This window comes from Dendropsophus ebraccatus, chromosome 2 (assembly GCF_027789765.1).
Source record: "Dendropsophus ebraccatus isolate aDenEbr1 chromosome 2, aDenEbr1.pat, whole genome shotgun sequence".
NCBI classification, from domain to species: domain Eukaryota; kingdom Metazoa; phylum Chordata; class Amphibia; order Anura; family Hylidae; genus Dendropsophus; species Dendropsophus ebraccatus.
This window is the reverse complement of record NC_091455.1, coordinates 95003191-95075279: the sequence shown is the minus strand read 5'-3', so window position 1 is coordinate 95075279 and position 72089 is coordinate 95003191. Positions and strand designations below refer to the sequence as shown.

At 41.9% G+C, this 72089-nt stretch overlaps 2 protein-coding genes across 2 annotated transcripts in view; one reads left to right on the top strand and one right to left on the bottom strand.

Annotated features, from left to right (window-relative positions):
• The window catches only part of SMIM13 (small integral membrane protein 13), a 17588-nt gene extending 15822 nt beyond the window's left edge, over window positions 1–1766 (top strand). The window contains exon 3 of the mRNA XM_069958015.1: window positions 1–1766. This exon is cut by the window's left edge and continues 3532 nt beyond it. The gene's annotated coding sequence lies outside the window, so the exon portion shown is untranslated.
• A 29412-nt stretch (window positions 1767–31178) lies between these two features.
• Window positions 31179–60738, bottom strand: NEDD9 (neural precursor cell expressed, developmentally down-regulated 9). The gene is made up of 7 exons (XM_069958014.1): window positions 60607–60738; window positions 45698–46114; window positions 37288–37386; window positions 36585–36674; window positions 34971–36107; window positions 33440–33529; window positions 31179–33353 (listed from the first exon to the last, which is right to left on the bottom strand). Exons 1-7 carry the CDS (start codon window positions 60616–60618, stop codon window positions 32844–32846), a joined length of 2355 nt encoding a protein of 784 aa, XP_069814115.1. The 5' UTR covers window positions 60619–60738; the 3' UTR covers window positions 31179–32843.
• Window positions 60739–72089: the final 11351 nt, after the last annotated feature.

Here is a 72089-nt window from a genome sequence, read left to right as displayed (position 1 = left end):
CTTTTGGTTAGAAAATTAATTTTTAAATACACTACTGGGGAATTTTCAGTTAATAGGGTGTGGGTCTTCATTCAGATTTCTCATCTTTTAGGCAGATCTAAGAGTGGTGGCAAAAGGGGTCCTTTACCTTGCAGTGCACAAGTGGGCCATTGTGGACTTTATATAGACTATGAAATGCTTTATATTATCACTGATGGTGCAGTGGGGGAATGTTACACTTGTTGCTAGGTTCTCCTTATGATTGCTGGTTGTCTTTGGCCCCTTGTACACAGCCGTGATTGCCACTCCTGCATTTTGCATTTGTGATATTGCAGCCTGCAAATTTACATGAATGTGTTCGGGAAACGATACTTCTAACAAAATTGTCCAAAGCTAATATCCCTGTATTTTCTTCTAACTAGAGATGAGCTCGACTTTGATCATGCTAGTGTGCAATCATGCTGCATTTAAATACCGGTAGCTGATTACAGTAGATGCAGCCTTACGGAGTCATGGAAAACATGGATACAGCCTATGGCTGTAACCCTCTATGGCTGCATCCAATTTAGTCAGCTTCCGGTATTCAGATGTCGAGTGATCACACTCAAGCATGCTCCAGTCACGCTCATCTCTACTTCCAAACTCCCTTCTGGCTGCAGCATTATTATTTAAGCCTGTAGACCAGTGGCACCCAGACTCTGTGTGAATGTGTCTTTGTTGGATTTTTTTTTAAATGTATTGTCATGTGCATCCCCCCTTCCCCCTCAAAGTATTTTTTCCTTCAAGTACATTTTCAGAGTAGGTTTTGTATAAGGGAATCTTACATGTGAATGCATTGATTTTAACTTGCGATAATCCAAACTCTTGTTTAGGACACAGCAACTTTGCCTTAGAAATAATGAGGTCAAAATAGTGTCATTATAATAACCTTGTATAAATGTATGTCTTTAACCATTTTTTTTCTTTGTGCCTCACCAAATGCACTTTAGACTAGTTTCACATCTGTGTCGGAAGCTCGGGGCCTCCATCACAGAATCTGTTTAGATGAGCAGAAAGAAAAAAAAAATGCAACATTTAGTGTGTGTATATATCTTTTTCTACCTGTTTGAATCATGTCAAGTGATTAGACACTGATGGACCCAGGACCCCATTAAAGTGAATTGGGTCCGATTGTGTCCTAAGTGCAGCAGACTGGTCGGCTCAAGCTGGGCTTCCGACACAGATTTGAATCCAGCCTCATAATGTATGTACCGCTAGGGTGGAGGAAATTAACTTGTGACTGAACATACAGGCGGACAATGTGATGAATGCATTTTGCTTGAACTTTAGTACTTTTGCTTTTTTAGTTTGAAAACACTTAGGGGCCATTCACACGTTCCGTGATTACAGTGCATGTACAGAAAATGCTACGGACCGGAATCATGGAACATTTAAATGCCCCCTTAGCCTAAAGAAACAGATCCTCCATAGCAAATAATGTCCTGTGTAATTGCGACAGGCAGCAGAATTATGCACTGTCTTTTCCCTGCTGCATCATTGTATGTTTGTTTTACACCATATGGTTCTTTTTGTTCTCTCTTAGGGCATTTTACTAAGGCTTGCTGAGGAACGTCTTGCCTTAGTATGTGCCTCTTCAGTGTTATAAACCATTTTTAAAGGTGTGATGTAGAATGGTTTTCATAGGGAATCTACTAATTGAAGCCTTGTGTGTTTTACTGAAATGTTAGTGATCAGATTTACTTATGTTGATGTTGATGTTGCATTAATTAAAGGTAAACTGCACTTTATTTTTCTTTTTTTTTTATTCTTTCTGTCTCTTACTTTTTATTTGCTCACATTTTATACATCTGTTTGGTAGAACAAGTGAATATATCATAGCCAAAAGCATTAATTATGGCGGTTTATATTTTCTTAGTATGACAGCACCTTGATACCGACCTGGTATTCACACTTTGTTAAATTAGTTTAAAGCAGCAGCACTATCAGCAGGTTCTTCCCAGAGAACCTGCTGATATACCACTGTAGCTGCATCCCTCATTAGTATATTGCAATTAGTTACACCCTGGGCCTCCCCCGCATTATTTATAAAAACGTTAAATGCTCTTATGCAAATTACTAGCATTGCTACTTCCCTTCTACTATGCATATTCATAACTGCATAGTGGGCTCTGTACAAGACGGCTGCGCAGGGAATCAGGCCCATCGGAGACGGGCTGCTCCCCGCGCATGCGATATTCTCCCGGGCCCATAGAGCCCACTATGCAGTTATGAATATGCATAGTGGAAGGCAGGGGGCGGTCTGGGTGGGGCATGGTGATGTTCTCTGGCCCAGAGCAACACCCTAAATGCTTATATGCAAGTAATTTACATAAGAGCATTTTGCGTTTTTAGAAACCATGCGAGGAACGACAGGGGTGTAACTAATCGCAATATACTACTGGGGATGCATCTACAGTGGCATATCAGCTGGTTCTCTGGGAAGAACCTACTGATAGTGCCGCTTTAACATAGAACACAATAGTTATTAAATCTACATTCTTGAAGTATGTTCCTCCTTCAAGGGAATTTGTCACTAGGTTTATGCTGTCCTATTTGAGGCCAGTATCAACCATTGGCACAGATGCTGAACGAAAGGTCATATTACTTACTGTTCTGTCTTCATCTCCAGGAGTACCTCCCATTGAACTATTAGGGACAGGAAAAGAATGTTTGAGAAGTTAATCTTCCCCTTCCCTCCACCACCAATATAAATGTCAGTCTCCACCTACCAGGCCTTAGCCTCCATAAGGACAACTAGGAGGGTGCAGCAACTTGTAACACCCCACCATGAACCACCTGTGCTCACTGGTGAACTACAAGTTGCAACAAGCCCTGCCATAACCCACCTCAGAAAGAAATAGTAGGACATGTGTTTGTCATTGGCTGCCCGCCTCCTCTATGGCTGTGCTTCGCTAAACCTCTCTCCTTTCCTCATATTCTGGCCTTAGGCATGGCAGCCTTAAAGCAACTCTGTACCCACAATCTGAACCCCCCCAAACCACTTGCACCTTCAGATAGCTGCTTTTAATCCAAGATCTGTCCTGCGGTCCGTTTGGCAGGTGATGCTGTTATTGTCCTAAAAAACAACTTTTAAACTTGCAGCCCGGGCCAAACGGGAGTATCTGTGCCCTAACTTTGCACCCCTTCTCTGTCCCTCCTCCCCACCCTCTTCATCATTAGCAATGCTACAGGCAGATTGTCTCCTATTCGTCAGTTGTGTGAATACTGAACATGGGCTGGATCGTTAAGCACCTGTGCAATGTTCAGCAATAAGAAAATGTTCCAGTGGTGCAAAGTAAGGGCACAGATATTCCCGTTTGGCACAGGCTGCAAGTTTAAAAGTTGTTTTTTAGGACAATAACTGCATCACCTGCCGAACGGAGCGCAGGACAGATCTTGGAATAAAAACAGCTATTCGAAGGTACAAGTGGTTGGGGGGGGGGCAGATTACGGGTTAAAGTGACTCACAAAGTGTGTGGGCTTAATCATCTTGTCATACCTCCCAACCGTCCTGGATCAGACGGGACAGTCCTGATTTTGGGGTGATGTTCCGCCATCCCATGTGTCACAATTTTGTGCCAACACCAGGAGCTGTAGTTGTCGGGGGCCTTTTCGCTGTGAGCACTCCAGCTGAATGCTCTTAGTGACATTGACAAAGCAGGAGCCATTGGCTTCCTACTCTGCCAGTACTCTCATGACTGCAGGCAGTATTATGCCTCTGGCCACAAGAGGCCACTTCCTCCCGCATAGCTCTGTGTGCTCAGAGCAGGAAGTGGAGATGCCAGAGGACAGCAAAGCTCAGCTGCAGCCAGGCAAGTATATATATATTTTTTAATTGCACAGGGGGCAACGTCTACATGGGAGGGAAGAGGGCTTCCTACCAGGTGACAATGGCTATATGCAGGGGGGGGGGCTGCCTACTACCAGTGTCCCCCTAAAGCTACACAGCAGCGCAACTTAAAAGGAAAGACTGCTCACTGCCGCCAGCTGCTATCTCAGCCTGGAATCCTCAGGTAGGCTGCAAGCTAGAGTGGTTATTTCCCATAAGTAGAGGACCACATGAACTGGCCTGCAGGACAGGAGAGGCCGCCCAGGTATCTGTGACGCGACCACTAGATGCCTGGGTGAAAGCGCCTTCTTAGTGTGTGTCTCTCTCTAAGACACACACCATCAGATGCACGTTGAAGCAGAACAGAAAGCTAGCTGCTTCCTGTTCTGCTACTTGAGAGGGGAGAGGCATGGGCCTCTGGCATGGGATGTTTCCCTGCTTCATGTACCGCAGGCTTGTTGGAGAGGAAAGAAGCTGCAAGGGAGCAGTGTGTGAGGTGAGTTTTTGTTGTTTTCATTCATCGTCATTGTGCAACATATTAGGGCATCAGGGGCCTAACTTATATAATGGAGTACAGGGGGATTAACATTAATAGAAGGACACAGAGAGGACCTAACTAGGGGGGAACAAGGGGGGGGCCTTACAACTATATGGGGCTAACTGCTATATTGCTAAACAGAGGGGGCCTAGCTGCTATATTAGGGCACAGAGTGAGCCTAACTTCTATAATATGGGCACACGTAGGGGGACTTTTTTACAATATGTGACCAGAGAGGGGTCCTTTCTATTATATGAAAGTACAGAGGGACCTAAATAATATATTATGGCCAAATTACGACATGGGAGCACAAAGTGGGCACCATTACAGTGTGCAGAAGTACAGATGGGAACTTTGTGTAGGGGTGAGGATGGTGCTGGAGGAGGAGATTATAATATTTGTCTGGCAGATGCTGCAAAGCATGAGGTGTGACTGGGAGAAGTCTTCATGATGGCTGGGCCAGATAGAGAAGAAAGAAAAAAATTGCCTCTCAAAGAAGACACTCCTGTGAGTCACTGGATGATGCATTGTAAACCAATATAACTAAATTGGTAAATATTGCATCAACTCTGCAATAGATGTACATGTGAATGGGTTCCACTGTATTTCATTTGCTATGCCACATTAGCTTTTAGACTAAGGTACCAGCGTTTCTGTGTTAAGGTTTTGACTTGCCCAATTTCGTTTTAGCATTGCCCAGCTCGCTTGCCATTCCACTTAGCAGTTGCTCAATCTTAGAGGGAACATTGCTTACTACCATGGCTACATAGCGGGGAAAGGGCTTTCTACCAAGGGTGGGCTACTTGCTGGGAGGGGGCTTACCACCAGGATACAATAGCTACCTGGTGGGGAGGGTGCCTTACTACTAAGGCACATCGGCTATATGTGGTGGGGCTTATTACCAGGAGACAATGGCTATATGTGAGGGGAGAGGGGCTTACCAGCAGGAGACAATGCCTATATGTGGGGGAGAGGGTCTGACAACCAGGGCACAATGCCTATATGTGGGGGAGAGGGTTTTTACTACCAGGGGACAATGCCTATATGTAGGGGAGAGGGTCTGACAACCAGGGGACAATGTCTATATGTGGGGGAGAGGGTTTTTATTAGCAGGGGACAATGCCTATATGTAGGGGAGAGGGTCTGACAACCAGGGGACAATGTCTATATGTGGGGGATAGGGTTTTTACTACCAGGGGACAATGCCTATATGTGGGGGAAAGGGTCTGAATACCAGGGGACAATGCCTATATGGGGGGAGAGGGTCTGACTACCAGGGGACAATGCCTATATGTGGGGGAGAGGGTCTGACTACCAGGGAGCAATGCCTATATGTGGTGGAGAGGGTCTGACTACCAGGGGACAATGCCTTTATGTGAGGGGAGAGGGGCTTACCACCAGGAGATAATGCCTATATAGGGGGGAGAGGGTCTGACTACCAGGGGACAATGCCTACATGTGGAGGAGAGGGTCTGACTACCAGGGGACAATGCCTATATGTGGGGGAGAGGGTTTTTACCACCAGAGAACAATGCTTACAGATTTAAAATGAGTCCTTTAGTAAATCCTCAACAACTGCCACCAAAAGGTATATAACATGTTACTGTTACACATGTGTCAGAATCTGGAGTGGCACGGAGGCAGCAGGCTGATAAGCAGATTGCTGAGCTAGCAAAGCAATTTGCTTCATTTGTACTGTAAATTCGTTCAACTCTAGTTCTTTTATAGACTAATCACCGGAATGGACTGTCAGCACCTCTGCATTATTGGATGATATGTTTATTTATTCTATGAAGAATTCTGACACATTTTATACATTTTCCTTCTGTAAGCTTCTTGTGAGTTTAGTGTGAATAGAAGCCAAACATTTCATAGTTGTTACTCTGTGAAGTTTACTACCAGGGGAGATGCCTAACGTGTCATGCTGTCAACTGGAAGGGGGTTTGTACTACTAACAGGGAGGATTACTTGCAGGTGGGGTGGGGTGGAATAGCTACATGGGGTACATTACCTATGGGGGGGAGGGGCCACCTTAACTTCTATATGGATAAATCGAGGAGGGCCTGACTCTACAAAGAGAAGGCCCAACTACTATATGGGGTACAGAGGGGCTGAGCTGCTATATGGTGGCATAGAGAAGGCCTACTGCATGGGGAGACAGAGGGGATTAATTACTATATAGGGGAGAGGGGCCTAATAACTATATGCAGACGCAGAGGGGTCTGAGTGCTATATAGAGACAGAGTGGTCTAACAACTATATTGAGGCACATAGGGGCCTAACTATTATATGGAGACAGAGGGTCCTAACTGCTATATTGGTGATAGAGGGGCTTAAAACTACTATATGGGGGGACAGAAAGGACTAGTATATGGAGAAGATAGGGGGGTCAAACTATATGGAGGCATAAAGGTGGCTTATCCACTATATGAGGGCATAGAGGGTCCCAAGTACTATTTAAGGGTCCACATTGGGACTAAACACTACCTGAGGCCACAGAGAGAGCACTGTTACAGTGTGGAGCAATACAGATGGGGACTTTGTATAGATGGTGAGGATGGGGCAAGAGCAAAAAGCTTAAAATGTTTGTGTGGCAGATTCTTTGAAGATGAGGTATTGCCAGGTGTGGTCTTCATGATGGCTGTGCCAGATGGAGAAGAAAAGAAAAAGGGAGTGACTTCGATCAGAGAAGACACCGCTTGTGAATCACTGGATGTCGCTGCACTATAATCACTTGCAGAGCAGAGCCTATGTACCATTTGTATCTACCTCCATATGTGTTAGTGTATGAAGAGATACTGGTCTTTGTATAGTGGATGTTATGTATTTATGATATGGGGTCATAAGTCACTATGTATTGAAGGTTTTTTTTCTTATATAATGTTAAAAATATTTTGGTACATTGCAGTGAATGTTCCTCTTTCCTCCCAGCAAACGTTGGAAGGCATGCAGATGTCACTGTATCACAAACATCACAGACATCTGTTTAACTCAGTGCTTCTCAAACTTTTTCTACTGGAGCCTCACCCAACAGACTAAGGCAATGCCTGGGCCTCACCAGACTGACCAGGAGGATGCCGGGCCTTACTATCTGTAGTGAAAGTCTATTTAAAAGCTGAAAAGAATGCTAGGGCAAGCTTATACCCATCTCCCAAGCTCTATATACTAATAAAGCAAGTACAAAATAAAATAATGTTGCTAAAATGGAGATTTTTGCAAACAGCAAAAGGACTAAAGATCATAGTTACTTTTGTGAAAACTGGCTCCCCAACTGGGCCTCACCAACAAATAGGGGGCGCCTCACTGTTTGAGAAGCACTGGTTAACTTATAGGTCTTTACCTTTCATATTAGATGTAAATAGAAGAAGGATAAGCTTTAAAATATAACTTTTATTTCTATTAGTAAAATAGGTATCCAAAATAATTCAAAAGGTATATACAAAAGACAACAAAAATCTCCATAAAATATATGTATATACTGTCACACAAACCCCACCAATATGATTGTGGGAAGCTCTGACTAACGAGACCAAAAGTATTATCACCATAAGTCCCTGTTCGTACAGTCAGTATTGTGTACAGTCATATAATGAATGGTAAATACGGTTTCCTAATGCCCAAAGATACCGACAGGCAAGGTGCCTCAAAGGTATAGGTATCGGTAGGGCTCTAACCAACCGCTTTCCACAATTTAGGACAAGAACGTCACAACCATAATGTCAAATTGTCTGGCCCTGTCACCTGGCTGTGTATGACAATCGAGTCCCCTATGCATATCACAACACCTTGCCCTACGCGTTTCACACACCAGTATGGTGAGATCATCAGGGGCTGGACAGGTGGATATGTACTCATATGCAAATAACAATCAATGTGCAGTGCAAACATTTAATATGACGCAACACACACATAACAAAAAGGATGATGTAGGGCAGAGACCCCCGTAGCTGGGTACTCACTGAACCTTAAATGTATAGCGTTCGCGGATAAAGTCCTATGTTGGCAGTGGCTGACACAGGACGTCTATCCACGTAGTGCTATTGGTATATAGGTGAGAATTATCCCATCAATATGCCTACAGGTCTGGTCCTCCGCCCGGAGTTGTCATCCCCCGACTCTGCAGTGGCAGAATGCATTCTGCCACTGCAGAGTCGGGGGATGACAACTCCGGGCGGAGGACCAGACCTGTAGGCATATTGATGGGATAATTCTCACCTATATACCAATAGCACTACGTGGATAGACGTCCTGTGTCAGCCACTGCCAACATAGGACTTTATCCGCGAACGCTATACATTTAAGGTTCAGTGAGTACCCAGCTACGGGGGTCTCTGCCCTACATCATCCTTTTTGTTATGTGTGTGTTGCGTCATATTAAATGTTTGCACTGCACATTGATTGTTATTTGCATATGAGTACATATCCACCTGTCCAGCCCCTGATGATCTCACCATACTGGTGTGTGAAACGCGTAGGGCAAGGTGTTGTGATATGCATAGGGGACTCGATTGTCATACACAGCCAGGTGACAGGGCCAGACAATTTGACATTATGGTTGTGACGTTCTTGTCCTAAATTGTGGAAAGCGGTTGGTTAGAGCCCTACCGATACCTATACCTTTGAGGCACCTTGCCTGTCGGTATCTTTGGGCATTAGGAAACCGTATTTACCATTCATTATATGACTGTACACAATACTGACTGTACGAACAGGGACTTATGGTGATAATACTTTTGGTCTCGTTAGTCAGAGCTTCCCACAATCATATTGGTGGGGTTTGTGTGACAGTATATACATATATTTTATGGAGATTTTTGTTGTCTTTTGTATATACCTTTTGAATTATTTTGGATACCTATTTTACTAATAGAAATAAAAGTTATATTTTAAAGCTTATCCTTCTTCTATTTACATACTTATAGCGAAGGCTGCCTTTATATTGTGGTTGTGTACTATAAATACACTACATCCCTTTAGTTACCTTTCATATTAGAGAATTTATTACAAATTTCTCTATAGATGACGGAAGATGAATCGAGAAACTGCCGTTCACAACAGAGATCATAGCAGGAGACATAGCTGCCTATAGTATATGCAGTGTATAGTACATAAACCCATGATCAGCTGGTATAAACGCTATATATAATTACTAAGATTTGTTATGCATCCACTAGAGGGCAGCATTCTCCAAGTCAGCTGGAGAGATTACTAATTACATCATGTATGATATTTAGGAAAAAGATACAATTCTGTGCATATTCCTAAAACCTTATGTTCAGTACTCATGTGTTATTATTCTTCCTTTCATTAAAACTAATTATTTATTAGTATAGAGCTGTGGATAGAGATGAGCAAAGTACAAATAAAGTAAATCGCTTTGTTAGCTCGGCAACCTGCTTATCAGCAAGCTGCCTTTACAGTCTGTGCCGCTCTGCCCTGGGTGCCTGGAAAAGCTGGATCCAGTCGTGGGGGAAGTTTCTTATATATCTTAGAGAAGGCTACACTCTTACCATGGCACTCAGATAGTGGTGTGCTGGTAACCAGTTTTCCCAGTTGAATAAACAACTGTACAGATGTTTTGCATGTGTAAACATTTGATTGGTTTTACATGGCGTTTAATAAAAGGACAACACCATAAAGTTCATTGCTATACACTTTATCACAAATTGCATGTGTCAAACAGTAACATATATATCACCACGATGCACTTGAAGGTAGCTGTTGTGAGAAGGACATAAATATTTTTATCTTCACCCACTCCGGACTAGCAAGTCATAGGCCGCACTTGGATAGAAACACCAGCTGCACTTCATGGATAGTGTTTTGCATGGATACCGTCCACATGTCTGCGACGTTTCGAGGAACTCCGTCCTCTTTCTTAAGTATCATGCTTGGATGGATAGAGAGAAAGTCGATAGATAGATTAGATAGACACAACCAGATGCCATATATTTTAATAATTTAAAGCATATTACCCTATACCGCCAATAAATGCAGAGATCAGTTTATAGGGGTTATCCAGTATTAAAAAACATTGTTGCTTTCGTCCAAAAACAGGGCCATCCCTACCCTTAGGTTATGTGTGGTATTACAACTTGGCTCCATTCATTTTAAAGGAATTAAGCTGCAATACCAAACACAGGCAACAATCTCTTCTGTCACAATTCACGTAGTAATAAGGAGGTTGACAAGAGTACATTGAGAGTTCATTTGTAAACTTTAAAAAATGTCCATTTCATAACCAGCTGAAGTATGGCAGCAACAAGAACAGCACTTGTAAAGATGACTTTAAACATTTACAGGCGTTGCTCAGCAGCAATAAGGGTCCTATCACTTACATTTCCCTAACAACTGTCGGCTGGGATCTGCAGTTAGAGACCTGGTAAGGACTTCAATCATTTATTCACTTTAACCCCTTAGGGACCAAGCCTATTTGAGCCTTAATGACCAGGCTCATTTTTCAAAATCTGACCTGTCTCACTTTCAGCGCTTATAGCTCAGTGATGCTTTAACATATGCTAGCGATTCTGAGATTGTTTTTTGGTAACATATGGTAATTTATATTAGTGGCAAAATTTAGTCACTATCTTTTGTGTTTTTTGTGAAAAACATAAAAATATAAAAAATTAGAAAAATTTGCACTATACAAACTTTGAAATTCTCTGCTTCTAAAAAAAGAAAGTCGTATCACATAAATTAGTTACTAGGTCACATTACCAATATGTCCTCTTTATTCTGGCTTCATTTCATAAACATATTTTACTTTTCTTCAGTGTTACGGGGCTTAGAAATGTATCAGCAAATTATCATTTTTTCATGAAATTTCCAAAACTATTTTTTTTAGGGACCAGTTCTTTTTTTAAGTTTGTTTAGGAGGCTTGTATACTTGAAACCCCCATAAATGACCCCATTTTGGAAACTACACACCCTAAGGAATTAATCTAGGGGTATAATGATTATTTTAACGCTACAGGAGCTGGAGGAAAGTATTCACAATTAGGCCGGAAAAAAAATGGAAAATAGAAATGTTCAAATAATATGTTCATTCAGATTAAAGTATCTCATTTTCACAAGATACAGGAGAGAAAAAGCACCCCAAAATTTGTAACGCAGGTCCTCCTGAGTACAATGGTACCCCATATGGGGGCGTAAACCACTGTATAGGCACACAGCGGGGCTCAGAAGGGAAGGAGTGCCTATTAGCATTTTCAGTGCAGATTTTGCTGTACAAGTTTTTAGGCGCCAGGTGCGTTTGCAGTGCCCCTGTATTGCCAGCAGAGTGAAACCCCCCCATAAGTCAGCCCATTTTGGAACTTTAACCCCTCAAAGAATACGTCTTGGAGTGCAGTGAGCATTTTGACCCAACAGGTATTAGAGGAAAGTATTCAAAATTAGACAGTAAAAATGAAAAACTAGAATTTTTCCAATAATATGTTTGTTTAGTTTGAAATTTCTCAATTTCACAAGGAACAGGAGAGAAAAGGCACCCCAAAATCTGTAATGCAGGTTCTTCCGAGTAGAAAGGTACCCCATATGTGGGCATAAACCACTGTATGGGCACACAGCCGGCTCAGAAGGAAGGGAGCGCCAATTAGCATTTTCAGTGCAGATTTTGCTGTAGAAGTTTCTGAGCGCCGGGTGCGTTTGCAGTGCCCCTGTAGTGTCAGCAGAGTGAAACCCCCCCATAAGTCACCCCATTTTGGAAAGTGCACCCCTCAAAGAATACATCTTGGGGTGCAGTGAGCATTTTGACCCCACAGGTATTAGAGGAAAGTATTCAAAATTAGACAGTAAAAATGAAAAACTAGAATTTTTCCAATAATATGTTTGTTTAGTTTGAAATTTTTTCAACTTCACAAGGAAAGGGAGAGAAAACGCACCCCAAAATCTATAACGCAGGTTCTCCTGAGTACAACGGTACCACATATGTGAGCATAAACCACTGTATGGGCACACAGCCGGACTCAGAAGGAAGGGAGCGCCAATTAGCATTTTCAGTGCAGATTTTGCTGTACAAGTTTTCAGGCGCCAGGTGCGTTTACAGTGCCCCTGTAGTGTCCGCAGAAGAGAAACCCCCCAAAAGTCATCCCATTTTGGAAAGTGCACCCCTCAAAGAATACATCTTGGGGTGCAGTGAGCATTTTGACCCCACAGGTATTAGAGGAAAGTATTCAAAATTAGACAGTAAAAATGAAAAACTAAAATTTTTCCAATAATATGTTTGTTTAGTTTGAAATTTCTCAACTTCACAAGGAAAGGGAGAGAAAGCGCACCTCAAAATCTATAACGCAGGTTCTCCTGAGTACAACGGTACCCCATATGTGGGCATAAACCACTGTATGGGCACACAGCCGGCTCAGAAGGAAGGGAGCGCCAATTAGCATTTTCAGTGCAGATTTTGCTGTAGAAGTTTCTGAGCGCCGGGTGCGTTTGCAGTGCCCCTGTAGTGTCAGCAGAGTGAACCCCCCCCCCCATAAGTCACCCCATTTTGGAAAGTGCATCCCTCAAAGAATATGTCTTGGGGTGCAGTGAGCATTTTGACCCCACAGGTATTAGAGGAAAGGATTCAAAATTAGAAAGTAAAAATGAAAAAAAAGAATTTTTTCAATATGTTTGTTTAGTTTGAAATTTCTCCATTTTTACGAGAAACAGGAGAGAAAATGCACTGCAAAATTTGTAAAGCAGGTTCTCCTGAGTACAACGGTACCTCATATGTGGGCATAAACCACTGTATGGTCACGCAGCAGGGCTCAGAAGGAAAGGAGCGTCATTTTGCTGGAGCAAAACCGCAGCTAGTATTGGTTATTAGAATAGCGCAGTTGCTAAAAAAAATTTTTTTTAATGAGATTACAGGTAATCTGGGGTGGTGACGGGCAACCTGGGAGTGTTTCCTTGCTATCTGGGGTGGTGACGGGCAATTTGGGGTGGTACGAGCAGTCTGTGGCAATCTGGGGTGTTTATGGGCAATCTGGGGGTGTTTACTGGCTATCTGGGTTGGTTACGGGCAATCTGGGGTGGTTACGGGCAATCTGGGGTGTTTACTGGCTATCTGGGGGTGTTTACTGGCTATCTGGGGTGGTAACGGACAATCTGGGGATGTTTACTGCCTATATGGGGTGGTAACGGACAATCTGGGGGTGTTTACTGGCTATCTGAGTTGGTGACGGGCAATCTGGGAGGGGGTCACAGGCAAACTGGGGTGGTGATGGTCAATCTGGGGGAGGAGTGACAGGCAATCTGGGGTGGGTATGGGCAATCTGGGGTGGTTACGGGCAATCTGGGGTGGTTACGGGCAATCTGTAGTGGTTATGGGTAGCCTGTGGCAATCTGGGGTGGTTACAGGCAATCTCGGGGTGTTTACTGGCTATCTGGGGTGGTTACGGGTAATCTGAGCGGTTACAGGTAAACTGGAGTGGTTATGAATAATCTGGGGTGGTTACAGGTAATGCGGAGTGGTTACAGGTAATGTGGGGTGGTTACAGGTAATGCGGGGTGGTTACAGGTAATGCGGGGTGGTTACAAGTAATCTGGGGTGATTACAGGTAATACGGAGTGGTTACAGGTAATGCGGGGTGGTTACAGGTAATACGGAGTGGTTACAGGTAATCTGGGGTGGTTACAGGTAATGCGGAGTGGTTACAGGTAATGCGGAGTGGTTACAGGTAATCTGGGGTGGTTACAGGTAATGCGGGGTGGTTACAGGTAATCTGGGGTGGTTACAGGTAATACGGGGTGGTTACAGGTAATCTGGGGTGGTTACAGGTAATGCGGGGTGGTTACAGGTAATCTGGGGTGGTTACAGGTAATGCGGGGTGGTTACAGGTAATGCGGAGTGGTTACAGGTAATCTGGGGTGGTTACAGGTAATGCGGGGTGGTTACAGGTAATCTGGGGTGGTTACAGGTAATGCGGGTTAGTTACAGGTAATGCGGAGTGGTTACAGGTAATCTGGGGTGGTTACAGGTAATGCGGGGTGGTTACAGGTAATCTGGGGTGGTTACAGGTAATGCGGGTTGGTTACAGGTAATTTGGGGTGGTTACAGGTAATCCGGGGCACTTGACTTTTTATCCTGTTACCAATGATTTTTGGTGACGGGACAAAAAGTGGCGGCAGCATTTGGAACAAGTGATCAGTGGTATATAGTATATACCGCTGATCACTTGTACCAGGACCACATCGGCTAGTCCCTGATCATTGCCTCATGCTCTCCGCCACCTCTGATAGCAAACACACTTGCTGTATCCGCAGCGAGTTTCTGGCTGTACTCAATGGCAGACAAACTCGCAGCAGGGATGTACATCCCTGCTCCGAGTTTGTCCGCAGCTCGCCCTGTTAACTCCCCGGTCGCCAGAGACTATACACCAGCCAATCCTGGCTACGGGGCTCCCGACGTCACGGCCCGTTCAGCCAATCAGTGCTGCGGTGGGGCAGCGCACTGATTGGCTGAGCAAGACGCGCCGGGAATCAGCGAAGGACCAGATGATGTATAGTCTCCGGCGGGGGGTTAACGGGTCGGCCTTTGGACAAACTCGCAGCAGGGATGTACATCCCTGCTGCGACTTTGTCTGCCATTGAGTACACAGGGCCGGGATCCTCAGCGAGTCTCGCTGCGAATACGCAGCGAGAAACTCTCTGCCGATGCGGCAAGTGTGTTTGTACCCTAAGGACTCCTCTCACTGTTGTACTCCTCTCACTGTGGATTAACGGTGAGAGGTCATAAAAGCATGCAGTGCCCGTTACCGGTGGCCGCCGTTATACTGGTAATAACGGCGATCGTTGGTGCAGGAACTGGCCGGGACTGAGCCCACACTCTGCCCCAACTTCTCAGCGACCTCCGGTAGCTGAGAGGAGGGGGCTGCGGGCATTACCAGCGCTGCTGCACTATTCTGCGCCATCGCCATAAAGGGCTGATGGCAGCAGAATAGAGCCCATTAGTGATCGCCGTAAAAATTCATATCGGCGGTCACTAATAACATAATACATGCATTCTCTGGGTCACTACGGTTACGGCGATACCACATTTGTGTAGGTTTTTTTTAACTATTACCACTTTGGCGCAAAAGAAACTATCTTCCTAGCCAAAACCCACAAAAACTGTCGCCACATTGCAAGATCCATAGTGTTCTTATCTTTTGAGCGACAGAGCTGGTTTTGGGCTTATTTTATGCGGGAAGATCTGTAGTTTCTATTGATACCAAGTTTTATATGTATATGACTTTTTGATCTCTTTTATGACGTATTTTCTAAAGTAGATTGATAAAATACAGCTATTCTGGTACTGTTTTTTTATTTATTTTTTTACAGTGTGTGTTGTGCGATATAATTATTGATATAGTTTTATAGATTGGGTCGTTACGGACGTAGCGATACCAAATATGTATATGATTTGTGTTTTTGATCACTTTTATGTAATGTTTTATAGTGTATGGGGAATGTAATGCATTTTTATTATGGGGGAGGGGGGGGCTGGGGGGGATTGTGTTTGGTGCACTTTTTTTTACTTTTTTACACTAGTGTACATTACTGTACACTAGTGTAACACTTCTCACATTATACAATACACTGTACTGCTTCTGCAGTACAGTGTATTGTATCATGTGACCATCCTGCTGACAGGCAGTAGCACAGACACCCCTGTTAGCAGGATGGCTTATCCATGGTAAGCCCGGGGGCCTTCATTAGGCCCCCGGAGTTATTATGGAGACGTCGGGGGGACCGGACGGCGCCGCGGGACCTCCGATCACGTAAGTGGACCTGCAGCACCGTCCGGTGCACACCGCAACCCGTTAGATGCCGCTGTCATGCTTTGGCAGCGGCATTTAACGGGTTAAACTGTCCGGAGCGGAGAATCCTCTGCTCCGGGCAGTTACAGGAGGAGGTCAGCAGTTACACTGACCGCTGATCCCCCGCACTGCTGCCGCCGCCGGGCGGCAGTTCGTTCCGATGCGTACGCCGTTAAAAGGCATACGCATCGGAATAAAGCCCATTAGTGGCCGCCGTGAAAAGGCAGCACGGCGGTCACTAAGGGGTTAAAGGGAAAACATAAGAAGGATCTAAACTACTAAAAGGTTCTATTGCGCAAATGGAACAGAGGATGAAAGTAAAAAAAACTAACTAAACAATAGACATAAACATGAATAAAGAAATCTCAAACAACTGCAAACAAAAGCATACCATGCCTTAATAAACAACAAATGAAGTTTCTGCGCAATAACTTTTGTGGTTATAGGAAAATTACATTGTTGCCAGTTAAGAACACAACAACTAGTTGCGTTCAGGACTACTTTAGGGCTCCTCCTCCCCTATAGCCTTCCTCTCCATCTCCAAAAGTGATAAAAAAAAATACCAACTATTATTTCCACATATTGTGTGGGGCAGAAAAATGTAATGTTCCCATAGCCAGGAATTACAGTGACCTGTAATACAGTTACTCCACTCTTCTACAATAAACACCATTATAGGCAAATATTATAGGATTCCACTGAATGCAAATGCAATATTTGGTACAAATTCTCCAGTACCAACACTCCTCAGATACTATAACCGGTATTTTATGAAAATAAAATAAATATATGCCATTAAATAACAATCCAGACCACTGATATATCAGGTGTTACAAATGCTAAGAGACTCCAAGATTAAAATGGTAGTACTCACAAATGAGCTTACCCAATAAACTTAAATTCTCACTCTCTGTCATCAAACCATTAAAAGGCAATGCACACAAGGACCACAAAGTAACTAGACATATCCAAATATAATAAAATCTCAGACAACTGCAAACAAAAGCATACCATGCTTTACTTAACAACAAATGAAGTTTCTGGAAAATAACTTTTGTGGTTATGGGAAAATTACATTGTTGGTAGTTCAGAACACAACAACTAATTGCGTTCAGGACTACTTTAGGGCTCACAAGTGGTAAAAAATACCAACTATAATTCTCACATATTGTGTGGTGCTAAAAAATGGAACGTTCCCATAGCCAGGAATTACAGTGACCTGTAATACAGTTACTCCCCTCTTCTACAACCATCAAAACATCATTATAGGCAAATATTATAGCTTTCCACTGAATGACAATATTTGGTACAAATTCCCCAGTCCTAACACTTTTGTAATACTATAACTAGTATGTGAGGAATATAAATAAACGAAATATAAACCATTGAATGACAAGTCAGACCACTCAAATGTCAGGTCTTACAAATGCTTAGAGACTCCAAGATTGAAAAACTAACGCGCAACATTGAGCTTACCCAATTCATTTAAATTCTGATGCTTTGTCATCTATATCATAAAAGAATGTCTGCCTTTCTGTCTGTCCATCTTTCCTATACAAGCTTCCAAATGCCTGAACCAATTGACCCCAATTTTATCACACAGATACATTGGGTGCCTGGGAAGGTTAGAGCGAAGGTCCCCTCCTTGCCAGATGTACAGAAGGGGATGGGGAAGACCACCCCATAGAAATGAATGCACATACTTAGTGCTGCAGCTCCCCAGCAGTAATGGCAGTTGGAAGCCTTAGGAATCAATAGGATTACTACTTTCATTTTCAAAGAGGGCTAAAATCTGATTGGTTGCTAGGGGCAGGTGCTTCAAAACATCCACCAACTTTACACTACAGGTATACAGGACCCCTAAACTATACACTTTAGGTATACAGGATCCCCCAACTATACAGTACAGGTATACAGGACCCCATAACTATACACTAAAGGCATACAGGACCTCCACCAACTATACACTACAGGTATACAAAACCCCCAAACTATACACTACAGGTTTACAGGACCTTCCACCTTCACTATACACTACAGGTATACAGGACCCCCAACTATACAGTACAGGTATACAGGACACCCTCAACCCTACATTACAGGTTCACAGGACCTCCCCCCTCCACTATACAGTAAAGGTATACAGGACCCCCAACTATACCCTACCGGTATACAGAACCCCTACCAACTATACAGTACACATATACAGGACCCCCAAACTATACAGTACAGGTATACAGGACCCTCCCAACTTTGCACTACAGGTAAATAGGACCTTCAACAACTATATACTACAGGTATACTGGACCCCACAAACTATACAGTAGAGGTATACAGGAACCCCCAGCTCTACAGTAGATGTATACACGAACCCCCCAAATATACAGTACAGGTATAGAGGAACCCCAAAATATACAGTACAGGTATACAGGACCCCCTAACTATACACTACAGGTATACAGGACCCCCTAAACTATACTCTACAGGTAAACAAGACCCCCAAACTATACACTACAGGTATACAGGACCTCCACCAATTATATACTACAGGTATACGGGACCCCCAAACTATACAATAAAGTAATACAGGACCCCCCGCCCCGGAACTATACACTACAGGTATATAGGACCTCCACCAACTATATAGTACAGGTATACAGGATCCTCAACTAAACACTACAGGTATACAGGACCTCCATCAACTACAGTCCCTGAAAGAAGTTCTGTCGCTTATCCATGTTGTGGAAACCAAAACTTATAACCTGACTTAAAATTCACCCATTGGTTTTAGAAATTACTCATATGAAAGGTGAAACCCTCCCAAATTTTTAACAAAAATAAAATTGCTTCACTGCTGAAATATTGATTATTTAATGAACACAGAAAGGTCAGATTTTGACAAGAAAAAAGTTTTGTCGCATTGACATATAATGCAGCCAATCCTAGTTTACAGCCTCACCTGTGCTTACTAATTGATCGGTTACTTAGTGGGTGCATATAAAAATAGCTCCAGCACCCCAGACCTTGAACTGCAACTTGACCTCTGACAACATGCCTTTTGATTATCAAAAGGCTAAAGACCAGATTCATTGCAGAGGCTGCTGGCAACTTTAATGTGTCTCAGCGTCAAGTACAAAGAGTTAAAAAAAAGATTTGCAGAGACTGGAGATGTTTTTGACAAGCCCAGGTCCGGCAGACCTCGCAAGAAAACTGCTCAGGAGAAACGTTTGTTGGTTCGAAAATCAAAAGCCAGCCCCTCTTCTACTGCAGCAGAGCTCAAACAGGCCTGGTCACCTCAAGTCCCTTTGTCAACTAGAACAGTTTGTAGGATCCTGTCTGCAAATGGCCATTATGGTGGAATCAGTGCCCAGAAGCCAGCACTAAACAAAAGGCAAAACATGTGGCATTTGCCAAGACCTACAGCCTGCTAAAAGGATGGACGCTGGAAAAGTGGCAGAAGGTGGATTTCTCAGAAGAATCTTCAGTTGAATTACACCACAGCCACCTCAAATACTGCAGGAGACCTACTGGAGCCCGTATGGATCCAAGATACACATAGAAAACAGTTAAGTTTGGTGGTGGAAAGATCATGGTCTGGGGTTACATTAAGTATGGGGTGTGCAAAACATTTGCAAGGTGAAAGGCAATATCAATAGCCCAAAATATCAAGAATAGAGATGAGTGAACCTCGTGCATGCTCGAGTTCATCCAAACAGGAGTGTTCAGCATTTGATTAGCAGTGGCTGCTGAAGTTGGATAAAGCTCTAAGGTTGTCTGGAAAACATAGATACAGGCAATGACTATATCCATGTTTTCCACATAGCCTTAGGGCTTTATCCAACTTCAACAGCCACCGCTAATCAAATGCTGAACGCTTGGGTTCGGATGAACTCAAGCATGCTCGAGGTTCGCTCATCTCTAATCAAGAAGTATTAGCTACCTCTTACATTCCAATCATAAAAGGGGTCAAATTTAGCAGCAGGATGGTGCTCCATCTCATACATCCATCTTTACATCAAAGCTCCTCAAGGCAAAGAAGATCAAGGTTTTCCAGGACTGGCCAGCCCAGTCACCAGACATAAACATCATTGAGCATGTTTGGGGTAGGATGAAAGGGGAAGCTTGGAGGACAAAACCAAAGAATCTTGATGAACTCTGGGAGGCATGTTAGACTGCATTCTTTGCTATTCCTGATCACTTCATCAATAAATTGTAAAAAATCATCGTGGAAACGCATGGATGTAGTCCTTCAAGCTCATGGAAGTCACACAAAATATATTTTTTTTTTTTCTACAGTACGCCATGTTGTTTATTTGGAATAAAAGGAAGGGACACTTTTTACATACTAGAAAATAAAATTGAAAGTGTATGAATAAACTTGGTGTAATATTGTTTAACAGATTCCTCTGCTCTTTCCATCACATGGTGGGTTGCAAACATAAATTATCGCTCAGGAAAGCCTCAAAAGTCGACTCAACGACCATACTTTTGAAATTCCCATTCTCTGTTATCTAATGGACAAACCTGCCAAGTTTTCAACCAGCGAGAGATGCAATGGAAATGGAATGCGTGATTGCACACTCCCCACGCCACCGTGCATTCCTCTAAAGTGGCCAATGCTTGGTTTGCTTGACAGATGGCGCAGTTGTCAACTACAATATCCCAGGCCCACAGAGCGACGGCGTTCCACTTTTTCACCTCGAACCGCTTCTTTCCGGCGCTGTTGTTGGCCCCGCTCGTAAGTCACACAAAATATTTCATATGGCTCTCATAGCAGCACAACGTCATTAACCAATGTTAGGAAATATACATTATCTTTGTATTTGAAGTAAATTATTTGTTTGATTTTTCCATTACTTTCTGTGGGCGACAAAACTTTTGTCTTGCCAAAATCTGACCTTTCTGTGTTCATTAAATGATCAATATTTCAGCAGTGAAGCAAATTTATTTTCGTTAAAAAACCTCATTTGGGAGGGTTTAAGCTTTTATACGAGTCATTTCTAAAACCAATGGCTGAATTTAAAGTCAGGTTATAAGCTTTGGTTTCCACAACATGGACAGAACGTCTGTCATAGATTGTATATAGTACACGTATAAAGAACCCCCCACCTCCCCCCCACTATACAGTACAGGTACACAGGACCCCCAACTATACACTCCAGGTATACAGGACCCACCAACTATACACTACAGGTATACAGGACCTCCCCCCACTATACACTACAGGTATACAGGACCTCCACCAACCATGTAGTACAGGTTTATAGGACCACCACTATACACATACATAGAACCACTAGATCTGTGGGATAAGTGCTGAGTAGGATGTAGTAGAGTTGATAAGGATGTACTGAGGTAGTAGAGAGGAGGGTGCCGTGAGAGTCTTAATTAGTAATGTGCTCTGCCGGGAGGTTGGAGAAAATACTTGTAGAAGAAGAAACAACCTGTGCCTGTGTTTTGACCTTTCCTATAGTTTTCACACCACCTTATGCCCACTAGCTTTGGCAGAACCATACTGATGGGTGACACAGGCCCCAGACCCTGTTACCAGGGTTGAGCGGAATGGTTAGGATTTCCTAAGTACACCTGCGTTGCAAGAGGGAGTTCATAGACTTTACGTAACTTTTCTCCACCCGGATCAGTTCCTAGCTCTTTGGCTTTTCTGTGAAGACTGTCCTGCACTGTACTGACTCCAATTCCTTGGCATGGGTTGAGGTTATCAGTAGACTAGTGCTCTCCTGAAGGGCTTAGCAGTGCATCATACAGCGTGCTTGGTGCTTCAAGAAAGAGAGTTGTGAGAGCTGGCTGTTTTGCGTCCTACCCATGCGGGGTACTGACTAAGAACTCAGAAGGCCAGGGCCCAGGTAGGACCACTGAGTAGAGCTATCTGAGCTGTGTCCTTTCTACTCCAAGACTCAGCTAAGACTCCTCCTTCACCCAAGGGACTAACTTTCTAACCAGCTAGTGTGCTGCACTGTGGTTGGGTGGATAGAGTGCAATAGAGAAACAGGATAGAAAACAGAGAATCAAACAGAAGAAAGGAGAAATCCTACTAGACAACAGAATCTGGTACATACACAAACAATAAACCTCTAGTATACTTCAGCCATGCAGCTTCTAGACCTTAGTTACACACTATAGCGACATCTAGTGGTCATCTAAAGTAATACAACAGCTATAAAGAGATCACAGACAAGTACAGACTTTTACGAGGGGTGTAAAGAATAGCAATACCAACAGTGGGACACCACATATTTAACAGTGCCAATGTTGTGTATAACCAGGCTCTGTATAAAACTGCCAATATTGTATATAACCGGGCTCTGTATAACACTGCCAATATTGTAAATAACCAGGCTCTGTATTACACTGCCAATGTTGTATATAACCAGGCTCTGTATATCACTGCCAAACTTGTATATAACCAGTCTGTATATAACACTGCCAATGTTGTAAATATAACAAGGTTCTGTATACAGTCTGATCACATGACATCTAAGTTTGACTATTAGGTATTTAGGATGTTAAATGTTTTTAGTTTATTTATAATGTGCATAAGTTAGAATTGTCACAAAAAGTGCATAACTGTCAGGTTTTATAGTGTATATAGGGCTCCTGGGGATATCCCCTTATACAAAAAATTCAAGGGCATAGATTGGCCTCCTGGGCACCTCTTGAACAAATCTAATTAACACACTGACACATTTTCTAGTCAAACCTATAAGAGCCAAAGCACATAAGGACCACAAAATCACTAGACATAGCCAAGTATAATGAACACTCAAACAACTGCAAACAAAAGCATACCATGAAGTTTCTGCACAATAACTTTTGTGGTCATGGTAAAGTTACATTGTTGGTAGTTCAGAACACAAAAACTAGTTGTGTTCAGCACTACTTTAGGCCTCCTCCTCCCCTATAGCCTTCCTTACCATCACCAAAAGTGGTAAAGAAATGCAAATTATAATTTTAACATGTTGTGTGGGGTAGAAAAAACTGTGCAATTGTGTGGCTTAACATACAACCCCATTACATATCAAAATGGATCAGTACATGTATACAGAGGATTAATCAGATAGGAGGACTGCACTCAATTGTACATATAAAATAAGTGTACCTTTATTGTAGCTCCAGAAATATCAAGACGAGGAAACAGTTCAGATCCACAGATAATTTGTCAAGCTAGGGGCCATGACAGCTGGAAGTCTAGGTGCCAATGGAATTGGCACCAGCAATCAGTCAATCGATCAATCAATCAGGTTATTTTGCATAAGAATTGGATGTTGTCCCTCTGTTTAAGGGGTTATCCAGCACTACAAAAACATGGCCACTTTTCCCCCTCTCTTGTCTCCAGTTCAGGTGCGGTTTGCAATTAAGCTCCATTAACTTCAATGGAACTGAGTTTAAAACCCCACCCTATCTGGAGACAAGAGAGGGGAAAAAGTGGGCATATATTTGTAGCGCTGGATAACCCCTTTAATCATTGGTGAACTACAAAGGATGCGTACATTGGAGACACACTAGGTGGCGCTGATGCAACGTTTAATAGGCTTTGGTCCTATTTTTGTATCAGTATGCCTTTTTCTAAGGCTGTGTTTGGAGGGGTTTGGAACTGTTAATGACCCCGTAATTACATAGCGGGTTGCCACTCAGGCCACTGTGCCAGCAATCGAGAGTGGTGCTGTTTCTGGAAGAAAGCGGCTATGTTTTTGTAGCACTGGATAACCCCTTTAACCTCTGCAAGACCGAGCCCATTGATGCACGGATGTCCAGGTCAAATTAATACAATGTTCCTCCCCGCCATCTAAGAGCCATAGCGCTTTTATTTTTCCACCTGCAGTGCTGGTTGAGGTGTCATTTTTTTGTGCCATGACCTCTAGTTTTTATTAATATCATATTGGTGTAGCAGAAAATTTTTTATTGCTTTTTATAAATTTTTTCTGATATATAATTAAAAAAAAATCAGCAATCTTGGTGTTGTGTTTTTTTTCCCCTTCCGTTTATGCGGTTCACCATGCGGGAACAATAATGTTATATTTTAATATATTGGACAATTCCACACGCTACGATACAATATGTTTATTTATTTTTTAATATTTTTAGAAGGGGCAAGGGGGTATTTTAAACCTTTGGAGGGGGGTTTATACGGTTTTTTTTATTACACTTTTTTTTTTTACACTTTTATTTTACAGTAAAATATGAATTCATTAGATTGCATATACTGATCTATGCTATGCAATAGCATAGCATAGATCAGTGTTATCGTCGATCTATGCATAGAGCCTGCCTAAGAGAAGAGAAGAAGACCGATCCATCAGGACTGAGGTAAGTGATTTACCCCTGCCTGTCGGTACATGGCTGCGGGGAGCTTGTCCTGTCACTGATTACCTTAAACACCGTGATCACTATAGATCGCAGCGTTTAAGGGGTTAATGAGAGACAGCTGCAGCTGAGGGATCTGAGGGATTGCAGCTGCCTCTTATTATCCTCAGCCCGGACACACTGATGTGTGCGGGACCACTCTCACTGCTGCGGTCCCATACACATCAGTCAGGAATGTATATATACATTCCTACTGCACAGGGTGTGTGCAGTAGGAACATAAATATACAGATCACTGACATAAAGGGGTTAATTGCTTATTTAGGTCAGGGAAATGCATTTGCATTGCATTGCTCTAGATCGGCATACTATACTAGCATATTAGTCACATCAGTCACTGAGGCCTAGCTGAAGCCGTGAGCTGCTATAACAACTTATTGACACCCCGTAGTTACATAGCGGGGGTGCCATTTAGGCCACTGTGCCAGCAATCATTATTACTAACGGCATATAAACAATTACATGATCTAGATCAAAGTAATTTCTGATGTTGGACATTACTAGCAGGTATTAGCTCCAGATATCAGCTCCTGAACCGGAACCATAAATCCTCACTCAACCCATGTACTAAGTGTATGTCATGGGTCAGGAAGGGGTCAATGTGCCTGTGCACTGAGCTTCAGAAAACAAAATACTAAAAACAGGTAGATTCAGTGGTAGTGGAGAATTATTGGGGTAATCAAACTTTCTCCTGCTTAACATATAATGTAAAAATATGTGGTCAGGACTGCAACAGAGGGTAGCTCACCTGTATAGGTTGCTACTAGAGATGAGTGAACCTCGAGCATGCTCGAGTCCATCCGAACCCGAACTTTCGGCATTTGATTAGCAGTGGCTGCTAAAGTTGGATAAAGCCCTAAGGCTATGTGGAAAACATGGAAATAGTCATTGGCTGTATCCATGTTTTCCAGACAACCTTAGACCTTTATACGAGCTCAGCAGCCGCCACTAATCAAATGCCGATTGTTCGGGTTCTGATGGACTTGAACCCGAACCCGGTTCGCTCATCTCTAGTTGCTACCTTTCACCCAGCATGCGAATAAGGTTAAAGGGTAGTGCGGCGCTAAGAAATTATTCCCAAAATAAAACACATTACAAAGTTATACAACTTTGTAATGTATGTTATGTATGTGAATGGCCCCCTTCCCCGTGTTCCCCGACCCCCACCCGAGGACCCGGAAGTGTAGTGCATTATACATATCTGATTCGTGTCGACCCCCATCCGCCGTCTTCTGACAGTGATGTAATCTTCGGGAGGCCGGCCGACCCGCTCCTGCCGTCCCTCATGCCGGCCCCCCCTCTGCCGCGTCATAACTGTGCTCAGCCGCGATTGGCTGAGCATAACCGTGCTCAGCCAATCGCGGCTGAGCATAGTTATGACGCGGCAGAGGTGGGACAGCAGGAGCGGGTCGGCTGGCCTCCCGAAGATAACGTCTTTGACGGGGTCAATCAACACGGATCAGGTATGTATACTGCACTACACTTCCGGGTCCACGGGCGGGAGTCCGGAAACACAGGGAAGGGGGCCATTCACATACATAACATATATTACAAAGTTGTATAACTTTGTAATGTGTGTTATTTTGTGAATAATTTCTTAGCACCGCACTACCCCTTTAAAGCTGACAAAGCAGAGCCGCAGGATCCTTATTGCATTGTTTACCCTACAGGCCGCAGGTTGCCTTGGGCTTGCAACCTACAAAAGGCCAGAAGCAGCCAGGATCTCTGTGTTCTTCCCCTAACTCACAAGCACAGTTACGTCACTCATGGTGTGCATCAGGATAAGTCCCTGTCAACTTTGGACCGGAGTCAATATAAGCATGTAGTATTTATTTACCTTTCAACATTTTGGGCATATATCTGTCACGGGTGGGGGGCGGGGGTACTACAGGCAACTATTTACCTCCGGGAATTAACTTAAAGGGGCACTACAGCAATTATTTTTCTTCTTTTTTAAATAAGCTGGTGTGAGAAATTTATATAGACAGAGTCTCTCTATTGTCGTCTATGTCCATGAGTCTTGCTGTAAAGCATGTCACTAAATGCTGTTAAGAACAGCCCAGCAAATATGGTAGCCCCTATAACAAGTAATAAGCACAAAACAAGAAATAAAAAAAAAAATTAAAGTCAGCACATATAGTGTACCCAGTGTACATACTACAATATAGACAGGACAACCGAACCATAATATTCTAGGATACAGTGTTTACCATTACCCCCCACTATGCAGTCTGAGCTGAATTTTTTAAGGAAGCTTATACAAGAGTTACCTACTAAACATGACCTGGACTCTGTAGCGCAACTCTGGAACTTTCTCAACAGCAACCTTTAGCGTCTGTCCGCACAGACTTAGAGCAGTTGGTGGCTAGGACTGCATCAACAACCACTAGTATTGATTTATGAGCACTGCAACTTAATCACCAGAACTATATACAAATAAACGGCCTGCCTCAGTGGTCCCCAGGTGACCTACAAAAGAGAATCACTACATGGCCTTAAACTGTCCAGCTGATTCCACATTCATTATTCAGTAAAGAGCCACTAGTGTGGGCAAGTGAGATTGTGTGTGTGCTCTAGTCTCAGAGTATGGAGTTTGTACTATGAAGTATACATGTGGTGAGCCCCCGCAGTGCTATGGCGGAGGTACGGCCGGTCACTTGCCAGATGGTAGGGTGTGATGCCACTCCTGTGGTGGTTGGCTAAAATACAGCCGGACCCAGTGATGTTATGTCGTGACACAGGTATGGTGGCACACATGCTTTTAGTTTAAAGGGCCGGTTGTACCTTGTTCCCCTGTTGTCAGTGACCTGCCGGACTGCTGAGGGGTGCCCTGGGATGTTATAACGTGGGCCGGAGTGGTGTAGTGACCCTCCCGGACTATCGGTACCACCACCCAAAGAAAGGGAAAATGTTCCAAGCAGTGTGTATATTCTGTGTTGGTGCGGAGGGCAAAGAACGACAGAGTCTCTTTACCAAAAATAATCTCTTGTTTACTCTGAAAGTTCTTGGGGTACAGCAGGACATACAGCTGTGCATTAACAGGATACATTACACTTGATAGAACTCTTGATAAAACACTTGACAATACAGGATCCAGATCTGTGATAAGAGTATAGTGAAGAGCACAGTCGTGCTGACTGAGTTGCGTGTGGAGGGAGACGTAGAAGAATCAAGAGGAGCAGAGAGGAGGATGTTGTGAGAGTCCCACCCCAAGTAGTACTGTGCTCTGCCGGGATGTTGCAAGATGAGGTAGAATACTGAAGAGAAGAATACTCGTGCCCGTGTTTTGACCTTTGGGTCTTTGCACCACCTTATGCCCACCAGTGTCAGGTGACCCGTCCTATGAGGGTGACACCAGCCCCAGACCCTGTTACCTGGGATGAGCAGAATGCTGAGGTTTCCCTGCTGACAACCACGCTGTGAGATAGAGTTCCTAGGCTTATAGCCACATTGCTCTATCCGGATCAGTTCCTAGCTTGTTTGCTGTCGTCTGTGGATACTGTCCTGCACTGTGACTCTCCTAGTCCACAGTGTGGGTCGAGATTATCTCTAATGTGTCCTCTCCTGTCCGGGATTTAACACTGCATAGTGTTTAGTAAAATGCTTGAGGAGAAACTGTTAGGTGCATCTTGTTTTGCTTCCTTACCATAAAGGAACCTAAGACTGTGCTACACTTCCTCTACCCATGTGACTTCCTATCTCCAGCTTATCTAAAATGTGCTGTGAGTGGGTGAAGAGTGCATAGTAAAGCAAAGTAAGAGCTGATAGGACAGAAGAAAAAAAATACTCCCATAGGTTCACAGATCCATGTGACACATAAACAAACAAGAACCCTTTCCATGCTTCAGCCGTGCAGCTACTAAGTGCATAATCTGCGATGCTATTACTGAGGAAAGGAGGTTGTTGGGCAAAATCTCACCATACATGGCCCAATCCATCCTCCCCCCAATATAGAGTAGTTGTTCTCTGCTCTTTGCAGAAAAGCACCCCCAAAAGTCTGATGTTTCCACCCCATGGTTCATGGTTAAGACTCTGTTCTTGAGGTTATAATTAGAGATGAGCGAACCTCGAGCATGCTCAAGTGGATCCGAACCCGAACTTTCGGCATTTGATTAGCGGTGGCTGCTGAACTTGGATAAAGCCCTAAGGGTATGTAGAAATCATGGATATAGTCACTGGCTGTATCCATGTTTTCCAGACAACCTTACAGCTTTATCCAAGTTCATCAGCCCCAGCTAATTAAATACCGAACGTTCGGATTGACTTGAACCTGGTCCGCTCATTTCTAGTTATAATGATCCTTCTTCCTCCAAACATGGCAACTAGAGTTGATGCCAAAAAGTAACATTTTGGTCTCATCTGACCACATGACCTCTCCCATGCTTCTTCTGGACCATCCAGATGGTCATTGGTGAACTTTAAATGGGCCTCAGACTGAGGAAGATTGAGGAAAATTGACAGTCATCTTGTGTTTCTTCTATTTTTCAATAATTATGCAAAAAGTTGTTGCCTTCTCACCTAGCTGCTTAGCCAATGTCCTGTAGCCCCATCCCAGTCTTGTGCAGGTCTACAATTTTGTCTCTGGTGTCGTTAGACAACTCTTTGCTCTTGGCCATGGTGGACAGGTGTTTTGTATTCAGACATCAAGTTCAAACAGGTGCAATTAATACAGGTAATGAGAGGCTGGGTTCACACTATGTTTTTGCTCTCCGCTTTTTTTCAAGCATCGTTTGCAAAAAAAACAGATTGAAAAACTGATGCATTTGTGTGCATTTGTTTTGATCCATTTTTCCATTGACTTCCATTTAAAAAAAAAAAAAAAGTATCAGTTTTTTTAGCAGAAACAAAAATAAGTTGTTTTATGTTTTTGTGTCCGTTAATAAATAAATAATTTTTTGATCAGTTTTTTTTGGAAGTCAATGAAAAAACGGATGCACACAGATGCATCGATTTTTTTCTCTCCAAAAACGGATGAAAAAAAAACATGAAAAAAATGTAGTGTGAACCCAGCCTTAGAGCCAGAATTCTTGCTGGTTGGTAGGTGATCAACCAAATTAGTTATTTAGAAATCATACAATGTGATTTTTTTTTTATAGTTTTTGTCTCAGTCTAATAGTTGAAATGTACCTATGATAAAAGTTACCAACCTCTCCAATCAGAAGTGTACCAAATACTTTTTTTCCCCACTGTAGGTTTAGTATTTTAGGATTATTTATTAGGGTTAGAGTTTGTATAGGGAGATAAAATATTACATAACTATATAATGCCCAATTAATTTGTATGCAAAAGTTGGTTGGCGCATTTATGCAGTTTTGTTTTTACGCACACAACTGTGAAGATGTGTGCAGTATAGTGGTATTTAGGAACTTCTTACAATTCCGTTTTTCCACAGTACATATTGTTTACATCTGCTTGAATATCTATTTGATGCAGAGTTGCTCACGTGTATTAATATTTAAATTTTTATACAAGGTATGTTCTACATTTTGATGTTATGTGGAGGTGGACATGGTTAGCTTTAGCCTGTCAAGACAATTTCATTCATCAGGTTGTCTTCTTTTGGCTGCTCTCACACAAGGTAGTATTTTTTTTTTTTAACTGCAAATGCAGTATTTGAACCAAAGCCAGAAGTGAATCCAGCAGGATAAGCACAAGTCCTTCCTTTACGCTGCATTCACACATTCAGTGAAGTTGTCCGTTATCATGCATCCGTGATCATGGACACTTTTAGAGCCTCATTGCTTTCTTTTGGTCTATTCACACGGTCTGCTTTTTCTCTGATCCGCAACCTGTTCTGTGAAAGAATAGGACACTCGCCATAACTCTGACAAAATCACAGCACGGATTTCCCCATAGAAGTCTACGATCTGACATCCGTGAAAAACACAGGTGTGATGTAATCAGTGTAATTTAAAAAGCTTTAAAACAGATCCATTTTCACAGATCAAGGAGGTAGATAGCGGACTTCCTGAACGGATGTCGAAAATCACTGAAATGTATAAAATGCAGCCTTAGGGTGGGTTCACACTAATTCTCGTGGATAAACTCAGCGGAATTCTGTCAGCTATCCGCGTGCACGCCTTTCCGCCGGCTCCATAGACACCATGCTATGAGCCGACGTATTCCGCTATCTGCTGAAAGAAGTGACAACACTTCTTTCGGCGGATAGCGGAATACGCCGGCCCATAGAATGGTGTCTATGGACGCGGCGGAAAGGCGCGCGGACAGCTGACGGAATTCCGCAGATATTATCCGCGAGAATTCCTCAGTATGAACCCACCATTATAGTTGCCAGTTCCTAGATCTCACCAATTTTTTTTTTTTAAAAAGTGCTGTGTATGACGTTAGACCTTCAGGAAATATATTCCAACTTAACACCAGGTTTTTTGTCCAGTTCCGGTGGTTTTATGTGCATGTAAGTAATATGCCTAAACAGTGCACATGTTAATTTTTTTATTTTTAGGAGGTGTAATGCATATAACCTTCTGCTTTGGTTGCACTTGAAATTAATGAATCAAACAAAAATAATCAGCTTGTTAAGTAATTTTCTTTATAAAAAAAAAATTATATGTTTTGCTTCATACATTTTACATAGAGCACAACTATTTACCACAACATCATTTTAATAAAAAAAAAAAAAAAAAAACCTTATAAACACTCCTTTATAAATTATGACACTGTTTCCCACAAGCTACTTTGAAATGCAAATTGATACTAAACATCTGTTTCACTAACAAATAATAAAAAAAAAAAATACAATTCTTCCAAATGAAGTCAAAAGTACTGTAGAGGGAAGATCACATATCTTTCATACTGACCAGTTATGCCTTTAATAGTACAGGAATTGGCTACTAGAGATGAGGGAATTTACAGTAAAAACTAAGCAAATCCCTTTCTTATGTAGGCAATCTCCTCGTCAGCCTGCTGCCTTTTAACTCCGCTCCTCTCTGGGTGCCGGGAAAAGCCGGATCCAGACCTTGGATCCAGTTTCCCAGGGCTAGATCCAGCTTTTCCTACTACCCATGGAGGAGCTGCACGGAGCAGCAGTCAGTTAAAAGCCATCAGGCTGAAGAGCAAATTGCAGAGAACTTTATTATTACTTTAAATTCACTCATCTCTACTGGCTACATTGGAATAGTTACCTTAGTGTGGTAATGGAGGAGATGCAACTGTGAGATTTCTGCGTATACTGACAAGCTTGTTATATAATGCCTGTCATTCAACTATGCACCATAATAAATAGGGGGTCTTAGTAATTTACCCTTTTTAAAATTTAGAAAGACACAAAGAAACGATGATGACAACAACAAAAAATGGCTTCAACAGAAGAGGGTGTGAGATACAACAATGTGTGCACAAGATTTTGCTGCAGTGTAAACCAGCTAATAGTTGGCCTAAACTTATAGTGCGTTTACATGGAACGATTATCGTTTGAATTTGCACAATAATGATCGAATTTGAGCGATAATCCTTCAGTGTAAACACAGGAAACGATCAAGCGACGAGCAAGAAATCGTTCATTGTGATCTTTCAATATGTTCTCAAATCGTCGTTGGTCGTTCGCTAAAAATTCGCAGATCATTTCATGTAAACATTCTTTCAAAGATTCGCCCTGTGTGTGAGATGAGCTTAAACGATCTTAAAAATGATCGCAATAACAATTTTTCTAACGATTTATTCGTCTAAACGCTGATTATAATAACCAAATTGTTGCTTCAAAATCATTAAACGATCGATTGGACGAATTATCGCTTCATGTAAAATTAGACTACATATCACGTTAATCAAACAGCCTGATACACTTTGATAAATGTGATGCATTCTTTGACTGCTTAGTCTAAACTAAACTGTCGAAGACTTAGACAATATTAGTAAAGCTGGACCTTTTTCCTTCAGATACCTATTACAGTAACCAGCAGGGTTGTTAATTTATTGCCCAGATGTATCAATCTGAGCCATATTACCAGAGCTCATTAAGATCTGAAACCTGAGCTGTGATTGCTTGCTATGGGAAAATTCCATCAGTTTTTGTTTTACTTGGATTTATAAATCTGGGCTACTGTATTTACACGTGACATAAGGTGCAATGAGTGAATATCTGGGATACTTAGAATATATCAGAATATATGTCAGAAATTACAAGTTTTATACCATGTCTCGTGGCTTAAGCAAAATAGTACATTTGTCCTTTTTAAACAATAGAAATCTACAAAAATATAATATTTTCATATATATTTATATACACTGTGAAATCCTACAACTATACATACAACTATCATGTATACAGCAAGTCTCATAAGGAAGCCATTTGTGCCAAAGAAAGTTTAAAGAGCTGTGCCTGATTGGCTAGTTCTGTCACACGGTCCACCATTTCCTGTAATGATGTGGCACTCGGGTAGTTCAAAGCAGCCATTTTAGTGGCCATAACAATATTTTTAAGTAGTTCGCACAACTGGTTACTGGAATTCATTAGTCTGTGGCAGATCTCCTTGGTGGAAACTTGTCGTGAAAGAGTGTCGCCAATAAACACCAGTTTGTGTGCGCTCAGGATGACAAATTTGCTGTGAGCTACAAAAATCCTGGGAGGCTGCGCTGTGCTCATACAATTGAAGAAAGCGTCGATTGAGTTAAGGAGGGAGATGAAGAGGGTCTCACATTGGTCAGAGTAGAAAGAGAGGAGCTGCTTATCTTGAGGAGTCAGAGTGCTGCTTTCAGCAGGAATGCTGTGAGGCGACTTCCACTTTGAGATATCACTTTCCACTGGTGTGGTAATCTCCCGCTCCAGCTGCTGGAACTGACTCAGCTGCAACACAGATAATGAAAAACGTCAGCTCTTTTATCCTGTCTAAAAATAGCAGAAAGAAAAAAAAATGATGGTTGAAAGTTTACCTGATGCTGTTCTAGTTGTGGTTTCCCTTGCTTCATAATATTTTCCTTCTCTAGAAGTTCTCTCTGGTGACGTTCAAATTCCTCTTTACCCTACAGAAAAAAATCCCTATGTTTCAGTCATTATGCAATGGAAATACCAAATCACATTTCGAGTGATAATAATCTCATGCCTAGAAACAGAAACTGCAGCGTGACCTTAGAAATAATATTTCTATACCAAAAGTATCAATTATCAAAGAGATATTCTGCCTATGGCAATGGGTTCAGTAAACCACACTAATGTTCTATGCAATAGTGGCAGATAATACATCTAACTAGGAAACCATTTATTTACTATGCTATTAGCCTGTGGGCACTGGAAGAGGGCATTCTATAACCTCACTCATGCACTCATGCTGATAATGTAGATTCATCTTTTTCTTTAATAGTAGAATTATATATATAACTATGTTCACATGTCGTCTCTTTTAAGTAGAGAACGGACGCTGATTGCAATGGGATCAGTGTCTGTTCTTTACTGCAGGGGGCGGCGTTGCACTGAAATCAAAGCAATGCTTCCTGCTGTGTCCACACCTCAATATGTTAAAATAATGTACATGCCTATTAGTTCAAGACGCTGTTCAAAGTAAAGTGCGGCAGCCGCACTTTACATTGTAGTTAATGGTTAATTGACTTGCAGCACACCCAATGGTGCCCGCAAGTCACTAGTAAAAAAAAAAAAAAATGTACCTGCAATGGACACCGTTAAACATAGTGTGAACATAGCCTATATCTGTTTACTTGTAGGAACAATCCACTTATAAAGCACAGTAGTAGTGGCTCTGTTGGTGTGCTGCTCCTATACTAAACAACTTCTTCCACAGCAGGGAGTATATAAGGGGACTTTTGACAATGTTTAAAATACACAAGATTATAACTGGTTTAAAAGGGAGTTTTTCAGTAGGTGATGGCCTATCCTGAGGCAATCAATCGTTTACCATAAATAAAGAGTACTGTAAAATGTCAGGAAGTTAGCAGGTGGTGCTAAGCCTAATGCATGACTCTGAGCTGAAAAAAAAAAAAAAATCACTAACATGATTCATGAAGAAGGATTATATGACAGACTCCAAGACTTTCTTGTGACAGGGTCAACATTCACTTACTATTCATGGACATCCAGCATTAAAATACTTTAATATATACTGTACAGTGCAGTACAGTAAAGTACTGATCAGTACAGTACAGGGAACGCAATGCTAGCCAAGGTACCAGGGCCTCCTTAATTAGACGATTAGTGGGGGTGTTAGCAGTCCGGCCACGATAGGTACGATATTGATGGCTTGCTTAAAGTCCTCAATATCAAGGTCTCATAAAACCTTAGTTGTTTTTTTATTGGCTGATCATTTAAATATTTCAAATTTAACTACTGTACTCATTCAGGGTACCAAGGAATACTCACAAATAAGGGTATATAGTGGCCACTTCTGATATTCTCTAAAATACTACATATACAATTGTAAACCCAGAAATAGGAAACTACCATTCTCTTTACCTGTAAATGGACATAATCATAGTCGTCCATCCAACTTCTCAATGAACCTTCCCGGCTCTTGAAACTAGGATGGTGCTCTTTTCCCACTTGTGTTGATGGTTGAACACTATCTGCTTGTATAAGCTGGGGCTTTGTGTAGCTGTGCCTAAACTCTGAATTACTGCTGACAGTGTCTGAAGGTTTCTGATTTTGGAGATTAGTTTGCTTAAATAAAAGTTCAGCATTAATACTGATTGAGGTGGTTAGCTGCTTAGCATCATCTACAATTGTCCTGGCCACCATGATAAACCTCTCTAGGCTGTCACATTTGTTGGCTGCTTTATTATATGAGAGAACATTGAGTGACCAATTGGAGTTATTAAGGTCCTGACTGGTCTGAGCCAAGATCTGGTGGGAATCGTCCAGTCTTTGTAGTTCCCTTTTCATTTTACTATACAGGCCAGGCTCTGACACAAAAGAGGCATTTATCGTAGCGCCTTTTGAGAACTGAAGAAAGTCATACAAAGACTGCTGCACTTTGTCTACAGCAGAATGTATTTCATTTATGTGTCTTTCCATGTAAGCATATGATCGCCACTCTGCATTAACAAAAGTAAATAACTTAGACACTGATATTTCCACTGTTTGTTGAAGTCTCATCAACAATTCTATGGCAGAGTCTGGGTCCATTAGGAGTTTTTTGTCTTGAGAGGGTGAAGATGCTACGGAAGATTCCTTGGAAGTTGTGGAAGATGTAGACATGTTGCTTCTAGTGCTTCCAGTGCTAGAGAAGGACAACCTATTTACACCATCAGTTACATCCTGCATCCTTTTGCAGTCCTGCTGAACTTGTGGTGGGAAATCATAGATTCCTTCCTGGTCATCTGATCCAGTATCACCAGAGATGTGAACTCCTCGAGGAAAGTCATAATCATCTGATGCTATTTGACTGAAATGGTTACGAGGAAAGTCATACACGCTTCCCTTTCTGGAGGTAACCTCAGAATGCATCTGGCTAACACCATTCATTTTTTTGCACTGCTCTTGACAGGTCTTAGAGCTTGGAGGCAGAGTGTCATAAGTTGCTTCTGGCTTTTGTTTTACTGATGATGGAAAATCATATGCTTTATCCTTAGCAGAGGGTAATATGTTGTAAACCTGAAAGTAGAAGAGCAAACAAGTCATTTTTGGAATTTCTTGTCTATGTTAGTAAAAGCAAATATGTTTAATGAACTATGTATAATACTGTTATTACATGCTGTGCACTTAAAGAGGTTGTCCGGTCTGACACTTTTTTTGATAAGATGCTCAGGAAGGTGTAGGTAAAACAAACACACACATTAAAAAATAAATAAAAACACACACACACACACACACACACAAACAACCCTACACTACTGGCCAATGATTGGCGGAGCGGGCCTGTGATGCAATGTGCACAGAGCCGGAAAAGCTGTGCTGGGATGATAGGCTCTCTGTTATTCCAAGGACAACAACAGAGGTAAGGGTGGGTTATTATTCAACCCATACCTACCTGAGCATAAGATGCATTAAGTGGATGTAGATGTGCTTATAAGCGCTAATAATGGAAAGCTAAAATATAGCTGAGCTCATGAAAGAGGCATCAGCACTTACCCCTTGGGAAGGAGGAACATCATAAATTCCTTGTTCTCTAGCTGGACTTGAGTACATGTTATTTTTAGGAGCTGGTGGAACATCATATACCTAAAATAAAATGAGATTAACAGCATTAACATGAAAATTCTAAGTGGTGTATTATATAGAAAATCTATTTGGCGGAATTACCAGGTAATAGAAGCAATTCACTAAAAATAACTGGAAACTTACTGTGCAAAAGCGTGTGGCTTACTATGTTTACTATAACACTGCTAAGGTTCTTTTTACAAGTCTCATTGTATCTGAGGTGCACATCAGTGGGAAACTGACATATACCCATCACCTGTGTCACTTAGGGACATAGATAATAATTAAGCTTTATAGTTAAAGGACACCACACAATACACTTTTTTTTTTTAACTACATAATGAGTACAGAAGAGCTTAGCACACTCCAATAGCCCATACAGCACACTCAAATGTATTACACCCAAATAAAGTCTAAAATGACTTTTGGTATCTGTTAGGTAATTTGGTCTAAGGATATGCTTAGGATAATCTGGGCCCAGGTGCTTTCCCAGCAAATGTGGGGTAAGGTGGCAGTACTAGTGCAGTGTGGAGAGAGCCCAAGACAGTCACTCCAAGCAATATTTTTTACCTATCGTTCTACGCTGTACATATTTTACATTTAAGTTTGCCTTTTCTTCTATTACTTTACATACCCCTTGAGGCCGAGCAGGAGGGGTATCATAGACATTGGCCTGCCACTTTGGTGAAGATTCATAACCGTATCCTTGTCCCATCCTTATTGGTGTTACGACCTGTAAAGTGAAAATACAGAGTAAAGTTTTAAAAAGTTCCCTTTAAGCATCCTTTGCAGTTTTATACCATGTAATGTCACTGTTCCAGGTAAAGCAGCACTGACGCACGAATGCAGCATGAACTGGATATCATTATGTCTGTGAATCATTATAGGTTTACCAGAATATGGATTCAGTATCCTAAGCCAGTGAGAAATGACATGCCATTACAATTAATGCACCAGGCACATTGCTGCAATTATCATTGCTGAGAAGGTTGTTAGAAATGTCAATAGATTAATAGCTACATTAAAAGTAACACAGTGAGCTATATTTTTATATAGGAAAAACACTAGGTCAAATTACTGCTAGGTTATGCTCAGTATACAGCACAAACTGGTGCTAGTGTGTTTTGTTTGGTTGGCAGCGGAGCATGGTCAAAAGTTTTTTCTGCAGTTCTCAGCAAAAAAGAATAAATATCTGATGTCAAGGACAGCAGTTACGGTATAATAGATTCAGGATTATTTTTAGATTTATAAGTATATTGCATAATGAATATGTGAAAAGTAAATCCCAGTAATCCACAATCAGACATTTCTTCACGTGTCTAGTGCAGACTTCCGTGTGGGCTTACAATACTGTCTCTAGAATGGAGCATATTTTATTGTAAACTGCTCATCCATTAGAGAATACCCAGGGACATTCCAGGGAAAGAAAATATTTCCATTCTTCTTCATCTTTTGTATGCAGTCCATAGGAATGCCCCCCTGACCCACATGATAATGAGCTATAAGCCACCAGTAACCACTGAATTGTACAGTTATTTGCTGGAAAACAACAGTGAATTCCATTCATATCATTCTTTGACTTGTTTGTGTAATCTAAGAAGCAGCTGGAGAGATTGCTTATATTGTATGCCTTAACCCAAACGCGCTGTATCCCCTTCGTGGGATGTAGGTGGTTGCATGTACCCGGCTGCACAACATTCTGGTTTCTGTGAACCGTGATACAAACTAAACTATATGGATCAGATAATGGGTATCAGTGTCTTCATCAGACGAATGGTAACTAGCAGACTTTAGGGACGTTGGCTTGGCTTTACACACTATGATTTCCATCTTAAGAACAGCAGACCAGACAAAAAAACATTGCAACACAGACGTATGTCTGTTAAGATAGGGATAAAGGCTTTATACAGATCCTTTAACACATTCTAATGTTGCCGCTTTATTGTACCTGTTTGGTCGACATTTGATCCTCATTTTGGTCAGTATTTTAAGACCAAACCCATAAGTGGGTCCAGAAGGGAGAAAAAAAATGTGCAAATCCTTCCACTATAATTTTCCACTGTGTTGTTTGTCCTTTGGTGTTGTTTAAAAATACTAACTAAAATGACCACAATACTATTTGTAAACCCTGGCCTGATATTGCCATTACACCAACATACTTAAAGAGAACCTGTTGGTGGCAAGTCACATTCCCAACTGCTGACAATGCATGATCAAGGAGACACAAGGCGCCTTTCATATACCCACTTGTGCTCCCATACAGCAAAGAAAAATAATGTAACTATCCTGTGCAAAATATCAAAGAGGCATTGCCAAACCACTAAAGTGCTGAGGGCTGAAATGCCTTCACGCTCCATCCCTATTACTGAGTGACTGACAGTCAGGGCTCAGCTTCCCTCTGACTGCCAATCAAGCAGAAGTACAGATGGGAGTGTGAGCGAGAAATGTTACATCCCTCAGCACATCCGGGGCTTGGGAAAGCCTTTTTTGGGAGGGGAAAAAAGACACTTTTTAGGCTAGGGACACATGTTGCAGATATGATTTTCTGCAGCATACCTGCAACGTGTGTTCCTAGCATAAGCAAATAAGCAAGTTCCCTTTATGTGCAGTGGTTAAGGCAATATTTCATTCCTAAATACAGAATATTTCTTCCAATCACTATCAGTCTCTCCCAGTCTCCATGGAATCTGTTCTTAAACCTGCATTATGATTTGCTATATATTATTATTTGTAAACATAAAATGTCATCCAGCTTCAATGTAAAAACGTGTCATTTTTCACAATGACTTTTCCACTGCTGGAAATGAATACTTGTCCTCCCACTGTTTGCACACCCACCCTTTCTTCACAAGACCTACACAGTGCCTCCATAGTGAAAAATCAAAAACAAAGTTTCAAGAGTCATGAGCAGTAAAAGAATAGAGAAGCGAAGATCAAACCCTCCCTTACAGTAAGAGGCCACACTGAAGTAAGGCAGTGTACTGTGAAATTTCCTCTGCGCTCCGAGGTTACTATACTTCCTGTTGCTCACTTTTCAGTTCCTGGTCCTTCCATTAAGAGGACGATTTTCTCATGGAGGGGCAAGTAAAAGAACAATACAGGATTTTGTCAGAGAAAAAAAATAAAAAAAAATAGTGAAATAAATCATTTCTCTCCGTTACTAGACATGAGAAAAGCGAGGTGAGGGCCTGTAAACCAGACTGAGATCAGAGGACTAGAAGCCGACCTCTGGCCTTAAATATCTGCTGTCATTTCTTACAGGCAGTGACAGGTGTCCCCCCAGAATTCTATCAATGCTGGCCGCAGGCCTTTATTGGCAAGAAATGATTTCAACAGCCTTGGCTTTTATTTTATATGCCCTGGTTTTCTGGTACTATCTCTGCCACATTTAAACTTTACAGCCATAGTCAAGTATATAATCTAGTAGTGACCGGTTATACATAGCACTTTACAAGGTAGCGCAAGTGACTGCAGCCAGTCTAGTTACGATAATATATGTCACCTTGATACAAATGTGCAGAAAACATTAGCTCCCAGAAAGATGGGGTATTCTGTGTAAAAGCAACCTAAAGAGACCACTGATTTATTGTGCTCTCCATTGTTCTATTAGGTCCCTGGCAGTACTTCAAACAAATAAGAGACAGAGCTGCATTTAAACAGGATCCATATATCCTGCACTAAAACAAACAGGTAAATAAGATTCTGAGAAGCGTTTTATGAGTAACAAAAGCTTTACTGACTGCACATAGCTGGGGCTGCCCTAGGTGAAAATGAAGTGTATGGGTCTGGGCAAACAGCAGGTGTTCTGGCTGTACAAACAGTCAAGACTGAACAGAACAAAGCCTATCTTTACACGACTATCTAATTAACCCTTGAGGAGCACCAATGGTTCAAAGCCCATTGAGACATGCCATACAATCCCTTGGAAACAGGTAGAAAGTGCTGAAAATGCCACAAGCTCTGCAGCTAATCCAGACATTGTACAGTGTCACCAGAACCCTGGTTTAGCAAAATCCAAGAGAAAAAAAAATTACATACAGGTAATACAGAGTTTATTTTACATCTACAGTAAAATAAGAAGATTGTTCTATGTATAATTGTCTCAGATTATTACATTGACCCAACACCATGTTTATTTTGCTGTGGTTCAACCCAAATGGCTGCAGCAAATGGTGTTTACATCAGTATCCCACTAGCTGTGTTTTCTCTGAGGGTGGATTTTACTCTTGTGTGGCCAAAAATCTGAATCATGTTAGCGAACCCGGCTCACTCAGACATTGGGACTAAAAAAAGCAACAGCTCTGGCTGTAGTAATGATTCAATCTGTTTGCACACATAGCAACAGCCTTATGAATAAAAGCAGCTCCTGGGAGATCAAGCATCCACCAAAAGCAAGCATGACATCAATATAGACCACGCCTGTAAATCTTTCAATATTAGCGCATTATATTAGGAATTAGCTTAAAGAAATAGCTATTACTAAAGGTCACTGCATTAAGGGCCATTGCACTATAAGCAAGCGCTGATCTGCTAGATTGGCGATTGCTTACTAAGCCTATTACGTGGCTCGATAATCATACATGAGAGCTGCACAGACAATGTTAGCGCAGTACTTGCCTTTTAAATAGAAAATAATTACGTTTATATTTGTCCTCCTGCATGTTCCCTGCTCACCGCAGCCACTTCTGTAATAGGGCCATAAATGGACTGCATACTGTTGTAGAACATCCTTTGTCTGCTGGTGGGCAGCTATGGAGACAATGGGGGAGAATTGCAATCCTCCACTTAATCTGCTTTATTAGGAAATCACTGTAAATCCCTATAAACTTTAGCAAAACTTGGCTGATTTGCATGGAAATGGCCTACTCTGTAATATGTATGAGGGTATTCTGACTCTCCCCCACACATGATGTTGGGGGAGAGAAGGGCAAGCATGCTGGATTTCAACTGTCTAGCTCTGCCCTTTCTGACAGTCTACTCCCTTCCCCCATTCACGACACAAATGTTCAGCCAAGAGGTGAACGGGCATCTTAGGTCGTCTTTTACATGGGCAGACAGGCCATACAAGCTTATTGGCACATGTTGAAAAGATGTGTCACGTGCTCACCATACTTGCAGCCTTTCAATTCCATCTTTCACCAGCTGATCACTATGCTTTTTGAACGGGGCAAGAACTTTCAATATTAAGGACACATTTGCAATGACCAAGTCTATAAACCCTTAAGAGAACAGTTCTGTATAGGACAGTCAATCAGAAACAACAGCTGACGCCTGACTGGCCAAAACCCCTTTTATTAGTTTTATCCTTGCTCTTCACTGTAATATTGGGATATGTGAAGACCATGTTATGTTAAAATAGCTACAGTAAAAGGGCTGAATGAACAGTTACAATGTTAAAGGGCTGCACAAGGTCTGTGGATGCCCTTGGAATTACAATGTGCGCAGTTTAGAAAGCAAACGTATTGCCACACTGTATACTGCCGCAATATTACATCACAGGAATGGACTCTTGGCATGGCCTTCATTGGCTAAGAAAGTACAAAACTGTGCAGTCACTGCTTTTATCACTCAGACCTTTGGACTATTTCGTGACACACTGGTTATAAGAACAGTGGAGTCCAGATAACACTTCCCCTATATAGATCACTGCTGAGTAACTATGTCTTATGATACGCGTCTTCAAACGTTTCTAAGCAGGGATTCTAAGAAGCAAAAAAACATTGTCATAAGATCCCAAGTGACAGTGTGTCACTATTCTAAGAAACACAACCAAATTACCTTTATACCAGGCAACAAACATTTCTAAACCTGAACATGTTCTGAGCCATTTCATTTTAGAGGGGTATTCTGCTGCTTCCTGTCTTGAAAGTGGGGATGAGATCGCTCAGCCAGGGACCTGAAGATGATGTAGGAGGACATTGGCAGGGCGTGGAGTGGTAAGAATACGCTGTTTGTTATGTTATCCTCATGGGCAGCAATATATGAAAAGATATTTTTTAATGGAATACTACTTAAATGTAACGTAAACTGTAGTTTATCTCCGGACTTATCCAAAATACACCAAAACCATATACGACCACATAGCCAACTGGGAGTGAGAAATAACTATAAGGAGCTCTATTCAAGGGCTCTGATGTAGCTGTTCTCACCCCACCTATCCCTTTCTATTGCAGTGGGAAAATGGGAACTCACTACATAATAATCCACTCACATGATAGAAGTTTTCTGTAGTTGGTTCTCCAGTCCAATGTATGGCAACAGAAAGTGCCACTATCTAAAAAGATTGTGTTCTGTAGGTTTCAGGATTTAGGGTATAAACCCACACACCGTATAAGCAGCGTATTTACTGCTGCGATACGCAGCAAATACGCAGCAAACACGCAGCAAATACGCAGCAGATTATATCTAAATAACTGAATACAGCATCAAATCTGTACCAACAAATCTGCTGCGTATTTGCTGCGTATTTGTTGCGTATCTGCTGTGTATACGGTGTGTGGGTTTGTACCCTTAGACAAATGCTTCCTAGAAGCGGTGCTTAGCTTTCAATCAACCTAATAAAAGCTGGGTGTGAACTGACAGCCACCACTTTCAAGCGGTTCCAGGCTAGACTGCAAGGGAGTAGTTCAAGGTCACAATGTGGTTTGTTGGTGGTTTTCATCAGTTCTTTATTGCATTCCATTGGAACAGATGGATGAGTGTTATATATCGACTTTCTCTGAACTTAACAAGTTCACAGAATAAATCTCAAGGTCCGTGTAATGTAGAGCCTAATCCCCTGTTCACTAAGCAGGGATTTATCTGGAATTAACACTATGTAATTGCTCAGTTTTGCCTACTACCAGAGAATGCAAAAAGAAAAAAAAGTGTATTATCATTTACTTGCAAGCCACTTAAAGTGAACCTCTCACACTGAACATGTAGTCTGGTCTGCATGCAGCATAGTATAGAGCAGGAGGAGATGAGAAGATTTCTCATGTATTTGTTTAAATCTTCGCTCATTCTGCGCATAGGAGTCCATGCTGTAGCCATACTCTGTCAGTATCCTCCTCCACTCCAAGATGGGTAAAACAGGAGCAGGTCCAAGAAGTAATAATATAAAATATCATAAAATTTATTAAAAGAATTATGCCAGTGACACACCCGTTTCGAGACCGGTCCGGCCTCTTTATCAAGTGTCAGTGCCTGACTGCCAGACAGTGCCTAACTCATATAGGGAAGGCTGTTAAGACACCAAGTAGGACCTTACATTGGACATGTATCAATTACTTGAATAAAGTTTTATACATTTATTCTGGAATGGACCAAAACCCACACCTGGGAGTCACCATGGTGGATATTTAGGGGAATAAGGCATATATTGGAACGTAGCAGCAGTTGTGCCACACTGTGCAAGTCTTATAGTGGTGTGCTATGTGGCTGATTATTCCGAAACTGGCCCGCTGTCATGTAAAGTGATCCCAGCTGCATTCACACCATTAACAGAGAGGCATATAAAGGAAACAAGGTGTGTGAGTAAGCAAGGTACCAGTAAATGAAGGGACCAGCTTTATAACTCTTCTGTCTTTTGGTATTGTACGCTGTTAGAATAATAATCCTGCACCTGGCTTTGATCAAAATCAAGAGAAGCTTCTCCAAGTGTTATGAAACAGAAATTCCACATGTGAGCCTCGGTTTTCCAAATATGCATTAGAGCAAGTAAAAAAAAATGTCGGCTGGTGTACAAGTCCCACAAGAAGTATTACAGAGGTCTATGATCAGCAGCATTAAATGTGGAGAGGAAAATGTCTGACCTCTCTGCCAATATGAGCTGGCTCTCAGATGCTAAACTGCAATGGCAGCCAAGCATTTCCCTCACTGTCCTGCCTGTGTCTGCTTGCGAATGAGGAAAACATATTGACGACAAGTCTGTAAAGTCTGGCGCTAAAGAATACTATGACACAGATGGGTATCTGCTAATCACTGTATTCCCTATTTGCTGAAAAGCTGTTAAACACACTGGTGATGTTCAAGGTTTCTCACATTTCTACTAACTGGTAAATCAAAAGGACAACATTAATGCTCCCAATCTGCATTATACTGTACTTGAGCACTATGCTTTAAATTTTCCCTGTATGAACCGCTATAAAGGAATTATATAGCCATAGTCATTCACTAAAAAATCTGCGGTCTGGGGTTCTCTGGAGCTTTACCCGTGACAAGCAGTTGGTCACTGTAGCAGCTCTTATATTAAAGGGAATATATCACTATTTTCATGCTACCCGAACCACAGGCAGCATGACTGGCTCTCTTATCAATGATCTACAGTTCACTCTGAATAACTGGGCTGTTTCAAAGAATCAGAGTTGTAACAAGGTTGTCATTAAAGTGGTCTTTCTGTTTTGGTTGACAAAGTTCTCTATATGCAAATAGGGAGATAACTGTCAGGGTGGGTTCCCACTACGGAATCCGTGCAGATAAATTCTGGCGGATTTTGTTGCTAGTACCCGCGCCCCTCTCTGCTCGTCCCATAGACACCATTCTATGCACAGGCGGATTCCGCATTCCGCCAAAAGAATTGACATATCAAGAATGGTGTCTATGGAGCCGGAGGAAAGGCGCGCAGCCGTGAGCGGGTACTAGCGACGGAATCCACCGGAAACTATCCGCGCGGATTCTGTAGTGTGAACACACCCTTAATCAACCCTGTCCCGAGTTGAAGTTATAACTCTTAGGCTGCATTCACACACCCGTAGATTTTGCGGACCTAAGGGAGCCTGTCTTATGCTGCAGGAAACATAGTGATGGGTTTCCTTTAAAAGAAATGTCTGGGATAACAAACCTTCACAAATGTAAAACTGCTCTTTTTTATTGTGCTTTACTTTTTTTTTTTTTTTTACACTTTAGGGTGCGTTCACACGTACAGGATCCACAGCAGATTTGATGGCGCAGATTTCAGTTTAGTTTGAGAATTTGCAGATTTGGCAAAATTTTACAGGCAAATTTTAAACTTTTCAAAAACCACAAAAAGGTAACAAAAAGATAAAAGATAAACACCAACTTACCTTAGCACCTGGAGAACCTTCTATATTTTCCACAAACTGTGGAGCTTGCTTTAGATCTTCTAAGTCATGGTTTCTGTAAGCCTTAAACATGCTGGGACTATGGTGGGATGGAGGAACCTGGTAGACAGAATCCAGCAAAGAGCTTTGTGGCACTTGATAAATTTGATGCTGGTAGCAGGACTGAGGTGATGCTTCTTGCTTTGGAATGTCATGTTTAGAAGCGTCTGACACCGGGCCAATGAGAAGCTTCAGTCTATTTCCTGGTGCAATACCTTGGCGACCATGCAATGAGCAGAGCCACCATCCTTCTAAACCTCCAGTATTCTGCTCAATTACTGTTAAGATATCCCCTTTCCGGAAAGACAATTCTTCTGCACATTCTGGAACATTATCATACAAAGCTCTCGCCATGAGATTCTAAACACAAAAGACAAAAGATTTAGGTTATAATTAGAGTAATAGCAAAGGAAAAGCAAACAAATAAGAACAGTATACATTGGATGTACAGTTAGTGACATTAATTTAACAGTAAGTTCACAGTTAATTGTAAACTACATTCAGGAAACATATTGGCACACTGGCATAATTTTGTGTTAATGTATGCCTCTAGGTAGACAACCTGTGCCCATTAAATTGAATAGAAGAAACAATCTACTAGACACTACGTTTTGTCCATTTCTGAGCTCGAACTGTACTTTTGTGGGGCTGCTGATATATACTCCAAACGTAGTTCACATAACAAGTGTAAACCTAGCCTAGTTTGTTAATATAGAGGATTTGTATCATATCTATTATATGTGAACAAAGCCTTAAACCTGACATCCGCAGACATATCTACCTCCACTTCGCACATCTTCCAATAAATTTGTGATATGTACTTTCAGCCTCCATATAATTTTATCTTCACATCAGATTTATTTAGATTCTGCAGCCAAACCCAAACATGTTAGCTAATTCCCATGTGAAAAAACATGTTGCTACTTATCCATTTACCTGATTTACAATGCAGAGCCTGGTGATAGTCAGTGCTGAGTGTTTTCTCACACTGAATATTCAGGATTGTCTATTGTTATCATGAACTAACACTGCTGCAAGCAATTCACCTGATAGTAAACTAGTAGATTGTTAAACAGCTGCACAATTTTGCTGGTTTTACCACAAGATCCGAGATGATGTTTAATTGCATATAAGTCTCCTTCATACAAGTTTATGTGGTCAATTTTAAACACGCACCAATATTTTACTTTTTTTTACCTTAAGGTTTTTTACATACATTTATATTCTTTTTAACAAACAATTATGGGACCTCAACGGTAGATAAAATCCCTTTCTAGTTCTCCTAGCTTCATAAGCTATCATGAATGTAATATATAACTGCACAATTTAGGTCTCATCTATATTATCAGTGTGATTAACCCCCCTCTTTTATAATGGCAGCAGCAAATTTAATAAATCCTTCACCGAGAGAACCAACGTGATCCTTAGGAATGTCCTAATACTTAAGACTGGAGAATTATGTTTCAGCTACTTCTCCAAGTAAGGGCAAGATCAAAAAAGCAGAATAAGGGAGTAATCTTTCTTTAGTCTTGTGACAGTCTTATAATAACACAATAATAAAGGATGGATGCAGTACCTATTAGACCTGATCAAATGATAGAGAGAGACTGGTGCCAATCGGCATACAATAGTACTGACGTAAGCAAGTGCATTATGGGTATGCCAAAATGTATCAGTCCATTCATTCGATTATTATTTTATTTACTGCTGGGAGATGCAATAACTTGTTGGCAGTAATATCAGGAAAAAACTGAGTAAGGCTGGGTTTACATATATAAGTTGGCATCAGTTGCGTTTTTTGCCTAAAAACTGACCACAACTGATGCCAAAAATGCATCAGTTGTGATCAGTTTTTCTATCCGTCTTTTCATTAAAAACCATCAGTTGTCATCAGTTCCCATCAGTTGTCATCAGTTCCCATCAGTTGTCACAAGTTGCGCTCATCAGTTGACATTTTTTTCCCCAGTATGTTTTCCTGTCATTTTCAATGGGATTTGCGGGGGAGCGCACGGGGGCTATATACTAATTGGGGGAGCTCACAGGGGGGCTATATGGGAGGGGAAGAGCGCACAGGGGGGGCTATATGGGAGGGGGAGAGCGCACATGGGGGGCTATATACTATTGGGGGAGAGCACACAGCAATGCTGTATACTAATTGGGGGAGAGCACACAGGGAAGCTAAATATTACTGGGGGGGGCAACAGGGGGGCTATATACTACTGGAGGAGAAACAGGGGGGGGTGATATACTACTGGGGGACCAAGGGGGGACTATAGGGGAGGGGGAGAGCACACAGGGGGAGATATATGTTTATTTTGTGCTACTATTTGCCTGAACGCCGGATGCCAGAGCCGAACGGCATGCGTCCTGCCCGGCGAGGCATCCGGCGCTCTATTCGATTGAATTGGTGCGGCGCCGCATCACCGGAGCGGCGGTCCGCCAGGACGCTGCAAGATGCGTCCTAACGCACCGACGGTCCGGCGATGCGGCGGCCACTAGTTCACCGCCGCACATTTTGAACGATCAGTTCAAAGATGCGTTTCCCTCCGGCGCTTTTCTCCTGCGCCGGAGGGAAACGCCGCCGCACCGCCGGACATATGTAAACCCGGCCTAACAACTCCTTTCCAATGGTATCTTAACTACCAGTAGAGTACATGCAGCACATATGTTCCTTATGGCAACAACCTAGTCTCCATGGAAAATACCTGTAATCCATTAAGTTATCTCGAGTGACTTCTGTTACTATTATTAGGTACTGGCTATTCAATGTTACACCTTTAGTAAACTAAACTGTACAACAAATGCTTCTGCTTGCAAAAAGTAAAAAAGAAAAGTTTCAAATATTCTTTGCATGTTTTATGAGGCTTATGTACATGTTCTGATAAGGCCCAGGAAGATAATGATGATACAAGCCAGCCATGACTGACATGCTAATTACATCAATGTTAGAATAGATGTTAGAACAAAGATTGCTATTCAGGCCACTTTCACACAGTAGTATTAGGGTCAGAATTTTGTATCAGCATTTGTAGTCCGAAAACTGGAGTGAAACAGAGAAAAACTATAAGTGTTTTGGAGTTTTACAAATACTGATGCTAAATTTTGACCTAATTATTAACATGTGATAGTGACTTTACTTCAGTCATGTAACATAGTCTAAATAAATATTTCCAAAAGTATTAGCCAGAAGGTGGATGGTCTATTGATACTTACTAGTAAGTCTGAAAGTTTGTGCGGCTGAGAGCAAACACAAACATAAAAAGTCCTTTATGAGCCTAAAATTATTTAAAGTGGAATGATACTAAAAAAAAGGAAAAAAAAAGGCTAACAACTTGTGTCTGATGTATATAGAACCACTTGCCCATGGGTAAATTATGAGTAAGCAGAACACTTTTGTATGAAGACTTTGGCGTTTTTCTGGTAGTTTAATTTATGACTGAATGACCAGTAGTGTTCCAATACTAAAATGAAGGACATTAATACAGTTCATTAAGCCAGTGCAATGTCCAATACATTGGATTTAGTGTTTTAAAGGCTTAACAATAAAACTTGGTTAATATTTCACTTATGAAAAAGAAAGGTGCTTTATCTAAATCACCTTGAACAGTCATAAAAATCATAAAATAAGTCTGTCTATAATCACTACACCCAGTAAAGATGCAAATGGTCACGTCTCACTAAGTGGAACTGAATTATGGGTCAATATATGTATCAATATAATATTACAATGAAACAATGATACCCAATACAAATACTGACTTATTCTGGCATTAAAAAGATTGACAAAAGAAGTCGTATTCCCTTCTTCATTGAACCAAAGTCTGTGATCAATCAGATGAACAATTGATCAAAAATCTCCAGCTGTTAAGCCTCTAAAATGTAAGCAGAATAAATTGGGATTCATGCTGGTTACATCCGTGTGAAACCTACTTACAAGCAATTCATTTTCATGGGAAATATTTCATGGAGCAATCCACTCTGGTTTTCTATGTGGAGTCCACCTTAATAACTGACCTTAAAGCTGATGTGGAAACTAATGTGCATTTTCAGGTAAAATTAATGGGATGTGGATTGTTAGGAGATTCCAGAACAGAATTTTTGCCAGTATCTGGAAAACTTGTTATGCATACATGGCAGGAACGCTGTGGACTTGTGCAGGTAAAATCTACGTTGGATAACAGTAGCAGACATGTGGAAAGATCTTACACATCTCATCCACGTCTCCATGTTAAAATATGAGAAAGCCAATGATTTTCCAGCACAGCATGCTCATTCTGTTGCAGATTTGCTGTGGATTTTCCTTGTTGGATTCCACATGCCAAATACATACTTGTTGCTTAAGCATTTATTATTTATATTGTATCATTTTTTATTCTTCTGATTTGCAGAAAGCGTTGGTATAACAGAGACCTAAAGATGTAGAAACCCATTTCCAGCCAGGGGGAAGTTATGAAAAGCTTTTCTGAGGAGAAATGCACTTTCACTTATTTCCTTTTTACATGGCTGATAAAAGTAAAACCATGACGTCAATGCAACCTCATGATAAATTCCAATGCAAATGCTTCTTATTGTTACTGATATAATTCAGCCTTAGGTGTCTTATACACCTGACTGATACATAAGAGCAGGTTTACTAGTTTCATTTGCCTTGATGGTTTATGTGGGACCGGCCACCGCTGGGATGGTAAAGGTGAGTAAAACATTTTTTATTTATTTTAGCCAATATCCTATACTAACTCTTAATATGTTTTTACAATAAATAAAAACTAGTTTTCTAAACCAGGCTACTTCTTCAACATTGCACAAAGTGTACCTGCCATCTCAAACTTTGCAGAACGCAATAGTAAAGGGAAATATAAGACACTCTGTAATAGATTCTATTAGGCTAAAGAGCTTACTTCTGTGCTCAAAAGGCTGTTTTCCAACTTCCCCTTTTCAATTCATATCTGTTCGCTATCAAGAAGCAGCCATCTAGTTCACAAAGAAGCAGAGTAAAGATGGATTTGCACTGCCCATTATAGTCTATGGAGGAGGGAGTGGCCAAGGGGATGAGTAAGCGGAAAGAGGAGACAAACAGCATGTGCAATGTGCAACTTTGTGGCCACAGAAAAAGCTGGACTGCTCAGTGCTGGTCTGGGAATTTCTAAGGTTTGCTACAGTGAGGTAGGATTGCAGGATCCTGTATCTGCATCTAAACTGCAGCTAAACTTGGGGATATTGAGTTTTCAGGGTGGTAACAGGGGGTAAAAAAAAATGCCATAAACTAGTAATAGAATTACCAGATATAGTGCTGCTTCTCATATACATATATAAAGTCACCTGAAATGACACTTACACTTTTAGGCTGGGTTCACACTACGTATATTTCAGTCAGTATTGTGGTCCTCATATTGCAACCAAAACCAGGAGTGGATTAAAAACACAGAAAGGATCTGTTCACACAATGTTGAAATTGAGTGGATGGCCGCCATATAATGGCAAATATTTGCTGTTATTTTATAACAACAGCTGTTATATTGAAATAATGGCCGTTTTCAACAATTTCAACATTGTGTGAACAGATCCTGTGTTTTTAATCCACTCCTGGTTTTGGTTGCAATATGAGGACCACAATACTGACTGAAATATACGTAGTGTGAACTCGGATGTCATAGTGTGAGTTCTGCTGCAATACTGTGTACTGTTAGCCATGGCTTACTTAACTCAGCATCTGCTGGGCTAACATGCGAATACATTACTTGCCCGCATTCTGTCTCCTCAGTCATTGCTGTCCCACTCAGCCAGTGACTGTGTCGGGACAACACGCTGATTGGATGAGCGGGACACCAGGGAGCCGGAGAAGCAGGCTAGAGAGCTGTGAGCAGGTATTGCATTAGCCCAACAGTGGTGGGTTAAGAGGGCAGGGGCTACATTTTCATTTTACCAAATTAAATGACAGGAAATGACAGGACAGAGCATCGCAGCGGATTCCGCTGCGGAAGTAGCAGCGTGAAATCTGCTGAGATGCAGTATGTGTGAAAGTGGCCTAAAGGGAAATGGTCAGCTGAAATTTAGATTCCAAACTGCTGACACTGTCAGAAAGATGTTAGGTAAAGGAGACATGGTACCTTTCATATATACAGCTGTGCTTCCAGGATGTAGAAAAAAAATTTGTATTCTTCAGTGCAAATAGTCAAAAAGGCATTCCCAAGCCCCTGATCTGACACTGACTAATAAGACAGAGAAGGTATCAGAGCCTGCAGCACATCAGATTGTGAAAGAATCTTTTAACACTTTGTACTGGAGAATAAAAGCATATTTATACATTATGGAAACAAATACTGATATAATGAAAGAGATCATGTGTCTCTTTGACCTAACAGCTATCTAACAGTGTCAGCAGTTTGAACCCTGAATGGCAGCTGACAGATTCCTTTTAAGACTCCTACAATATGATTCTGGAAATCTCTACGGAAGGATATACCCTGAGGGCTTAACATGAAACTGTTAGTATTAGGAAATATCCACAACAGGATTTGACAGGTTAATAAAAATATATATGTGTATAGGAGTATGTTTATGTTCACTCAATAAAACCGTTCAAAGCCATGACAGCACAAGCCTAAAAAAAGCATGAAGTACAAGCATTATGACAGAGTGTAATGATCTCACCGTGACTAAAAGATGCCACACCAAGTAAAAACACAAACATTAACACATAGACTTGTGTGAAATCGTAGGTTCATGACTCCTGGTGCTGGGAAGGTGTGTTATTATGTACTTAGAATAAAGAGTGATAATGCCAAAGGCTAGTGGAACAGGAGTGAGAACACTGTGTTAATAAAGCAAGCGGCTATTAATGATGAAAAAAAAGACATAGTAATGCTACTGAGCGAGAGAGCCTGCACCTGTTTCATTCAAGCCAACATCAGACAGACATCCTCTCTAATTATAAATGGCAACACTGAGATGAAATGGAACTTCCTGTCATCCCTATACTCTCCTAAACAATGGTTAGCACCATGAAACACCCCACCCTTCTTTTCTGGTTAGTTCTATCTGCATAAAACTGAAGAATGAAATCTCCTTAGAGGTTGCGTACTGTCTACATATGTTGATATACATATATTAAATTCTTTCATCCATGGTCAAGGAGTTCTAATGCTTTTCCAGCTAATCCTAAAGCTTCCCTGTGGCAGCCTCCAGTGCCTTCACTCAGACCTTCTAAATTCACAGTACGTCTTGCATCTTTCAGCACCCATTATACCTTTGAAATTCATGCAACCGCAAACAGACTTGCAGTGAATAGGACACTTCTTGCTAAAAGACCTTTAATTTGATTACAGCATGCATGAGCATGACCAATTCTTTCTCTTCTCTCACAAAGTCATTGGATCTCTGTATTTATTTAGCAGTGAACAGTGGATGTCAAAATTTTGAAAAATAGTAGGCCATCACAAGGTCACTCCATTCAGTAGATGTCAATGAATATGTCCCCTGTTAGAAATCTGTAGGAAAATATTTGCAGAACTGTTTGTGCTTCTCAAATGAAAGTATACATCCAGATACGAAGGAATGAATGACACACTCAGTGTTGAAAGAAAGTAAAGTGTTGCCAATAATTAAATAAGCACTGTTGTTTCAACAAAGTTTCCATAGATCAACAGAACACGTGAATGTAAAAACTTTGTAATATATCCTATCAGACATAAAAAGTTCCCATCTCCAGCTTTCCAGCATCTTCCCTCTTCACCCTTGTTGCTAAACTGTCATCAGCTTAGCAATGACTTTTGTGTTTATGGGTTCCCACTTGTAGCAGCTAAAGGATCTGATTACAAGCAATACAAGTCTATGGAGAGGAATGAGGAAGAGAGAGAGAGAGAGGAGAGTAAAGGTACTATTACACGGAACCATAATCGGACGAATTTGGCCGATTATCGCTCTGTGTAATAAATACAACGATCAGCTGATGACAACAATCGGCTGATTGTTGATATAGGTTTGAACCTATTATTGTTGGGCGCTGACCACGCATCGCTACGTGAAATAGCGGTGCACACCCGGTGACTGATGATTTAAATTAACTATCCAGGCTGCAGGGTTCCTCTTGCGGTCTTCTCCCCGGGTCCCAGTGATTGTCTCAGCTGACAGGCCGCTCTGAAGCTGGACCCGAGAAGAAGACCGCAAGAGGAACCCTGCAGCCTGGACAGGTAATGTATAAAGTAAAAGCAAGGGCTGCAAGGACACTGTAACGATGTCCCTGCAGCCCTTGTTAAATGATAATCGGGCCGTGTAATAGGCCCAGTAAATGAGCGCCGATCTAGAAGATCGGCGCTTGTTTACAGTTATTATCAGGCCCTTATCAGCCTATAGAATACTACCCAAAGAGAGAGAGGATGAGAGGGAGAGAGAGAATGAGAGATAAAAGACTGCAAGAGATCTCACCCCAGGGCTTTATACACATATACACAGTTAAGACTTGGCTTCTAAGCTGCTGCTTTTTAGTATCTTCTTGTTGCTTTCCAGTGAAGAAAGAATGCAGAACGTGAGGAATATACAGGCTTGCTTTCTGATGTTAAATAAACATGAAGTCTTTTGTCTATCACATGAATATATGCAGTTTAAAAATGAAGTCATAATTCCCATAACTTACCTCTATTTCGGGATTAGGTGTGCCAAAAATGGAAAGCTACGTCATGGTTTTCATTAGAAGTCAGTTTGTCCAAAGGATGGCCTTTAGAGGGTTTTTTTTTCACAGCTCTATTTACAAAGTTACCAGACATTTAACAACCACAGGAATCAGGAATGTGAGGGGTAAGCAACTCTAAGCCTACAAAGCACATGCTGTTCCCTTTTCCTCTGTGCATAGCAAAATACACAGAGTCTTGTGTTGCCTGGGTAATTACTGTCCCTCTACTGCTATTCCTGTGAATCTCTCCTGTAAAAGTTCCCATGTTGCTACTTTGTTATAGATTTTGTGAGTTACTACCACTGAAGCGGACTGACCTGACTGAGGTTACTAATTAATAAGAGGCATTCTTGTAAATCCCAATAAGAAGGCTGGAGGCCAATATAATGTAGGACATGAAGACGACTCCTGGCAGAGCATTATTTACTACTCTAATCTAATCTAGTCATCTCACATGTCTGGATACAATGGTCTGTCCTAAACTAACAGGGAAGATTGCCTTTTGTTACTACATGAATGGCAAATTGCTGCGAATCAGTAATGGCCAGGACAGGGGCACTGGGAAGGAAGTCAGCTGCCACAGTTTATTTCACATGTTGTAGGTAAACAATTATATGAGCTGAGTAAATTAACAGCGCTTTGACGATAACCGTGATCATTTTAATGCTATACTTTTAATAAACACATATAATCATCATTAATCACGATACCAAGATCAAGGCAGATTTCTGGTAGAAACAGCGAGGACTGAGCTGCAAGATCTACAATTGCTTGCAGAGGCATTACAAGGCCTAATTAATAGTACGGCCAGGCCGCCAATAATCGGCCCATGTACCCTTAAATATAAAACAACTTTTAACCCTGCTTTTTAATTCTTTCTACTGCGCATTGTATACCCAAACTGTAAATAGTGCTTCATGCGGAGTTTTTTACTCTTGAAAGTAGCTCCAAAGTAAAGACACTAAAGGCTATGTTCACCCACAGCCACGTAAAGTTAAACGTAAAAACAAACAAAAAATAAACCTAAAATAAAAGCATGAATGAAAGGTCTTTTGATATAATATTGGGCTTCAATGAAGTCAGTGGGAAATTGTCCAGTAGTGCACACACTATGTAGAATAATGGCTATAATTGATTACCACCATCAACGATGATGTCGATGGGTCGTACTCAATTACGGCTGTTAATGTATACTGTGTGTGGACTGATGGCCATTTCCCCAATAACTTCAATGGAGACCATTAGATTTTTTTTAATTTAGGCCATAATTTATCTTCAAATTACTGCTGTATTTTGCCATTATGTTATATGAATATACCCTTACAGTGAAGAGCCACAGAAGAAACGGACATAAAAGTTTCCATACAGAAAATAATCTGCTGCAAATATCTGTAGCATTTTTGCTATGTGTACCTTTCCCAATATTCACAATAGTGCTATATATGGGATAATTTCTGTACATCCAGACCACAATGATGCTGTTGGTTGAGGTGATCAGACCCACACAGTAGGGCCAAGAACAGCATATGCTCCAATCCAATATTATGCTCATGTTAAATTGATCCTACCACTCTCTATTTTAGGGTCCATTTACACAGAAAGATTATCTGCCAAAGATTTGAAGCCAAAGCCAGAAACAGACTATAAACAGAGATCAAGTCATCAAGGAAAGCCTGAGATTTTTTTCTCTTTTCAAATCCATTCCTGGCTTTGGCTTCAAATCTTAAGGTACTATTACACCAACAGATCTGACGACAGATTATCTGCCAAAGATTTGAAGCCAAACCCAGGAGTGGATTTGAAAAGAGGAGAAATCCAGTCTTTCCTTTATGACCTGTTCTCTGTTTATAGTCTGTTCCTGGGTTTGGCTTCAAATCTTCGGCAGATAATCTTTCGTCAGATCTGTTGGTGTAATAGTACACTAGGCTGTGGCCTGAGGGAGGTTTTGCAATAGTATAAATGACTCATGAGAATCACTGCAGTAAGCTTGCTCAGAGGGTTGACCAAATGGTGCTGATGTATTATGTAAGTGTGGATGCAGATCTGTTTTCTAGTCCTGTACACTATCTGCATAAAATAAATAGAGCTTAGGGCAATAGACTAATCCACAGAACGAGGTAGATTAGGTTTCCTTCTCAGGGGGATTTTTGCTACCTCTGTAGAAATCAGATTAGTGGAAAACCCCCACATTCTGATTTGACACCATTCACAGAGCTGATGCGACAAAGCTTAGGCGCACGTCAACGTTTCAATCAAAGCTGAAATCCTAAAGGCCCTATTACACCAACAGATCTGACGACAGATTATCTGCCAAAGATTTGAAGCCAAACCCAGGAGTGGATTTGAAAAGAGGAGAAATCCAGTCTTTCCTTTATGACCTGTTCTCTGTTTATAGTCTGTTCCTGGGTTTGGCTTCAAAGCTTTGGCAGATAATCTGTCGTCAGATCTGTTGGTGGAATAGGGCCTTTAGAAACAGGTCAAGACAGACCTCCATACTGTTAAGAGATTAAGTAATATTGCCATGAAGGCAAAAGTAGCGAACTCGTCTCTGATGTGACCAGTACTGACATGTCAGTGCATTCAAATCAAACGTAATGCAAGTAGCCCTTGCCTGAAAGTATACAGCCCTTTATTACTTGTCTCCATAGTATATGCAACCCTAAATATATGTCATAACAAAATAAACCCATACACTGATGCAATATCTCTGCTTATGGATCACATAAAAAACCCTTGCCAGGAGTATATTAGTCATCTAGCTTGTAGAGGCACAATAAGATGTGAAATTCCATGGGAGAGTGCTAGTTTTAGTTGGCTATGAGTACATACAGTATAACAAGCCCTCCAGCTAGATGAATGGGAGTAGCAGAATCAATGCTGCTCCCTGAAGGTCTCCTGAATACACCCTTAAGAATAAGAAGTAGCACATTGTTCTGCTCGGTCTTGTCAAGCAGTCTTTTATTCCAGTGCCGATAACATGTCCAGAAGGAATGACAAAGAGCTTGTTCTGGGCCTTACAGTAGACGCACTGTCATGTAGATGAGGTAGGGACAGCTACGCATGCTGAAACAGGAATCCCTCACCTTCTCAGCCTGCTTCAGCTTGTAGATGCTGACCTTTGGCCATTCACACCTTTGCACCCATCACATTGTGACATACTTACATGGTGACAAAACTTACATATATACATGTAAATGTCTGCAGTATGTCTTTTGGTAATTATCAGTAAGGATTAGAAAAAAGATGACAAAATGGCATCTTTACTTCACCAGGCCTCAAACACTTCTGTAAGAAGAAAAACCAGGCACACACATTAAAATAAACATATTCTTCAGTGCCATAAAAAGGATCTACAGATTGATCTGTCAAAAACCTGCTAATATAAACTGACATTTTAAGGACAGACGTCACCTTACGCTCTGTTGACCGTAACTGATCCATAACTGATGGTAATTTTGAGTCTTTCTATTTTTGCAGCAAAGAACAGTGGAGTAGATTGCACTATTCTCGCCATCAAAGACCAATGGAAATTTAAAGGAATAGACTCAATTCTAGAGTAAAGAGTTGGATTTCAGCAGGGTGACTTCAAACTCCCCCAGACTGATGATGTATTCCAAATGCCCAACCCTTCTGTTTTTGATGAGAAAAACTGCTGCCAGAGCTGTCTGGCAGAGGTATCATGGCATCGGTTTTCATGGTATATGGGCATCTTTTAAGGTAAAGGCTACATGACAACTGTAGCTGCATAAAAGATGGCAATGTAACACTGTTATTGGCAAGTAATGAAAGCAAATGTCGTCACATTGAAATACAGCAGGTTTGGATTTCTACCAACAAAGACCATAACTAGAGGGCTGCAATGGGACCACATTTAGAAATGAAAAGTTGCAATATTAATTTAGCATAGCCAAAGTCTGCATGATAGCCAATCTTAGATAACTAGAAAACATACTTCTGTCACACAGTGATCAAATTGTAATGATAACCAATTCAACTGACAGCCTTTAATGGGTATTCTACACTAAGGGCCCTATTCCACGGGACGATTATCGTTCAGATTATCGTTAAATCGTTCGAATCTGAACGATAATCGTTCGGTTGAAATGCAGTTAACGATTAACGACCGAACGAGAAATCGTTGATCTTTTAATAAGACCTGGACCTATTTTTATCGTTGCTCGTTCGCAAATCGTTCGCATTGAATAAGACATCGTTCGGTCGTTCTCAATAGATACGAACGCAATAGCGAATAAATAGCGAAGAGAAACGATCGCAATTACGATCATAAGTAACGATTATCGTTCCATGGAAATGAGTGAACGTTTTCAGGTCTTTCGCAATAGCGGTCGTTTGAGATCGTTAATCGTTAACGATTATCCAAACGATAATCGTCCCGTGGAATAGGGCCCTTAGGGCCCTATTCCACCGGACGATTATCGTTAGCATAATCGTTAACGATTAACGATCTCAAACGACCGCTATTGCGAAAGACCTGAAAACGTTCACTCATTTCCATGGAACGATAATCGTTACTTATGATCATAATTGCGATCGTTTCTTCTTCCGTATTTATTCGCTATTGCGTTCGTATCTATTGCGAACGACCGAACGATGTCATAGGGCCCTATTCCACCGGACGATTATCGTTAGCATAATCGTTAACGATTAACGATCTCAAACGACCGCTATTGCGAAAGACCTGAAAACGTTCACTCATTTCCATGGAACGATAATCGTTACTTATGATCGTAATTGCGATCGTTTCTTCTTCCGTATTTCTTCGCTATTGCGTTCGTATCTATTGCGAACGACCGAACGATGTCTTATTCAATGCGAACGATTTGCGAACGTTTTGCGAACGAGCAACGATAAAAATAGGTCCAGGTCTTATAAAGCGATCAACGATTTCTCGTTCGGTCGTTAATCGTTACTGCATTTCAACCGAACGATTATCGTTTAGATTCGAACGATTTAACGATAATCTGAACGATAATCGTCCGGTGGAATAGGGCCCTTATTCAATGCGAACGATTTGCGAACGTTTTGCGAACGAGCAACGATAAAAATAGGTCCAGGTCTTATAAAGCGATCAACGATTTCTCGTTCGGTCGTTAATCGTTACTGCATTTCAACCGAACGATTATCGTTTAGATTCGAACGATTTAACGATAATCTGAACGATAATCGTCCGGTGGAATAGGGCCCTTAGTCAGGGGTTCCGATCCTGTCAGGTTGGTGGGAGTTGTAGTTTTTACAGGTTGAGAAACTATTCTACATTCAATAGTAATCTGAAGATTTCTCCATCACCACATGATCACCTTAGAATAAACAAGTATGCCATAAATGAGGTAACTGTGCACAACAATGCAAAAAATTCACAGTGCATTGACCATTTACAAAAGATGACCAGCCATTATGTTCAATGAGCCAGCACAGTAGCCGCTCGCTGCTAGACATAGACGTGCAAAGTTTACAAGTCACTTCATTCTAACCTATCATTAAGGCATAATGACGGTATATCACAAAGTGAATTTATATCCCTATGATCAACATCAGCCCAATGGTCTAAGGCTGGGGCTACACATATAGACAGAACCGCACACATATGGACATCTGCTACTGTGTGGAGCCCATGCCTGAAACTATTCTTATTACTTCTAATAAAATAGTTATGGAAACATCAGATACAAGGTAACAAAGTACTGAAGGACATAATAAATAAACCATCTAAGGACAATAGTAAACAGAAAGTAACCCAGCCTGGAATTGAGTGAATATAAAGTAAGAGTCTCCAGGCCAGGGTGACATCAGAGATGAGTAGTAGCAGGCTTGCCAGCACTCCGGCATACTAGTTGCAGTGTGCTGGAGTGTCAGCAGCCTGGGGGTTAACCTCTGCCATACAGCCTCATTATACAGCCGGCCTGTAAGTCCTCATTCACATACTGGGAGGCTCCTCACACAATCCACCACTCTCTGCTGCACTGCGGTTCTCCAGCTGTTACAAAACTACCACAGCCTGCGAGCGTCCAGGCATGCTGGGAGTTGTAGTTTCCCACAGATACCAGCATAAGCAGGGCTGCACTAATGTAATGGACACCACTGAAGTTTATCCAACTTGCTCCACACTCTGTTCTACCAAAAGATCCCAGATACAGAGGCACAGCGCGGCAGGCGGCCATCTCACCTTATACTTCATGTCTGCAGATGATCTCGTCTCCGCAGTTATGCCGTCCACATTGGTGAGCAGTGCCGGGCGGAGAGCGGGAGCCACGAGTCACCCGGACGCGGCGCTGCTATGTGAGAGCTCTGTTTGGGTTGCACAATGCCGAGTGTAGGGCTCATTAGCATCCTGTCTCCTGATTGGAGGAGGCGGGGCTCCTCTCTGAGGAGAATCTCCCCTTCTCTCACGTTGTGGTGATGTGAGGAGATTTCTATATCAGGGCATAGCTGTATATACACAGCGGTGCTCACACTACACGGCAGACACATTCTTATGCGCTGACAAAATGGCTTCCTGTGACCTGCTCTCCACGTTAAGGGAAAAAAATATTTGGCTATGTTGGAGGAGGGCTGAGTGGGGGACAAAGGAATGTCTGGCCGTTTCCCCCTCAGCCATACTTCTCTCTACCTCGTGTTTTTGTTCCTTGGAACTTCACAGTCCAGCAGCTGTCATACTGCCCAGACCCCAGAGTGTCAGCACAGTGCCCCAACATGAGGGAGTAGTAGTAGTGCACCACACTGTAGTCAGAGTATACTTACTGTTTTGTCCAATCTCCAATTACAGTGGTACCTTGGTTTAAGAGAATTTTGCAAGAAGAGTTCACAGTTTTTTGTATTGTAATTTGGTTTAAGAGCTCCCAGTACTGGGAGGGCGGGGAAAGGGCATGGTCTGCATAGCGGGATCTACAGCTCTGTACCCTGATTCAGAAAGTCTCCCTCAAATTATGGCACATCCACTTCCTCTCTACTTTATGCTCCCTGCAATCTCTGTCAGTCCTTGTGTTTCCCATCCTCTCAATTCTTGCTATAATATACCTGCACTTACACTCAGCTATACACATTGCTGCTATAATCTGCCTGCACTCACACTCAGCCATTCACACTGCTGTATAGAGATGTATGCTGTAAAGCTTCTGTCACTGTCCTCCTGCACAGCTCTGTGAATCTTATTTCCTGATTGGTCCATACTGAACACACACCCCTTCCCCATTGCTGTCATGTGACCACACAGAGCTCTGACAGCAGCCCTGCTTCTCTATTCAAGCCTGTTGTACTACACTACTGCATTATGGGGATCTGCAGCTCCATCCTGTATCTATAAACTGCTGCTGTGTTTTCAGGTTTATGCCCTTACTGTACATTATACTCCACATCCTCATTGCTATACTGTACAGTAATGTAATATCACATATTCAGCTGTTTTGTATTGTTTGTTTCATCTGTTCTACATGTTCTACAGAATAAAAAATCATTACTTTTGGGGTGTGGAACCAATTGTCTGCATTTCAGTGATTTCTTATGTGAACATTTGCTTTGGTTTAAGAGTGATCCAAGGCACCAGTGTAGTTCTGTTAGCTTATCTCCTTTCCTGACAGACCAATGTAGCATGCTGTAGTATTAGGTTATGTTCACACTACCACCATTGATTTGCTCCATCACAACCAAAATAATAGCAGAACCAGATAACACACATGCTGATTACCAGTGTAGACATCTTTGACTGTCCTCGAACGCAAACGAGTGCAAACGATCAGCAAGATCAAGGAGCTGTATCATTCGTGTGTCCATTATTGTTCATTGTTATTGGCCGCACATCTTCTGTTTAGGCCCCGTTCCCACTGAGCAAAAGTAGCGGAATTCCGCTGCGGACAATGCCGTTAGCCTCCCGCTCATAATGGGAGTCTATGGGAGGTGCGCGCTCCTGCTCTGTACGTGCTGAAGAATGAACATGTTCATTCTTCAGCTCGTACAGAGCAGGAGCGCATGCCTCCCATAGACTCCTATTATGAGCGGGAGGCTAGCAGCATTCCGCGGCGGACAATTCCGCCGTGGAATTCCGCTACTTTTGCTCAGTGGGAACGGGGCCTTACACTGATACATTTTCAGCAAACAATGATAGATTTTAACACCAGTCAAAAGATCCGATCAGCCGACAAGCGGGCGTTTTCCTGCTCGCCGGCTGATCGCTGGTACTTTTACATGGGCCAATTGGCTGAATGAATATTTCTAGGAAATCTTGTTACCAATAATCAGCCCGTGTTAAAGGGCCTTAAAGGAGAAGCCCCGTGCAACCAGTAGTGCCACTCCTGGGTGCTGCTGACGGCTGCTGGATGTCATTTATAGCTGGAATACGGACACATAATTTACTTGGCTCTTCTTGTCCAGGATGGATATCTTCTGCTGAAGCCCCCCCCCAGCAGGGGATAGAGGCATATTTAAGAAGTCATACTTACCCATCCTTGTGCCCCCTAAGTGCAGTGCCACCACTCGCGGACACCCACCAGCCTCCTGCAGCTCCCCCGGCATTTACCATTCTCCCGGTTGGAGAGATTGCTGATCAACCTTCATGTTGGTGATGATGCTTCTTCATGCATCCCTCTGGATATTGTCGGACAGATTTGCATTCTTCTTTGGGTATGAATATTTCTTCTTAACCACAGTCAGCCAAGCTGTTAAGATCCTCATCATAAGCAGAGTTTAATTTCCCTTTAAGGCTATGTTCACACAATGTATGTTTTGTATAAATCACGGCTGTTGTTGCAATATTCAACAACTACCGTGATTTATACAAATCATACATTGTGTGTGAATTAATGGAATCCCAACCTGGAGTGTATACACATATACATTAATACACATTATTTACATTATTCATTGAAAAGCGGCCACAGAGAACCTGTCAGTTCACACAATGGAGCGTGCGGCTCTGGACGCAAGCTTCGTTGTGTGAAGTGGTGAATTCGGATGCGGGCGCACACCAAATTCAGCAGAGATGAAGATCATTTAGGCTTTAGGCTTTGTTACCAAAACATCTTTTTCTGCCTGTCTTGCAGCCGTTTTTTTGAATGGTCGTCATTTTGGTGCTGAAACTAGACCTTTTTATACAAATTAAGCCCATAATTTGCATAAAACGTCTGCCTTTTGATGCCAAAATTACAGCTGTCCAAAAACAGCAACGAAAGGGCCAAACAAAGATGTTGTGGGAACATAGCCTTATAAAGCCATCATAGAATAGATGGTTGTTGTGTTGATGGATGCCTTTTTATAAGATTTATGACAAATATATTTTTAGATATTCTACCGCCAAATGTGATAACAATGACACATGACATAATTTGCAGCCACATCTCACACCTATATTTGAGGTGTCACTGAGCAATATATACATTGAAAGGTGTGAATGCTGTGAGGCTTGTTGTATGATGTTATAAAGCATCTAAGATAGGAAAATATTGGTAGCTGTAAAATGTTATTCTGCAGAGTAGGAACATATTTTTGCCAAGCAAAATGTTTCAGTAAATATAAAAATTATTTATCTATCTATCTATCTATATATCTATCTATCTATCCATCCATATATCTCCTATCTATCTATCTATCTATGGGCAATTCCATCCAAACTGAACCTTTCGTAACACCCGTAACACCTAGTTAAACATTTTTTTTTTTAAAGCTAAATAAAAAAAATGCAATTTAACCACAAAAGTTATAAATATACATTAAGACTCTTAATGTATATTTATAACTTTAGTGTTTAAATTACAGTTTTACTAGGTTTAACTAGGTGTTATGGATGTTACGAAAGGTTCAGTTTGGATGGAATGGCCCATATATATAATTTTTTTAAAGCAATGAACCATAGTATACAGTATGAACTATTTCGTGTAATGCTTAAGACACTGTACCAGGCTAAGTCCTTTGTATTTAGGCTATGTTCACACAATGCATGAAGAATGGCTGTTATTGCAGTGAAAATTGCACTCATTTAATTGACATGTCATGTTGCGTTTACACGAAGCAATACTTCTTTTGTTTAACAATTTTAAAGCAACGATTTGGTTTTTATAACGATCAGCGTTTAGACGAATAAATTCTTAGAAAAATCGTTAGAAAATTCGTAAGAAAAATCGTTATTGCGATTGTTTTTAAGATTGCTTAAGCCCATCTTTCACACAGGGTGAATCTTTGAAAGACTGTTTACACGAAGCGATCTGTGAATTTTTAGCGAACGACGATTTGAGAACATGTTGAAAGATCAAAATGAACGATTTCTCGCTCCTGCTTGATTGTTTGCTGTGTTTACACGGAACGATTATCGCTCAAATGCGATCGTTATAGCGAAAATTCGAACGATAATCATTCCGTGTAAATGCAGCATCAGTTAATAATTGATTGATTTAATTTATATGTTAGTTATTTCCACATCTGTAGTTCAAAACATTGTGTGAACAACGGCCTCTGTTCTTTGTTTGCAATAATTTTAATGAAACACATTTTTTTCTTTTGCAAGAATGGCCTTTGTTTTAATTGCAAACAACAGACGTTCTTGTTATAAAAATATATTGTGTGAACATAGCCTGATGCAACTCATTTTGAGTGCAGAAAGATTCCAATGTCCCAAGAACCAGCTAATGTCATTTTCTTCTAATTGTTATTACAGCTCCTGTCACCTCCATATCCTATAGCTCCCATCACTTTACCTGTGTATTGTAGGAAGGTGGAATGTTAAGTGACCCAAGCCTATTGCTCCTTGTAAATGCTAATACATTTGCATGCATGTGAGCATTATGCTAATGGTGTATTACAAATGTGGCCCCTGAGGCTACTAGGAGTCAGCCAGAAAGAGATTACGAAACAATACAGAAGCACATCCTCCCCTAACCAAAATATGCACAGTAGGAATTAGATTCTCTGCCCACAATAGCAGCTTCATGAAACTGCAGACAAACACTTCACTACAGGCTTCATTCCACATCTACATTTAGGTCTTTCATTTACATTGCAAATGATTGTGCAACACCACCCTTTTAAATAAAGTTGGCTAAAATCACGCCTGTAGGCTACATGAAATGTTTGCTGTCATTCATTCTTTTGTAGACTTTAGAAAGTTAAAAGAAGGTGAATTAAGGCCATTGAAATGTGCTGGTCTTTACAAACCACAGATAGACAGTTTCCAAGAAAAGGTGAAGGAATTATATTTACTACTGTGCTAAACCAGTGTTACTCAGGCTGTGGGTGCCCCCTACCCAGGGCCGGGACAAGGAGTTTTGGTGCCCTAGGCAGAGAAGACAAATGCCCCCCCCCCCCCCCCCCCCCCCCAGAATAGACTGTACGCTATGCGGGGACAGCCAGGAGGCTATACTGTATGTGGGGGTCATGTATACTGTACCCCCTGACTGTAACAGGACCATGTATACTGTACCCCCTGACTGTAACAGGACCTTGTATACTGTACCCCCTGACTGTAACAGGACCATGTATACTGTACCCAGGGCCGGCGTCAGCACCCGGCTAAGTAGGGCAAATGCCGGGGCCCCCAGCTCCTCTAGGGGCCCACTCCCGTTTGTTACTACATTTTTTTTTGTCAGTAAAAAAGAAAAAAAAGTGTAGTAACAGAGAGGACTGGGCCCCTAGAGGCCGCATGTGACAGTTAGGGGCCCGCCGATCCATACTGGGGCCCCCGAGCACCTGTCTTCCATCACAAATCTTCCCTACAGCCGAGTAGGAAAGAGGACCTTTGAGTCTGAAGGACCTTTGATGATGTCACGAGTCATGTGATCGGACACATGACCTGAGGGCAGCAGGTAGGCTCTGCAAACTAAGTGTCCTGTATGTGCTGGTTCTTCTACTTGTTTTGTGTATAGAGGTCCTGCTGTAATATATATATATCTATTACAGCAGGATATATATATATATATATATATATATATATATATATATATATATATATATCCTGCTGTAATAGATATAGATATATTACAGCAGGACCTCTATACACAAAACAACTAGATATCTGTATCTATCTATCTATCTATCTATCTATTTCCCTATCTCCTATCTATCATATGAACATGGTGAGACCTCTAGTTCTCCTATATTCAGGCCCTGCAGTGATATACAGTGTGTGTGTGTGTATATATATATATATATATATATATATATATATATATATATATACACACTGTATATCACTGCAGGGCCTGAATATAGGAGAACTAGAGGTCTCACCATGTTCATATTATAAATAAATATATATATATATAATGCTGGTGCTGCTAGTTCTCTAGTATACAGCTCCTGCTCTGTGTGTGTGTATGTATATACACACACACACACACACACACACACACACACAGAAGGAGCTGTATACTAGAGAACTAGCAGCACCAGCATGATATATATATATAATCCTGTGACTGGGTCTGACTCCTCCAGAGTCCTGACTACTGCAGAGATCAGGAGATACAGGAGGAGAAAGATATGCAGCAGCCGCATGTTTCTTCTGCTGCAAATCTTTCCTCGCCTGTCTCTCCATGATTTGCTCCTCAAAGGGGCCCGCTGAGGCTCTGTCGCCCAAGGGCCCACAAAAAGCTGGAGCCGGCCCTGACTGTACCCCCTGACTGTAACAGGACCTTGTATACTGTACCCCCTGACTGTAACAGGACCATGTATACTGTACCCCTTACTGTAACAGGACCATGTATACTGTACCCCCTGACTGTAACAGGACCATGTATACTGTACCCCTTACTGTAACAGGACCATGTATACTGTACCCCCTGACTGTAACAGGATCATGTATACTGTACCCCCTGACTGTAACAGGACCGTGTATACTGTACCCCCTGACTGTAACAGGACCATGTATACTGTACCCCCTGACTGTAACAGGACCATGTATACCGTACCCCCTGACTGTAACAGGACCGTGTATACCGTACCCCCTGACTGTAACAGGACCGTGTATACTGTACCCCCTGACTGTAACAGGACCGTGTATACTGTACCCCCTGACTGTAACACACCATGCCACCTGAATGTAGTAGTGTCACACATGGCATCCTGAGAATTTAGGTGTCACACACCAGGCCCCTCGGGTATAATGATGGTGCACATTGTGCTATAGGTATAACAGGAATATACAGCGTTACAGACTTCAGGAACAGAGAAAATGATGCAGCACAGGAGCCTCCCCTATACCATGACAGCACAGTCACAGCGCCATATACACATCATATACTGATCCTACCACATACACCTCCCCTATACCATGACAGCACAGTCACAGCGCCATATACACATCATATACTGATCCTGCCACATACACCTCCCCTATACCATGACAGCACAGCGCCATATACACATCATATACTGATCCTACCACATACACCTCCCCTATACCATGACAGCACAGTCACAGCGCCATATACACATCATATACTGATCCTGCCACATACACCTCCCCTATACCATGACAGCACAGTCACAGCCCCATATACACATCATATACTGATCCTGCCACATACGCCTCCCCTATACCATGACAGCACAGTCACAGCGCCATATACACATCATATACTGATCCTGCCACATACACCTCCCCTATACCATGACAGCACAGTCACAGCGCCATATACACATCATATACTGATCCTACCACATACACCTCCCCTATACCATGACAGCACAGTCACAGCGCCATATACACATCATATACTGATCCTGCCACATACACCTCCCCTATACCATGACAGCACAGTCACAGCGCCATATACACATCATATACTGATCCTGCCACATACACCTCCCCTATACCATGACCGCACAGTCACAGCGCCATATACACATCATATACTGATCCTGCCACATACACCTCCCCTATACCATGACAGCACAGTCACAGCGCCATATACACATCATATACTGATCCTGCCTGACCCAGTACAAGGACCCAATACAATAAGGATATAAAGCACCAGTGTCAGGAGAATTAGCCTGTACATAATAAACACATGTGTTCACCAACCTGTGGGTCCCAAGCTGTGGCAGGACTACAACTCCTATCATGCTGTGACTGTTGTAGTTTTGGAGCAGCTGGTGACCCACAGGTTGGGGAACAATATGGGAAGTGCTGTGTATAGAGGAGCAGTGCAGGGATATGGGGCAGTGTTATATGGGGCAGCCCTGTGACCTAGGTGACCTCCCTCTCCCAGCACTCCCAGCCTCCCTACACCTACAGGATGATGAGAGTCAGTCAGTGAACTCACCAGACAGCAGCCCCAGCAGTCGGCACGGCCTCCAGCAGTCAGATAGTGAGGAGGTCACATGGTGAGGAGGGGGCGGAGCCTCTAGTCCGAGGGAAAGGTCCTAGCAGGTCCTTGCAGGCCATCTTCAGGGCAGAGCAATGATCCTGCTTGGGGTGAGGGGATATTCACACTGCCTGCCCAGGAGGGGAGAGAGTGGGAGGACATGAGGATGCTGAAGGTGAGCAGGGAGGGGTAGCACTCTGAGGCCACCAGGAGTACAGGAGCCTGTAGTCATTTTTTTTTTTTTTGGAGATTGAAATTGCGCCCCCTGTAACTCACCACTAGATGGCGCCCTAGGCCATCGCCTACCCTGGCCTACCCTTTGTCCCGGCCCTGCCCCTACCTATTGGTGAGGCACACTTGGGGTGGCAGTGCTCACATAAGGGCCTATAAGTTGCACAGGCCTGGTGTAGTATTATTATTGACTTAGGGGGACATTTATTAAGTCCGGCGTTTTTTACGCCGGACTTATAAATGTCCCCACATCTTCGGCGCTACGGAGATTTATGTAGAGGCGGACTGCTGGTGCGCACAGCTGAAAACCTACGCCACCTGAAAGGTGGTGTAAGTTTTCGGCGTATCTTTTGGTGTAAAAAATGATAAATCCTGCGGACTCTGAGTCCGCGCCCCCAGTTCCGCCCCCTCCACACACACCCCGGCGTAAAGGGGCGATTTGCGAATATTTAATGCGCAAGTGGCCGTTTTGCGAATAAAATATTCGCAAATCGCCCATTTCCGCCGAAAAATACGCATTTTGGTGATGACACATGTCGCCCTAAGTTTGTATTTAAAGGGGCCCTCTTTTTCTAATACATTGTTTTAATAAGGTTACATTGCTTTGTAACTTTTTTTATTTACATTTACAATTCTGTTTTGTGCAAGCAATAGGGGTTGTTTCATAATGTACAGTTTTTTTTCAATTTTGGTCATTAAAGTTGTTTCCCATATATGCAAACTAGCTCTCCTCCAGATGAAAGGGAGCTTGCTCTTTGGAGTCACTTATTAGAAGTTGCATCCTTTCAAGTCAATGCTTGACACTTTAAAGAGCTTTTGAGAAATGTATCTATTTTCCAGGTTACAGCATTCATGGCCTATCCTTAGGGCCCTATTCCACCGGACAATTATCGGTCGCATAATCGTTAACGATTAACGATCTCAAACGACTGCTATTGCGAAAGACCTGAAAACGTTCACTCATTTCCATGGAACGATAATCTTTACTTATGATCGTATTTGCGATCGGTGTTTCCTCGCTATTTCTTTGCTATTTCGTTCGTAACGAACGAATGAGGTCTTATTCAATGCAAACGATTTGCGAACGTTTTTCGAACGAGCAACGATAAAAATAGGTCCAGGTCTTATAAAGCGATCAACGATTTCTCGTTCGGTCGTTAATCGTTAACTGCATTTCAACTGAACGATTATCGTTTAGATTCGAACGATTTAACGATAATCGTCCGGTGGAATAGGGCCCTTAATAATGGCTGTTAATGGCTCTGATCCCCCACTATTCAACAAAAACAAAGAGACAGCAGTCCTAAGTATAGAGACATCCATATGAGGGAGCCCTTGCCTGTTACTGCAGCCCAGTGTGTATAGTGTTGGAATGGCCCTCCGGAGGACAAAAGGTTCAGTCACTGAGCTTTGCTGCAAGAGGAGGGGACCCACCTGAGAATCCAGGTCACATGCACTCCATCCCTGGGCTGTGAACTGTATGTGTGACTTTAGGATGCACACAGAGTTGAAAGCCAGGACACAACGAAAGAGAGTGTCAGCATCTCATTCTTGTGTTGCTTTAGTGCAGGAAGCCACAAGCATCTTATGCAGGCACCTTCTCTATACCGCGCTGCCTGCAACAGAAGCTAGAGAAGAGGGGCTATAGGGGAACTGAGAGAGATGATAAAATTGTAATTTTGTAAAACTATAGTAGGGGTAGTGTGTGCATGTGTGTGTGAGTGTGTGTGAGTGAGTGTGCGCTTGTGTTTACAATTGTATGTAACCATCCCTGGGTTTTTTGTTTGCCTTTAGGCTATGTTCACACTACGTAAGAGACCGGCCGTTCCGTGACCCCGGCCGGGTGACGGAACGGCCGGTCTCTGGCCGGATGATCTTTCCGGCCGCAGAGCTCTGATGCGGGCGCATCAGCGCGCGCCCGCATCAGAGCTGCCCATAGCACACAGTGAAGCGAGCGTCCGGAGCTGCTCGCTTCACTGCGTGAACTGACAGGACTTTCTGCGGCCGTAATTCACTCAATTCCGGCCGCAGAAAACTGACATGTCAGTTACTTGCGGCCCAGTATGGGATCCAGGCTGGAGCGTATACGATGTGTATACACCCCGGCCGGGATCCCATTGAAAGTAAGGCATTGTTCCACCGCGCCAAAAGTACGGCCGTTGTTGCCATCTGCAACAACGGCCGTACTTTTACGTAGTGTGAACATAGCCTTAATATGGATGGAACATCTGGATGAACAATATACTTTATTCATATTGTGACTTCAGTAAGTATGTGCTTTAAGCATCTATTATTTTGTTGATTTAACAGTACTTTACTTTAAATGACTTTGTATTTTTCCTTATAAAAGAGACATACAAGTTCAGCCAGAGCATTAAAGACGGTGCAAACTTTAAACCGAATTACTTACATTTGGCAATGCGTGAGAGCTGTCAGACAGTGAGCTAAACTGTGAGGTATGGCTGGTGTGCAGCTCATGTCTGGTCTGCCTGGACTCCTTGAGTCTACTTGGCAAGCTCAGCCTCACTATGGAAGGAAAGCAAAGCAGTCAGAAGGAATCCAAGCTATGCGTGGGCCAAAAAAAGAGGAATGCAGGCACAATGAAAACAATCACAGCAAAGAGAGGATCCAGTTTACTTCTTTATGTTTATGAATAGCTTATGTCTGATAGACCTTTTTCTTTTGCTTTATTTTATTTTATTTTTGCGTGCTTTCCTCCATTATACTTTGCACTTCAAGCTACTGCACCAGTAGTAGTATTTTTTTTTTTTTAATTGTAAACTTTTATTAAAGTTTTACATATAGAAACAACACAATGACATCAGAATCCTCAATCAGATTCACAGTTGTAGAGCATAAAAGGCAATCAGTATCATAAAAGTAGCAAAGTTCGTCATAAAATAAAAGAAATGATATATAGTAATACAGTTAGGGTAGTAAATGCAACTATATAACAAACTCTGGCAGACAATAACTAGCAGAGTAGGCGGTCAAAAAATGAACAACAGGCACCTACCAGATCTGACTCCATTTCACAAAAAAACTACACAAGACAAGGGGACACAAACATGACGAGAAAGAGGGGGGAAGGAGAGGGGAGGGAACGGTCAGGGGGTAACCGTGAGTC

Coding starts and splice junctions, on each gene's coding strand:
- NEDD9 (XM_069958014.1), bottom strand. Junction 37,387..45,697: donor AAGGTTCTCCAGGTGCTAAG/GTAAGTTGGTGT, acceptor TTCACTTTACAG/GTCGTAACACCAATAAGGAT. Junction 33,530..34,970: donor ATGATTATGTCCATTTACAG/GTAAAGAGAATG, acceptor TTTTTTCTGTAG/GGTAAAGAGGAATTTGAACG.